Below are 58038 nucleotides of genomic sequence, written 5' to 3'. Positions count from 1 at the left end.
AATTTCAACCCAGAACGAATCGGTTTCAGATCTTATGTATTAGCAGATTCTATTAATCCGAAATATCTGCCTTTATTCCAGCCTCTTATAGATGATATGACAGTTATATCATCAGAAAAAATCTGTTTTATGGGGATTTTCTAACATTGAAAGGATATTACCTCTTAGAATGCACATAAAATTCACAAACTTGGTCAACAAGTGCATATATTCATCAACTGGACTTACTACGTGCCATGGCTAAAGAATAGCTCTATATAAACTAAATGATAATTGAAAACTACTTAGTTTAATTGATTTATTGGTATATAGAGAGATTCTTTTGTACACTTTTTTTTTGTAAACAATATTTTATTCCTAAGAAAAGGATTGGAGAACAGACTTACGCCTATGAAACCCCCTCTCCCACGGTACACTTATGACACCATGAAGAAGGACTATAACCAAGTTTACAAATTCTATACTTTTAAATTAGGCCTACCTTAACGATGACAATAAATTAGTGCTGGGTATCGCCGTTAGTATCACGTGACCCTGCGACCCTTGAACTTTTGGCTGCGCCCGCAGTTTTAAATGGCCATCGAGAGACCAGTTTTGTTAAATGGTGTAGTGGGAAAATGATGGTATGATTGAACTACAAAAATATCCATCTTTCCGAATATATCTAGGCGATTTAAATAAATAGGTTATAAATCCCGCACCTCCAGATCTCTCAAAATAATCTCCCTACACCAGCGGACAACTTTCAAAATAACTATCAGAGACTGGGATAGAGGCAGATGTTTCGGTCTAGAGGCTATTTGAATTACAAAGAATATCACAAAAAAATTAATTTTAATATCCGTCTAGCCATCTAGACATAATTCAAGCGAAACGAAATGAAAAGGATTTTTTTCAGAAACGTGCGTTTTTAGTTTTGTAAGAGATAACTAAACTATTAATCCACATCAGCTTAAATAGAGGAATCATACAATTAAAATGAGGAAAACCTCAGATCAAATCAAATAGATCAAAGATCAAATAACGCAAGTTACATAGATTCATTAAAAGACAAGGTTCACCATTTTCGAAAGCCAATTGTACCTTGGTCTCAGAAACGGGAATCGTTCACCTTACCTAAACTGTAATAGTCTTCACTGTTTACTGTCGAAATTTCAGCTATCTTAGCCATGTCTATCTTTGATTATCCGTTTTTTTGAAAATTTTTCTAATAACTGCCAATTGTAGAACCGTTAAGGACTGGATAATCAACAATGATCCGTATACAGTATTTCCTATAATCGATATTATAAATAAGACGCAAGTTTCGGGCACCCGAATTGATATACTAATCTATATAGCATTATTATATTTCTAGATCAACCATTAATCTATAGCTATTAATATAACATTACTATATTTCTAGATCAACCATTAATCTATAACTATTGATATAACATTACTATATTTCTAGATCAACCATTAATCTATAGCTATTAATATAACAATACTATATTTCTAGATAAAGGATCAATTTAAAGATATTGATATACCATTACTCTACTTCTAGATCAACCATCAAACTATAGCTATCGATGTACCATTACTATATTTCTAGATCAACTATTAATCTATAACTATTGATATACCATTACTATACTTCTAGATCAACCATCAAACTATAGCTATCGATGTACCATTACTATATTTCTAGATCAACTATTAATCTATAACTATTGATATACCATTACTCTACTTTTAGACCAACCATCAAACTATAGATATTGATATACCATTACTATATTTCTAGATCAACATCAATCTGTAGATATTGATATACCATTACTCTACTTCTAGATCAACCATCAATCTATAGATATTGATATACCATTACTATATTTCTAGATAAACCATCAATCTGTAGATATTAATATACCATTACTTTATTTCTAAATCAACCATTAATCTATAGATATTGATATACCATTACTATATTTCTAGATAAACCATCAATCTGTAGATATTAATATACCATTACTCTATTTCTAAATCAACCATTAATCTATAGATATTGATACACCATTACTATATTTCTAGATAAACCATCAATCTGTAGATATTAATATACCATTACTATATTTCTAGATCAACCATCAATCTGTAGATATTGATATACCATTACTCTACTTCTAGATCAATCATCAATCAATAGATATTGATATACCATTACTATATTTCTAAATCAACCATCAATCTGTAGATATTAATATACCATTACTCTATTTCTAAATCAACCATCAATCTATAACTATTGATATACCATTACTATATTTCTAGATAAGCCATCAATCTGTAGATATTAATATACCATTACTCTATTTCTAAATCAACCATTAATCTATAACTATTGACATACCATTACTTTATTTTCAAGTATTATCAATCTATGATTTGATTTTATAAAGCATTATATCAATTCTTGATAAACCATCATCCTATAATTATAAATATACATTAGCATACTTCTAAATCTATTCTATTCTATTCTATTCTATTCTATTCTATTCTATTCTATTCTATTCTATTCTATTCTATTCTATTCTTCTAGTAGAAATGCATGATCCCACAATTAAGGAAATTAATTACATGCCGAATTTTGTCGTACAAAAACTGTTTATTTAGCTCTTTTCATTCAGTGTACACAAATGATAAAGAACCTACAATAAACGAGCCATATATCAAACGATATTATATAGTGTAGAAGTAATTTAAATCTCAATTTGAAAAAAAAATTGAGTTGTCAAGTGTAAGCTGATACTAAGATGCTATCAATAATCTAATAAGAAAGAAGTTATATTTGTATAATATTATATGTCTTCTCATCTAAAAACCATTTTAACCGTGTAGACTTCACTTAAGTTATTCTATACTAGACCTGTTTTCTAACAAATACACTGTATTTAAGTTGGAGTAAGAAATCGGGTATTGGAGTATGAACAGGATAGCTGAGACAGAGTTATAAGGCAGACTAACAGTCCATTAGTGGCCTTAGGTCGTTGTTTTAGTGGACGTTTTGGAGTGTAGCAGGAACCTTTTCAAGTGGACTTATTGCAGAATTAAAAAAAAATAGGAGTGCAGTATAATTATGATTTATGCTTCTTAATGACTTTTGGAGACACACTTTCGTCGTTTAAAATTTCACTAATTTAATGGTCTGGTTCAAATTATTAAAAGTTTGAACGTGAAAGTTAAGAGGGCACTTAGAAATTTTACAACACTCAGCTATTTTTGTGCTATGATTAGGTCTAACGTTATGTAGAACATCATGGATTGATATTTCAATATTGGATTAAATGTGATCATCGTGGCTTTAATTTTTTACCATTCTCATTAGCTTAATTGTGATAATTAATATTTAATCATGTGTATATTATTAGGATATAGAAACACATTGTTAAGTGTATTTATATTAGTAAGTGTGGTACTATTGACTAATGCAGCAAGAGGTAGACAGCGAACACATAGATCATTTTTACAAAGAGACCAACCACGGGGGTAAGTAATTTCAAATGTTTTAACCACAACACACTATTTAGGTGGTAGAAATGTGGATTAGCCTTTTAAGTGTCACTAAGAGACTATTCTATGCATTATGCGAGATGTTGTCTCTGGTATTATGTAGTATGTCATTGCCATCATCTATTTGAAATTCAAGATTATCTAGTTTTAGTATGTGTATCAGAGACACTATTTGCATTATTCTGATTTCATGTCCAGTGTGTAATGCCCATGTACTTATTGTAGAAAGGTTATGACGTCAAAACCCATTTCGATTTTATCAAGGAGGTTGGAAAAATGGCATTATCGATGATTTTTTTTTTTTTTTTTTTTTGCCTTAACAAGACCCATTATCGTTGGATGTAAAATCGGAATGAAGTAACTGGAATACACCTTGGATCCTATAATCTCTTTCAATATTGACACATTGTAACTTTTTGAGCTTATGAAAGAAACTTTGATAATATATAGACTAATATGTCTTCAGAATTCTTTCATCAATGCCAAATTACCATTTCCAGTTCAACTATTGAAGTGCTGGGTGTTTAAAAGAAATCTATTGACATGTGAACCTTTAATAGCTGCCTTTGGTTAAGTTTGGCTAATGAGATCCAGAAGCGATCAGTATAAATTTTAGGTCTACCTCTATATTGCCTTTCATGCTCTTTTATAGCTTTCAAAGTTTAAGTTTTGAGTGGGCCTATCAACAGCTGTGCCAAGATAAATCATAGTAGATGGATAGTTTCCTTTAGCCAGGGACTAAAAACTATTAAAAGAGCACAACATATTATATTGCTCATTTTCATAAACTTATTCATTTCATTTCTCAAATTGTCGAATAAAACTTTCCCCAAAATCTGATCAAAACATTATATTTCCTCAGATCATGTGTCAATTTGGTCAGTTAACTAAAAATTGCCATAGACTCTTCCAACTCTTCCAAACCTCAATAATATACTTATATAATGTTCACCCAAATCTGATTCAAACCTGTACCCTATAAGCACTTACAATGTGACGCATTTTGACAACATCAACAGGACAGCTTTCAGAAATCATGTGATAACAGACCTTAATTCTGGCATTTAAAATATTATTTTTATATTCTGCGCCCTGAGTAGAATTTATACCCTCAGTAGACATGAATACCCTTAGTAGACATGAATAACCTCAGTAGACATGAATACCCTCAGTAGACATTGATGCACTCAGTAGACATGAATACCCTCAGTAGACATGAATACCCTCAGTAGACATGAATACCCTAAGTAGACACGAATACCCTTAGTAGACATTGATGCCCTCAGTAGACATGAATATCCTCAGTAGACATTGATGCCCTCAGTAGACATGAATACCCTCAGTAGACATTGATACCCTCAGTAGACATTGATACCCTCAGTAGACAATGATGCCCTCGTCAGCAGACATGTATGCTCTCACCCATCTACCTTATTACTACTATAAACAACACGGATGTACCTTTACCAGGAAAATTTTTGATTGATACACTGGCAATTTATTTATACAGTATATTTGTTACTAGAAAAGTTTTGAAGCAGACTGCATCTGTTAAACATACAATGAAGACTGGTGACCTCGAGGAGAAAGCCATACACATATCGGTGCAAATATCTTTTAGCTATATAATTTAATTGTATACATTATCTGAATATATAATACATGCATTGTTTAGTCTGAATTCCACTGATATCTTTTACAAGTCACGCTTAAAGGGAAAGTATCAAGTAATTTGTATTTGAAGTCTAATAGGACATTTAGACACTTCTTTAATACTTGGCTTTATTCAACCTGCGCAAACTACATTCCTACCAGAAAAATAGGACCAGACCACGACGTCCTTTGCCAATGATTCTTTTAATTCCATTTATATTTGAACTCACAATTACTACATATATTTAGGCGTCACAAGTTGAATGAGTTCCAATGTTTCATGTATAATGACACCCTTCACCTGAAATTAAGATACAGCCACCGTCCGTTTTATATCAGTCAGTAAGTTGTGTGCATCACAGTATAATTTAGACCTTGTCAACATTATTGGTCCGATAATAATGCACAAAAATGGGCGTAAAACTGCTGTGTACAGGTAATACAATTTAAATGATACCCAAGAAATAAGGTTGTAGCCTTAAATCAATCTTAAACGAGGAATGTGAAAACTAGAACCGACACCTTTAAAATAATGTTTTGAGTATTATTGCAGTCGGTGAATGAAAAGTTATTTAGGTGAGCGGCACTTGACATTATAGGAAATGATTTATAGAGGAAACCAAGTCCCCGCCTTCTAATTTATACTTCATATAGAAATATTAATATTAGTCTACTACTAAAACAAACATCCTTAGTGCACTGAACAAGTCAAAGCGAATGTATTTTTTGCAAAATATGTTTGTGTCGTTATAAACATTTACTATAATAGAGGCGCAAAGTATGAACTGGCGATTCATCAGTTTTCATTTTAGAAAGTAGATCGTCAGCAGCTGATGGTTACTGCAATTTTTCAATCGTTAAGAGTGTTTTGGTCGACTAAATTACAACAAATGATTAGGTTAATCCAAATGCCACCAGATATTAATCAAATTTTCTAGATTTATTAGATTAGTGAACACGTACAAAATAACCAACATAAAGTTAAAAAAAAAGTCCCATAATAGAGTGACTGCGTCATAGTGCATATCAATATAATTTCAATTCTATAATTTAAATAGCGTTCAAAAGATACGTGCAGTTTGATTGTGTCTGCATAGCCACGGGGTACACAGCAGAAAACAGCTATCAGTGAAACTCATCTCTGTATAATGTTTTACTATAGATAAATGATGTGATGTATCTTCTCACACTGTTATCACACCATATTATTTTTCAATGATAAATGAGACGACGTTACATTATGTTACTGTCAGATGATATAGGTGAGGATATTCTAACATCTTGAGAAACTACAATGTCAATCATGCATGAGTTACAAAGAGTAATGTCTTCTTTAACAAAAGGCGTTGTAACAAGAACGTTGCCTTTTTAAAACATGAACGTTTGTCCCGGTTGAACGTGTTGCTGAAAAATACAGTGCAGTTTCGTGTATGTTTCCCAGAGGTCCTAACTTCAAAGCGCGCCCTTTCATAACCTGAGGCAAGTTATTAACAAAATGATAATATAGATCAATCAAGTCTTAAGTATTTTCATTAAAGCCCTTACACTACTTTCAATTATCAGGAAAAGGGAGACGACTTTATTATAAATATATAAAGGTACATATTAAAACGAGAAGTTATGAAAATAAGTTACAAGACGATTGCAAGAGGTATCGATTCAAAATTACAATTGTAATTGTAATTGTTAATTGTAATTTATTATTGTTGTGATTGCATATGTTTATTTTATCAAAACTTACAAATGTAAAATCAGTACCAAGACGATTACAATGGATATGTGTTCAAAGTTACAAATATAAAATCAGTAACAAGACGATAACAATGGTTATGTGTTCAAAGTTACAAATATAAAGTCAGTAACTCGACGATAACAATGGTTATGTGTTCAAAGTTACACATATAAAATCAGTAACAAGACGATAACAATGGTTATGTGTTCAAAGTTACAAATATAAAATCAGTAACAAGACGATAACAATGGTTATGTGTTCAAAGTTACAAATATAAAGTCAGTAACAAGACGATAACAATGGTTATGTGTTCAAAGTTACAAATATAAAGTCAGTAACACGACGATAACAATGGTTATGTGTTCAAAGTTACACATATAAAATCAGTAACAAGACGATAACAATGGTTATGTGTTCAAAGTTACAAATATAAAATCAGTAACAAGACGATAACAATGGTTATGTGTTCAAAGTTACAAATATAAAGTCAGTAACAAGACGATAACAATGGTTATGTGTTCAAAGTTACAAATATAAAGTCAGTAACAAGACGATAACAATGGTTATGTGTTCAAAGTTACACATATAAAATCAGTAACATGACGATAACAATGGTTATGTGTTCAAAGTTACACATATAAAATCAGTAACAAGACGATAACAATGGTTATGTGTTCAAAGTTACACATATAAAATCAGTAACAAGACGATATCAATGGATATGTGTTCAAAGTTACAAATATAAAATCAGTAACATGATGACAACAATGGTTATGTGTTCAAAGTTACAAATATAAAATCAGTAACATGACGATTACAAAGTTACAATGGTGATGTTTTTCAAAGTTGCAATGGTTAAGTGCTCAAAGTTACAATGGTGATGTTGTTTGAAGTTACATTGGTTATCTGTTCATAGTTACTTATAATATAAAGTCAGTTAAATAGTGAGACAGAACAACATGCTCTTATACATGTATGTGTTATAACAAATGAAACTTTACATAGATCGAAAGAGAATTTGTCAGAATTTCATCGTTGTTCATATAGCTACTAAATATGCTTGTTCATCGATAAATGGTTAAATACTGAAAGTGAGAACGGAAGGCGTCTTTGCATGTCATTTTCACACATTTTAGGAGTACATCTGAAAAAGAAAGCAGGAAATAGCAGTTGTTTCTCATACATTATTGTAACACCCCATCTGATTTCTGATATCATATACCCTTCAAATTTGATTATGTCAAAATTGTCATAATTTACAGTCGTATATCATCTGTTAATCTGAAAATCATAGCCACATAATTCCCGCAACCTGTAGTGTGATATTATAATTATGCTATTAGTGACACAGTATCATTTTAAGTCGTAGCCTAATCCAATAATTAATTCTAAGATGAAAATCCTTTATGTTCAAAATAAAATGAAAATTCCGTGCCTAATAAACCACGAATTCTGACGCTACTTTTTTATAATGAAACTGATTTATGTAAATTCTTTGATAGCAGTGAAAAGAACACGAATGTTTATAAAGTGTATCTTTTTACACAAGATTCGTATGTAACAGGGTAAAGATTTATGACAATATTTCTTAAACTATTACAAGAATTTCACAGAACAATGTGACTTATCATTAATTTTCTTGCTGCAAATCTCAGTTATAAAAGTTTCTGGTCATTTAAAGAGAATATTCTGTGACACTGTACCCAATTAAGATTATACCAGATTAATGGATAAATGTTATAAGCTATCTCTCCTAATCTTCGAAAAAAAATTTTAGACTCGAAGACAATCCTAGACCATCATGCTCTATTTTTAAGTAAATATATTTCAATTCATATGGACAAAAAATGATCAGAAACCACACTGACGAAACAGTATACATAATGTGATATGACTTAGGTTATTATTAAAAATAGACAGTATCCTATCTGGCAATTGATTCAAGATAAGTCATTCTTAGTAATAGAACATATGATACAAAATAAGTAATTGTTAGTTTCTAGGCAATATCAAGATAAGTAATTGTTAGTTTCTAGACAATATCAAACAAGATAAGATATTCATAGTAATAGAAAATATGAAACAAGATCAGTAATGTTAGTTTCTAGACAATATCAAACAAAATAAGTAATTCCTAGAAATAAAAAATATGAAACAAGATAAGTAATTGTTAGTTTCTAGACAATATCAAACAAAATAAGTAATTCCTAAAAATAAAAAATATGAAACAAGATAAGTAATTGTTAGCTTCTAGACAATATGAAACAAGATAAGTTATTGTTATCTTCTAGACAATATGAAACAAAAGAATTATTTGTTAGTTTCTAGCCAATATAAAAAGATAAGTAATTATTAGTAATAGGAAATAAACAACAAGGTAAGTGATCGCTAGTTTCTAGACAATATCAAACAAGATAATTAATTGTTCGTTTCTAGACAATATCAAACAAGATAATTAATTGTTAGTTTCTAGACAATATAAAACAAGATAATTCATTATCAGTTTCTAGACAATATCAAATAAGATAGGTAATTCTTACTCATAGAAAATATGAAACAAAACAAGTAATTGTTAGTTTCTAGACGATATGAAACAAGATAAGTAATTCTTAGTAATAGAAAATATGAAACAAGATAAGTAATTGTAAGTTTCTAGACAATATCAAACAAGATAAGTACATGTAATTGTTAGTTATATACAAGATCAAACAAGATAAGTACATGTAACTGTTAATTTAGAAACAAAATCAAACAAGATAAAAATGTAAGTTTATACACAATATCATACAAATGCAGTACTTGTTAGTTATTGAAAATATTAAACAAGTAACTGTTAGTTTATAAATATCTTCATACAAATTAGACAATGTTAAACAGTTTTAATGTTAACTATAGAATGTATCAAACGAGAAAATGTAACCAGAGCTAAGTGAGTATTCAACGCCGTTTTGAACTTATTTTTAAAAGAACATTACTTTTATGCAAATAGTTCAAGATAGCTGAAACTGTAGGGAATGATCGAAAAACAGCAAATATAATGAAATGCTGCATCATGAGGCAAAGGAACGGAAAATGATCCCGAGTGAAAAAGTACGTGTCGGTTGGAAACGGGCTAGATGCTAGATTATATAACTACGATATATATTTTCATTTATGAAAGTTAATAAAACAATGAAACTATTTATTTGATTTCTTCCATTTTCTTTTTGTAAATTACATGTAGATGCTAATACACATGCCATAAATGATACTGGAACCGGAGAACGTTTGCATAAGCCTGATCATTCACATAATATAAACTTCCATTGCTTAACGTTATTATATAAAGTTAGTTTTCGCAATGTTTACTGAGCTGATCTCATAATTCATAACTGGAATTTAGCGTCAGTTTCAGTTTACAAGTAAAATGTTTATCATTATTTAGCCAATTTAAAAAGTAACACAATTCTAGGGGTGTGACTGTCTTTCATGTTAAACTCATGATTTGAATTTTGTTTATGTTTGTGCATTACTTGCATAGCTTAAATGGTTTCACAAAGGTTTTTATAAAGTGGGATACTAGGTTATCTTTCAATGAAAGATAATGCAATAACATGAGTTGAAGCGTCTAGCTAATGCGTCTAATGCCCAGTCTTATAGAGAAAAATTATATCCCCTATCCGAACTATTAGTCAATTAATGTTTGAAGACTTGCTAAACCAAACCTAGAACAGCAGCTTAGGTGTGCTATTTGTTCTCGTTATTGAGAATAAAATAATCCCAAAGTATTCATATTAATGTGATCTGCATTTGAATCTACACATTTTTACGTGTGCATAATGATGTGAATCTAGCAGATCCAAAAAATTCAGTTTTGCGGGTATTTAATACAAATGAAACCAAAGCGTTACAAAGTTTGTCCGAAACATATTTCTCTGTTCTAGCCTCTGATAGTTGTTTTGATAGTGTAAAACATTCTATTATATTTCTTTGGGTGACAATATTGTGTTGATATACGTCGCAAGGGAGAATAATCTGTTTTGATTTGAATGTCTTTGACAGCCTTAATCTGGAATAATTATGATTTGAATGAAGCTGAGTCACAACAAGCAACTCCTTGATCCTCATGATGATAAATAATAATGCATTTCCAAATGAATTACTATAACTTATTTCTCTTTTTCAGACCAAATGTGTGTGGCTCAAGATTTCGACGAGTGTGTTGTTCGGGCTGGTTAAGACCTCGGGGAAGTCGTCACTGCAATATTCGTAAGTTGTTTTTGTAAAAAAATAAACTAAAATCACGTTTTCACACATTACAAAATACTAAACTAACTGAAACCTTGTGTACATTTCGAATTCGTTATAACAGTTTTCAGATTTATATATTATGAGAAAAGAAGACCGAAAAACCAACTTCAATGAAAAGACTACTATCGAGATTCAAACCTCTAAAGAACAAACATATTTCACAGTCGATCACTTGATGAGTTTTGCAAAATCCCCATAAAAAGAAAATCATCAATACGAATCCAGCGTAGGACGATGCTCGGGTAAATCTCCAGATGCGTTGGAAAACCATCGAAAGAAGACGAATTGAAACAAAATTAATTTCAATCTTGACAATGCAAACTGTTTTCATCTGTCTAGTTTTGAGAAACCTGAGATTTTGAGTAACACTTGTGTCTACATTTTTATCATTAAAACTAAAATAAGACAAGTCAATGGTATTTTTGACACGTGACATCAATTTAAATGTGAAATAGTTAGATGTTGTAGAAAAAACAGAACCATATTTACAATTCATAAATTACAGATGTTAGTTTATAGGGAAAAAAGTGCTTTCAGTTCATTTGATATTTTGCCTTCACTTACCATTCTATCTTATTTTTGTTCCATTGAGAGGCACGTGGAAAGTGTAAAGGCTCTGTACGTCGGTGAAGGACATATCTTAACATTTCATATTGTAATTGAACTTTTAGAACTTAATCTTAAAACAAACGATGTCCAAAGACCAGACATGCAAAATAGCTCCTCAAGTCACATGCTAATTAGCTATAGACAGAGATCTTGTAAGTTTTAGATCAGAAGTTGACATGAAAAATTTGAAGAGAATTATTACAAAATTTGTGATTTTTAGACCACGAGAATTTGCAGAAAGACTTGGCAAAATTAACAATTCTTTGAATCCGTAGCAGAAAAACCCAAACTTCATTTTTCCTTTCAAGAGGTGGAACTGATTTCTATTTAAGCAAGAAATCTTTAGCAATTGGATATCATTGCCAAGTAAAGTGAGAACCAACTAGGATACAAATTAAAATATAACATTTTAAGAAATGAAAATGTATATAATATCTTTTTTTCTGTTCTCGCAATTTACCCTGGTGTTTGACTCGAGTATTATTTCCCGTTTAATATGACAATTGACGTTAGTGGAACAAATCCTCTGTATAGGTAGATAATATATATAAGGGCGTTAGTCTCAACCTAGCCCTGTTCCACGAAAATGGATATTTTAGAATTTAACAAGGTGAATAGTTAACCCTAGAAGATTTACATGCAAGGTTGAAGATCAAGATTACAGAAAAAATTGACATTTTGATTACATGTAACAATTGCCTTATTATACAAATATTATGTCATAGATTTGTCAAAGTCGTGTTTCTATGTTACACGCATATTTCGTTTTGGGTGGTCCTAGGTTGTACCCACGTTATTACAAATATTAACAAGACATACTTGATATGCCATAAAATCCACGAGACACATATGGAGGATGTGATTCAAAACAATTTTACTTCTACTTTATTAACTATCAATCGATTTAAATACGAGATAATAGACCTATGGTTGAATTTGATAGACATAATATAATATTTGGCAAAGATCTAATCATATGCCTGCAAGTACCGTATGTGGTCAGGTTAAGTGCTTACGAATATCATTCATTATATATAGCCTATGATTGTACAATGGAAAGAGTTCGATTTTAGCTTAGCAATTACAGCCTTTTAGTGAAGTTTCTTAAGATGATATCGGGGACTTTGGACTATTTATAGTTTTACTTCCTCAGCACGTTTTTCTTTCATTGAAGACCATCTGATGATATTTTTTGAGATTTTTATTCTAAAAGATTGCTGAAATTGAGAACGATCAGCTGTGAAAGCAAATATATAGTTTAACATTTGTTAATTAATGTATACTGCACATAGTTTCATTATTTACAGCAAAATGCTCTGGAGGTTGTAATGGTGGAAGGTGTATGAAACCAAATCTCTGTTTTTGTCCAAACAGACAAATATCAAGAACATGTAGTTCTAGAGACAAATCAACTGGTAAGACAATTTACTAATGCTTACCATCTCACACAGTCCCTACATCTTCTGATTGAATTTGATCTGCTAGAAACTAGAACTATCATAGTCTGTATCAGTTGCTTCTGTTCGACTTTCTGGCAAAATTTATCTCTATATTTGATGATATGATCGTTTCTCTCGTGTAGATGGCGGCATGATAGACACTTCATGGCAATATCACCAACACCATAGGTCTGTAAGACTGAATAACTAAATTCGGCTATTCGACATTAACATCTTAAATCTGATCAATTTCCTAAAAAACTGAATTAGAAGTAATAAGCACGTCTCACATTTCAGTTAAATGTACTCAAGGCTGTGAAAATGGAGGGCGATGTACTGGTGCAGAGCGATGTTCTTGTCCGTATGGTTTTTCAGGAAATCGATGTGAACAAGGTAGTTTAGAAGTTATTACTTTGATGAATGCCGGTCATAATCTAAGAATATTAGTATGACATTTGATGTTCATTTGATAATTTATTTTTAAATATAAATGTCGTTATGTCAAGATTTAGTGATGTAGACTTTACTATCAAACGAACAAATATTAATATTAATGATACTTAAATGTTTCCAATTTAATATTTTAAGTGCTGCATTTCTCATTATTTTCCATTTAAAGATTATCGAACTGGACCCTGCTTCACCCAGATCTCTAATAATATGTGTCGTGGACAACTCACTGGTGTTGTTTGTACTAAGATTCTATGTTGTTCTACTATTGGTATTGCCTGGGGTCAACCCTGTGAACAATGTCCTGCTCAACGTCATCCATGTAGACGAGGTTACATTCCAAATCCACAGACCAATTCTTGTCAAGGTCAGTAAATAGATATATGAATCAATGAATGAATGAACGAGTAATGGACTGAATGAATGGATTAAAACGAATGATTGAATAAATAGAAAAATGCACAACACCATGGGCGGATGATAGAAAAAAGAAAGCTTGTCATTCGCATCAGTCACCTGCCATATCAATTGCGAATGAATGAAAGAAAATTTTCTGTGTTATTTTCAGATGTGAATTAACGCTCCTTTTGTTATTTTTAGATGTGAATGAATGTGAAGCTATACCTGGACTCTGTGTTGGTGGTAACTGTGTTAATACTCAAGGATCTTATAGATGTGGTTGTAAAGAAGGTCAGATCCAGAATCCTGTCACTCAAGTTTGTGAAGGTAAAGCAACTTAGTTCATAACAGTTGATAATAGAAATGATAGTCTAATATCTGTCAAAAGCAGATCAGAATAGTATCCCCCGTCACTTTTGAAACTAGCATTTGCTAAAATATCGCTCATGAGTACATACGAGTTTGTATCCTTGTTATAAATTCAGGAATTGTAGGATGTATAACTTCACTCTTTCATTAAGTTGTATTGTTTGGTAGATATAAATGAGTGTCGACTGAATCCTGGTATATGTAGAGTAGGAACCTGTACCAACACCGAAGGAAGTTATTTCTGTACCTGCCCACCAGGATTTGAAACATCACCAGATAGATCTCGCTGTACCAGTAAGTTCATTTTGATTTGAATAACAACCAACTGACTAGAAAATCTTAGATGTAATCCTAATGTCTAATTATGATGATATGATTTAAGGTAGGATTTACTTGACTAACCTCACTATAACGACTAAAATTCTTCGAGAATATTGGTACCAATAAGAAAAGAAATACCTTGAGCATACGTGTTAGTCAAATACTTATTTCGGTACAATACAATACAAGTTTCATGGAGATCACAGGAATCAGAAAAGATATGGAATATAGATGTGGTAATTTGTGATCATGATATATTCAAAACCAATTGTCAGTTCCCATGTTTGTCATGTGTTCTATTAAAGGTCAATAAGCCATATAACACTTCCTAAATTCCTCTTACACATTTATATTGGTCAGTCAACTGACCAAAGGTCAATCAGTATAACTTACTGACCCATATCACCAAGACTGTATATTTTTATTTGTCCCACCCACAATAAACTAATAACTTTTTCCTTCCGAGAGTAAATTGAAAGAAATGTTATTTTTTAGAATTAATGGCGACCATATGTCATTGAGAAAGGATATGTTTGATAATTTATTCATCTCGTTTGGAATTTCTTTATGTTTAATATGGGAAACATTTCTAAATATAAATATTTTGGAATCTGAATTTTTATTGAAAGGAATAACTATTATGCTGTTGATGTAGAGGTCCCACATATTATGAAAACTTGATATTGAAACGTGACTTCAGGCACTCCTTGTGAGTTCAGATATAAACAATCTGATAGCATATTGACTGAAAAAGCCACACAAGTATCAATATAATCTAGATTTATGTATAAAATTAAAATATCTGTTACATTTCATATTTCTATAGACAGAAAGCTACAGCTTCAAATTTGAATCGATGCTCATGGAAATGTTCGTTCTGCAAAATGTGTATTACGTATGTCCTGTGTTTTTCGTGTCATCAATGGTTACAAATTACAATTAACGCGTTTTTTCCGTTAAATTAACAAAACGTTGTTAATATTTGGCAGTGCCTCACCAACCTGAAAGTGTTGTTCTCCCCCTAGGCATTAATGTGCGTCTATTGCCACAATGCGAAAATTAATATCACCTGAAAAGCTGAAGAACTATCTTATTGACCATACCACCTGATAAGTCAGATCGTTGGAAAAGAAAAAAACTTCTCATGAATAAACTAAAGGGGTTCCGACATTCAGTTCTAGTGGTGAGGACAGCATGCTTTGTGAGAGCACAAGCCAAGAGAAGGTCACAGAGGCAACAGTTGCTTCTCAATTTATAGGCTACCACAATGGTACACGATGCACCAACAACTAAATGGTTGCAACAATATATTCACGTTATACATATTTTTGAAATCCAAATTTTGGAAAATTCTCTTCATATTGCAGGTATTCGAAGAGGATTTTGTTATAGAAGTGTAGTCGGTAGTAATTGTCGAAATAGAATACAGGAACAAACTTCACTAAAAGACTGTTGTTGTACAATTGGAAAAGGATGGGGTCAAGGTCAAGTTTGTCAACCTTGTCCATTAAAGGGTCAAGGTATGAATGTATACACAATTTTATCAATCCTCGTAAAAAGACTGAAACGTGCTTTGAGTTGGACATGAAACTGATGCATGAGTAGGATTTTTTCATTTAACACTGTACTGTATGGAATTGCCACAGATATAGATATGGAAGAGGTAAATCCCAATGTACTTCGTCTTGGCTGTATTTCTCTCATCAACGTGAATTGGAAAGGTGGGTTATGTCTTAGTCATTTATGCTCTCAATATATAGATATATGTGATCAAGTGTTCCCGACTGTGGTGTAAGATTATTTGGTTGTCTCTCAATACCAACACTCTTATTATTTATTTTAGAACTTTTCTTTTTAAAATACTTTCTATTGTAATGATGTATTATTCAGATGCTTGGGAAAGATTATGTAGGAGTACAGAACCACTAACAGAGTTTGTAGATGAATGTTCTATATTTGATAAACTATGTCAGAATGGAAGATGTATAGATACACCCGATTCTTTCCGCTGTGAATGTAATCCTGGTTTTAAAAGTAATGCTGCTGGAAATTGTATCGGTAAGTCAGTCACCTGAAAAACAATTAGATGTGTTAGACTGCCAGTTAAACAGTTAGAGTGACCATTTACTTATTACAGTCTATTATTGATATTTCAGATATAGATGAATGTCTACTACCGGGAACCTGTAACAATGGTCGCTGTGTAAATACACCTGGGAGTTTTACCTGTCGATGTCCAGACGGTTTTACTTTGGACAAATCTGGATTATTCTGTTCAGGTTTGTAAAAAAAACTATTTAGTTTTTATTCTTTTATCATTTCAATAAATATAGTATTTAATTTTCATTTCATCTCAAGGATAAACTGATTTACTCTGAATCAATCCACAGTTTGTAGATAGAATGGTATCATTAGTCCTTTGAATTTTTAGATTTGGATGTATGTAAACAATATGGAATGTGTCCTTATAGTATTATGTATCTGTATTTTAGATATGGATGAATGTAAAAAAGATGGAATGTGTCCCAATGGTATATGTATTAATATGGACGGAAGTTATAAATGTCAATGTAAACCTGGATATAGACAGTCGTCTAACAGACAAATTTGTTATGGTAGGTAAGCACCATTCCTTGTATTTCTTACATGTGTGTCATTCTGCTATCCGTCGACCAATGTATGAAATCATATAATAATTTAGTGCCGACAGATCTTCTGGTTTAATACCTTAAATCCAAGTTCCCTTTTCCAAAATATCAACTTTAAGTTGCACTTAATTTAATTATATTTTTATTAATCGATTCGGTTTTTCCCCATAGATTAAGGAAAAGGCCTCAGGTTTTTTTCTTAATATGTTCCATATTGTTAGCTATAATTATCATACTGCAAATAAAACTGAAAGCTCTGTGTGTTTATAATCCACTATTTGGACTGAAGACCTCAAGACAGTTTTCTCCACTGATTATGACGTCTTGTACTTTGTAGATCTGAATGAATGTACAGAAAATGGTAGATTATGTGTCAATGGTGAATGTAGAAATACAGAGGGTAGTTATTACTGTGAATGTAACCCAGGTTATAAACTCTCACCAGACGGCGCCTTCTGTTCAGGTAGTGCGATAATTCTATATGTAGTTCTAAGATAAAATGAACCAGTTGATTGAAGGGATATGGAAATCATATTTTTTTTAAACAGTAGATTAAGATTTAATTTTTAATACCCCCATATAATAACCTATCATCAGAATACAGTTGTCAGTTGATTCCAGTTTATTTATTGATATGGACATAAAGGTTATATCGTCTGCGAATGATCCTGAAATGCCAGTCGATCGAAGCCTCATTAGAGGAAGGGGTCGACCGATATCATGGTGTCAGATTGAGCTTAAATGCAGCTAATTAGACAGTTATATCTTATACATCATTTAAAATGCTTAAAAATCACAATAATCGCGAAGACACACTCCTTGCTTTCTATAAACTTATTTCACATTAATAAACAAGTCTTTGCTTTGATTTGCACATATTGAACGATCAATTGTGAATATTTTCAGATTATGATGAATGTAGAACAACTGGAATGTGTACCAATGGAATGTGTATTAATATGGATGGAAGTTTTAAATGTATCTGTAAAGTGGGATTTACTTTAGCTCCTGGTGGAGAAGTTTGTATCGGTGAGTATTAGATTGCAGAAGAAGCATTTATAAAATCTCTAAAATAAAATACAAATATATCAATAAATGTGTTGTTAACAGCTTAGTTATTCAGATATATGAATGAAATTTGTCAGATATCAATGAATGTATTGTAAACAGGGATAGTTGTGTCAATGGGCAATGTATTAATAATAAGATAACTATTTCAGATATTAACGAATGCATTGTAAACAGAGATAGTTGTGTCAATGGACAATGTATTAATAATCAAGGTAGTTTCAGATGTGACTGTGCTGATGGGTTTACATTAGGTCCAGACGGTAGAACCTGTCTTGGTTAGTAGAATATATTTATTTTAATCACGTACACAATAATAAACATGTGATGTGGGTGGTGACGTGATCAAACCTGTTTTACACATGCACATCCTGGGTGCAATACATATGACCTTCATTACTTGTGACAGAAATAATACATTATCTCCCTAATACAGTCTTTTTTCATTCAATTCTTTATCTTGACCATAGAGTTTTGTTTTTATCCATTTATTTCTCTGTCTGGTCAGATACATTTGAATTTAATTTCGGTTATCGGATAGGAGGCTGAAACAACAGGCTCCGTTTGTCATAATAATAATTCACAGTGCAGTAAATTTACTTGTAATAACTATGCTATGGCACCATCGAATAGCTTTCATGTGGAACAAAAGACATCTGACAAAAAGTGAATGGATGTGGCAAACAGACCTTCTTACAGTGCATATTTATTACACATGATGTTGAGAAGTTAGTATATTTTCAGACACCAAAAGAGACTTCTGTTTCCCGGAAATAAGAAGTGGGCGATGTGTTAACCCCGTGGAAGCTACTGTAACCAAGTCAGTATGTTGTTGTAGTATGGTCAGGCCTGGAGTAGCATGGGGTTTAGCATGTGACCGATGTCCAAGTATGAACGATCCGGACTATAAACTATTGTGTCCTAATGGTAACGGTATGGACCATGATGGAAAAGGTCAGTTAAATGCTTGATTAATTGTTTACCAATTCACAGTAGCAAAAGAAACATGTGCTCATTTCGCGAATGAATTTACGTTTAAGCGGAGAGTATGGGATCTAGAGTAGTGCTATGTAGTAGATAGCAGTAGTTTATTGAAAATACAGCGCCTTATTAAATATGGTTACAACAATCACGTGCAATATTAAGACTATGTTTGCACTTTTATTGGGAATAAGACTTGTTCTCTACTGTTAGCCCATTATCCATTTATATCAATGCACTCCAACTGCGTTAAAAAACAAACGCTAAAAAACATGCTATTTATACATGTATTTTAATCTATTCTATTCTAGATATAAACGAATGTATCATGTTCCCTGGTATTTGTGAAAATGGTAATTGTGAAAATGTGAAAGGAGATTATCGATGCATTTGTAACAATGGTTACGAAATAACCAGAGGAGGCAAGAAATGTCGAGGTAAAAGCAGAGGAACTTATTTTCCTATAGAATACATGACAAAGACAAGAAACTTTGTGTAAGAGGGTCATTCTAATGGTTTGAAATAATATTATCTTGCATTTCTTGTGTTCCAATTGAAGTGTGACAGGTAGCACAGTTCTCTTTAACATTTCCATTTGATTAGATCCCTTATTATGATGAAGACACATGATTCAGATACACAATCCTCATCAGGATAGATAGGTTGTGAACTGGAGGTTAACTTTCCAAAACTGGGTCAAGCAGAAAAGAGCCTGAATATGTTTTGTATAATATCTAGATATCAATGATTGTGTATTGTTATGTTTTGTATAATAACTAGATATCAATGATTGTATATTGTTATATTTTGTATAATATCTAGAATGAGTGTATATTGTATATTGTTATATTTTGTATAATATCTAGATATCAATGAATGTGAGAGAGACAGGAGTATATGTGACGGTGGTAAATGTAGAAATACACCAGGAAGTTATAGATGTATCTGTCCTCCTGGTTTAATCTTTGATTCTACATCAAGAATGTGTGTAGGTAAGTTCAATTTAGATTATTTTAAAATAACTTTTTTTCTAATATTTTGAAATGATATCTCCCTGTTTTGCACGATGGAATGTAAATTAATTCTCTACGCAATCGACCCAGCTGTAAATGGAACCTCATAGAGTCTGGGAAAGATCATTGCTCAGAGACTTGGCCAAGAAGCAGTCAGTGGACAGCAGGCTACGCGGGTCTTTCCATATTCATTAAGCAGCAGAATCAAAAAAGTTTTAAAGACAGTCAAAACAAAAAACCAGAAAGTGTATACCCTAATCAAATTAGGTTAATGTAGTCATCCTGTAAAATTTGAAAATGAAATGTTTTGTATCTTACAGATGTAAATGAATGTCGTGAAAATCCGTGTATAAAGGGTCAATGTATAAATGTAGCTGGAAGTTTTAAATGTAAATGTTTAACACCTGGTACTATTTTGGACCCCACAGGAAGAATTTGTCTGGGTAAGTCAATTGGTAGACTGGACATTATAAACTTTCTTGACCCAGTTCTCATCAAGAAGAAATGCCCTGTTGTTCTTTACTTAGACTGCAATGGACATTACATCTTCGTACACAACTGGAGCAATATTCCCAATAAAATAGATATAGCACGCCTTCACATTTTATAATAATTCAGGGGCTTTTCAGTAAAAAAACGTAACCTTTTTTCGATTGCATGCGACATGCACGGGTTTAATATTGATACAATACAAAAATATTGTTCGTTTTGACGAAATATAGATATCAAGGAAATATGACAATGATATTGAACTTGCGAAAACAGTAAGCGCTTATAAAAAAATGAATACATCTTGAAAACAACAAACGCGAGTTTAAAACGATTATCATTCAAACATAAAATAAGCCTATAATAATTCGATTTATTTTATTCGATTTGTTACAGATAACAAACGAGGAGCGTGTTGGAGAACTATTAAAAATGGTGTATGTGAAGATAACATAGAATCTATGTTATTAAAAGGAGAATGTTGTGGTAGTATTGGTAAAGCATGGGGTAGTCCTTGTGTACCATGTCCAACACAATGTAAGTAGTTTATTGGAATACAAAAGAGTAACCCTGGAAGGATTTTTGCCCTCAGGGGTCGATAGAATCAACAAGTAATCTTTATTATTATAACATTGTCAATCTTTTTGTTTTAGCTGAACTGGCCTGTCCTAGAGGTTACGCTAATCGACTTGGATTGAATTGTGTTGGTAAGTACATTGTATCCACAGTTTATTGTTGAAAACTACTGTTCGTCAAAGAATGGTTCATTCAAACTTTAGAGCAGTAGCGAATTTTGCATACGTTTGGTAGAGTCCATATAAATTTGACGAGTCATGTCTTTGGAATAATAAGCTTCTCATGTTATCAACTCTTTTAGATATAAACGAATGTGAACTGTTCCCTGGTATCTGTGAAGGTGGTGGAACATGTGTTAATTTAGAAGGATCATTTAAATGTACATGTGATTTTGGTTTAACTTTAGATCCAACTGGACTGCGATGTGTTGGTATGATATTTTTATTTTATTTTCACCTCTATGCAGCGTTACATACAAAAGATTGTGTCTTGTTTACCACCAAGTTATATAACGGCCAGATACATGTAACAAACAAGCCGTTTACCCATCAACATTAGCATTTTATAGCAAGAAGCAATCCACACAATTGTTTGTATATCGTAGATTTGTGCAAATGGCGGTCTAGGATTCTGGTGGGATCCACATGTGAAAATCTTTTGACCATAAATAAATCATCAGTTAATCCTGTTGATCGGCTCTACATCATTACAGGTTAATGTATATATCATACTGAAATAGAAAATATCCTGGAGAAGGTATTATCCACGTTAAATGTGTTTTTTTTTTATTTCTTATTTTTAACTGCGGTCGAATGATGTCCAAACGCTTTCTTCAATATGTATTATTTATATGTAGATATGAGAAGGGATCGCTGCTATCAAGATTATAACAGAGGATTTTGTGTTCGACCATTAATGGGAGCTTACTTACGAAGTGATTGTTGCTGTAGTATTGGTGGAGCCTGGGGTGATCCATGCGAACCATGTCCGACAAGACAAACTGGTAATGACAGTTGAATACGAATGAATTTGATGAATCTTGTGTGTTAATCTTTTCTGATCTATGTTCTATTAGATGGTATAGATTCTTCCACATTTGGCAATCGGACAAGTGTGGATTGATGTCGATGTCCTTGGAAAAAATTATCCCGTTGCATTCTGTTTGCCGTTTAGATTTCCTGAAAGATTATGTTATTGATAAAGAACTCGTATACGATCCAAGCAACCTCATCTGCAAGTTTTGTCAATCCGCTATATTTGAATTGTAATATACGTAAAACAGTTATACTGCCTGCAACCATGGGCAGTAGAACAATGTTTCAGATTTTTCTTTTGTATTAGTACAGGCACATAATACGCCCTTTCCATTCAAATTAGCTGTTTCTCAATTTTTCAGATGCCTATGAGAAACTATGTTCTATGATACCAGGCCGGGAAGGTACTATCCCAGGAGTAGGTAAAGTTCCATTTTTTCATCTCATTTCGTGATTTCCTCAAAGGGCGGGCTTATTTTTACCTGTTTAGTTTTAATCTACTAATCTTATCTAATAATCCAAGGACTACAACCCCTAATGATGACAGCCTCGGGTGAATATTACATTGTATTCTTCCATTGCTGCCCTGCCACTGAAATACGATGCATTGCATCTGTATAGTTACAGGAGAATTTTTATTTTAACCATATTTTGATGACTATGTAGAAATAAATGAGTGTATGATGTTTCCTGGGTTATGTATGAATGGACGATGTAGAGATACAATTGGAAGTTTCCAGTGTACCTGCGACTCGGGCTTCGCTTTAGATGACATGGGTACCAACTGTACAGGTATTATCTTGATGTTTTCAATTCAGTGTTCCTTGACTGCAACGATTAAACTATTTTGCCCCATTTTTTATTTCTGAAATAGCTCAATGTCTACCGTGGACACCATTCTAACAAACTCCATTAAAAACCAATGTTTCTGGTGATGGTTATACTGCAGAAACCAGCTCCTGTCAGCTCCAATTCAAATAGAATCGGTTATGGATTGGTTATGTTGTAGTTATATGTGTCAAATTTCGTATTGTAGATATTGATGAATGTAGAATATCTTTAACCGGTGTATGTGCTAATGGTCAATGTGAGAACACATTGGGAGGATTTAGATGTATTTGTGATCCTGGATATGAAGGGGTTATGATGGATACTATGTGCATGGGTAAGTTATTTGTTGATAAAAATGATAGAGAGGAATACAGTGTACATGATGTTTAATGGCAAAGAATGTATTACGCTTAAATCAGTTTGAGAAAAATTAAAGGCCTGGGCTTGTATCATTTTCTATTAGATAGATAACCTTGTCGAAGTGATCTTTATTTCTAGCGTTTGATAACACTATTTAAAACGTCAAACCAAGGTCACCCAAACCCGAAATACTGGTGCTCATAGGCTCAGAGCAGGTTAATGTCGCCATAAGCGTGAATATAGTATAAGATGCCGTACGGCGGGCACCTTTGTCCACAATAATCGTCCTCTAGATCGTCACAGAATTGAGAATGTTTTAAGACAAGCATCACAACATTTCCATAAAAAAATGAAGTGCACATGTTCATAGATTTTTATGAGAAAACGCGTCGGGGAACGCAATGTAGTCGCAATATTGCTAGCGACTGTTTTCTTCACGTTTGTCCGCGTTTGTCTTGTTTAACGGGTACTATTATAGAACAGTTAAAAATTATTGTACATGGTATTTGTTTGTATGATATAGATATCAACGAGTGTGACCAAGATTCTACATTATGTCGTGGTGGTGCATGTGTTAATACTCCTGGTAGTTATAGATGTGATTGTCCAGACGGTCATCAGTTAAGTGAAGATGGATTATCTTGTACAGGTTTGTTGAAGTCATTTAAATACATTTATTTTGAATTGTGTATGTAAAGTTTTTCGTGCTATTAACATTATTTACTTGATATGCAGTCAATTGTTATGGAAAAGTGTACTATCTACTCAAGTTTTCGACTGTCAACTTTGCATGTCTGAGTTCCCGAACACTTCAAGCCTCGTAAAACACAGTTGACGATATATTGACTGCAGCTCATCGCATGATGCAGGCACGAATTTAAAAAACAAAACCCCCTTTATGACAATTTGTTTTTGAAAAGGAAGTTAACTAACAATCAAAAAAGAATTTGCAATTTGTAGAAATAGTGGAACTGTTAACCACTCAAAGCCATGTTCATAACAGTAGATCCAGAATACTTGTCATATCCCTATGTTCATTATAGATGTAGATGAGTGTGGAACTGACAGCAGTATATGTTCTAACGGACATTGTGTCAACTTTATGGGAGGTTACCAATGTATTTGTAGTCAAGGATTTGTTCCAAATGAACTAAAAACTACATGTATAGGTATGTATGACCCAGGCATCTGTCATAAATGGTATTTTGCGCTTTCTTTGGTATTCTTAGACCAGATAGAGTTTCGAAAATTCAATTCATCATAACATTATCATCAAAGAATTCACTTTGTCTTGGAAGATACACTATGACATGGTTTAGTCCAAGACTTTTTTTGTTAGATTCTCTGAATCTTCCACACAAATTTCATGCTCAGCAGCAGTCAATTCATGAAATAATGTTTATGTGGTAGACACAACTTCGACTGAACAAGACTGAGACTGGAAGTCTTCGGATTGTAGGTGGCAATATCGTAGTTTTATCGTAAAATAAAAGCTGTCTTATAAATTGAGAGTCTATGCATACCACAGAAAAGATTTAGCAGTTTTTTTTGTTCCATAGATGCTGATGAGTGTAGAGATAGAAATGGTGGTTGTGCTGATAGATGTATCAATACACCAGGAAGTTTTAATTGTGCTTGTGAAAATGGTTACACCTTGATGATAGACGGTAGAACATGTATTGGTGAGTATTAGATATACTTCTAAATGTTATTATGTGGACCAAAACATTGTTGACTAACACAGGCGCGTCTAGATGCACTTATGTTCACAAATTTGAATTTGGAATTCAAAACTTTTAATTGATATGTTGAAGAATGGTCTCCGGTACGATCTTGTCCAGTACCAAGTCGGATACCGGATAGGCGGATAATTAGAAATATTAGCGTTGTGGAAAGGGATACAGGGGTGATATACCTAGTGGCGTCAGGATATCCGATAGTGACAGGCTTTGTATTTTTCCACTCTGTAGATATTGACGAATGTAAAGATAGAGATACCTGTAAAGGCGGTAAATGTATCAACCAACCAGGAACTTATAGATGTTCTTGTGATGGTGGATTAACAATGTCTATTGATCAACAACAGTGTCTAGGTAATATTGCTGTTTTTTGATAGAGCTTACAGTGTTTCTTTTCCGTTTGACTTTTATTCATATCTATCAAACCAAAACGATGCAATCAGTTGCATTAAACGGAAATCTCTAGAAGTAGTAGTAGTAGTAGATTCCCAGAGCTTTGCTTTCGTCGTTCCAAAGGTCAAGTACATCTTTACAAAAGAGAATTGATATTAAAAATGTATTTGATCTCTCAACTGAGTTATTTTCTTATTACTAACCGTATATCTTATATAGGGGAGGTAAATCAAGTGACCATGTTTGTATGAAATTCTGATATGAAATCGCCATGATTCCCTTTTTTTTGTCTTACAGATATTGATGAATGCTTCTTGAACAGAAACCTGTGTTTAAGTGGATACTGTCAGAATACCCATGGATCTTTTATTTGTAAATGTGAGAATGGTTTTGGTGTAGATGGCAAAGATAATAATGCTGGTTGCACAGGTATGTTCCGCCGCGTTCAACGGTCAAAGAATCTTAGTACTGGTAAAAGGCCACAATATTGGAGACTTATATAATGTAGAATGGGGTTTTGATTTTCCAGAATAGTGGGTACCGTGAGTACAGAAAAACTTAAAGTTAATAATTACGGCATTATCGCTAGAATTGTTTTGTTTGAGTTCACTACATTATCGTTATAAATAATCTGGAATTACATTACATCATGCTGGAAATATGATACACGAGTTTTCTTTTGGGTGATTGATTTTTAAAATCAGAAGTGAGTGGGCTTTCAATTCGCTCAAACAAAGCTCTGCCTGTTGTATTTGTAGATATTGATGAATGTGTAACGGGAGAATCGGCTTGTGATGAGAATTCTAGATGTATCAATACTAAAGGTTCCTATAAGTGTGATTGTTTACCGGGTTTTACTGGTGATGGTTATACTTGTAGAGGTAAATAAAATTTACTCTTGCTATTAAAAAAACCCATGAAATATTACACAATACACTGCCTTGTTTTGCAACATGTTTTATAAAAAAGATTAGGTATTTGGGCGCAATCTCCCACGTGATTCGGGGACGCTTACAGCTTAATCATTATGATTTCCCGTCAGCCTTCCGTGTAGTTTCAGAAACTGGAAGTTGATGAACCACACCACTCGAATACTACTACAAGCAAATCAAAAATGACTCCTAAACATCCGTAGGTCGACCGGGTATCAGCTTTCACCTCTAATGCTTGAGCAATCGAGATCTATAGATGTTTATACACATGGACCTTTCAATGATTTCAGATATAAACGAATGTGTGCGAGATAATGGTGGTTGTAATAGAGATGCTACATGTGTCAATGGTCCTGGTAGTTTCAGATGTGTCTGTGATGATGGATTCAATGGTGATGGATTTGAATGTAGAGGTAATCATTGAAACCCTTTCTGATTTTGAGATAAAGAAAATGATTTTAATTTCCCTTTGGTATTACTGCATAGTCGACACTTAATTGAGGGAGAAAGCCATTGCATACTGCGTTATCGCACATTGGACTAGAGTACTCTTTCACTAACTGGAAGTTGATGAACCACACCACTCGAATACTACTACGAGCAAGTGATTTTTAATTTCCCTTTGGTAAAACTGCATAGCCGACACTTAATTGAGGGAGAAAGCCATTGCATACTGCGTTATCGCACATTGGACTAGAGTACTCTTTCACTATAATGTTTTACAAGTTTGAAATCAAAGCCCTAATCTACTTATGTTTAATATTAGACAAAAGCCAAGGATTCACAATCTGGTATCCATCTATGTAAACGTGCTGTATTCTTTTTGTCCAATTTGCGATTTGCAACCAACTTTTGATTTTTTGGTATCGATTAGGACTTACCTATCGTATATTACTTGTTCATATATATGAATTACTTCCAGATGTTGATGAATGTTCTGTGGATCCAAACTTATGTGAAAACGGACAGTGTATGAATTTCCCAGGTCTATTTAGATGTGAATGTGATATGGGATTTGCTCCCACTGAAGATGAAAGAGCTTGTGTTGGTAAGAATCTTCATGTTATTTGACAATTCTTGGAAGCACCAACCAAATTTTGATCTTGTATTTGTATTCACTTTCTGTTCTATCGTGGTTGCTGGTGATCTGAATATGAATTATGCATTAAATGAATTTTATAAAATGGTTTACACTACCATATTATTTTTTTTTAGTGTTCATCCGCGTCAAAGATAGCACTTGCTACACCTCGTGATGTTTTGGGTGTTTATTGTTATATTTTTACTTCAGATATAAATGAATGCGACATGTTCCATAATTTATGTGTAAATGGACGATGTGAAAATGTATTTGGTATGTTCAGATGTATATGTAATCAAGGTTATCAGTTAGATTTTACTGGAGGCAACTGCACAGGTAAGGAATGGTCGTAATGAAATTGAATTTTTCGGCTAATAAAGTTCGTGAAAGGATGTTAAATGAACGAAGTTTGAAGCACCAAGTCCTGATTTATTGTACATTAGGACAACACGATATCAGACTCTTCGATACCACATTCTTACATGGCACTGTGCTGTTCAAAATGAACCAGTTCATGCAGTAGATGTAGTTAGGCTCATATACATTATTTTATATTCTCTAGATATTGATGAATGTTTGAATCCGGACAATTGTCAATATGGTACCTGTATTAATAGACGAGGAAGCTATGTTTGTCAATGTTCAGCTAATTACGAACTGAATCCAACTGGTACTGGGTGTGTCGGTAAGCTTAACTTTCAAATCTAGAATATTGTCCTTTGTCATCATATTTCATATTTTGCTAGAAGCTTATCTCGAAAGTTTCGTCGAACTTATTTGTATTTTCCGTGCAAACAGGGATTTTCCACCCATGCAATTACGAAATAAACGACAATAGTATCCAATTGGTGGCTAAGAAGAAACGATCTTGAAAAGATATATTTGAAAGTGTTCACTGTAAAAGGAGGTTGGGACTGATTTACAGCATATACATCCTTTTTGTAGATAAGAGAAGAGGAACATGTTACATGACAGCACCTTTCTCAACCCGTGGTAGACTAGGTGTTTGTCGAGATGAGATAGCTAGTAACGTAGCTAGAGCCACGTGTTGTTGTTCTGTGGGACGAGGTTGGGGTGATGTTCCTGGTTTCTGCGAAGACTGTCCTCGTAATGGAACAAGTATGTTTTGTAATGCTTTGACATTATTTTACTTTTTTAACTTTTGCCAATTAATAAAATAATCAAGTATACACCAAAATACAAAGTCTGAAGGAAAACAAGAATGTTTATCTATATATATATATATATATATATATATATATATATATATATATCCATTGCTTCGCTACAACACATGGGTCATTGATACTGACATTGTATTTGAATTGAAATCCTGTTTTATTAGGTGAATACAATTCATTGTGCCCTGGAGGTCCAGGCTTCCGACCAAATACTCTCACCTTGGTGCTAGAAGATATCAATGAATGTGAAGAAATAGATGATCTATGTAAAGGTGGCGATTGTCAGAATATGTTTGGAAGTTATATATGTGTTTGTCCCCCTGGCTACCATCTTGATGGCACTATGCACAAATGTGTCGGTGAGTAATTTGGTATCTTAAATTAGAAGGGAAGGATATATCCTGCACTGGTCTGTGGCATTCCCATATTTGGAATTTCAAAGCAAACCATTGTCAGAATTTGAGAGCTCAAGACAGGACACCTGCTTTATCATTCAATTCCATGATGGGCGGCTATTTGGATCATATCATGCATGCTTCATTGCATTTTGTATCGTTTGAGTACATTCTGTTTTTCGCTTTGTGATAACAGATATTGACGAATGTCAAGTTGATGCCGCATTGTGTGGTCGAGGAACCTGCATAAATAGAGAAGGAAACTATACTTGTATCTGTCCAGAAGGTTATATGCCAATGGACGGTGGAAGAGATTGTATGGGTAAGTAGTAGGATGTTCAACAATTTTTATTGATTCTTGAATGTAAATTGGCACTGTTTTAAATGCCAGATCCCAGCTGTCGGTTACTGGGCTATCCATTTGCTTATATGATGAAATCTAGCATAAACAACTCTTGAAGTAAAATAGTTTTTGTTGTCTTGTTGTCACGTATCTTCTATTGGTAATGAATAGCAAAAGCCCAGTATTTAAATAAACTAGGATAGACCTGATAGTTTGTATGTATGTTTGTATAAAGATATACTAATGAGTGGTCTCAATGGGGTAAAAACTACCAATCTTGGCACACAAGTAAAGTTTTAGAATTTTATGATAGATAAATTCTTTCCATACATTAGATATGAGAAAAGAAGGATGTTTTATGGAATATTTGAATACTACAAGAAGACCTTATCGTACCATCTGTGAAAATCAAATATCCAGCAATTTAACCAAACGACAATGTTGCTGTACAGTTGGTGCTGCCTGGGGTAACAGATGTGAAATATGCCCACGAGAACGATCCTGTAAGCATTAATAGAATCACTTAAAAGAATTCAAATGGGTTTATAGCCCATTTATGTGTATTTAGGCACATTAAAAACTTATACTAGTGTCCTTGATACACAGACGAAAATCTGGAAATCTTCATCTCTTCAACACTTAGTCACTGAATATTCAAGATATAGCGATAATCATCGAAATAAACATAGTCCTATTTCATCACATATACCTATTCAAATAGCAAGTCATAAGTATCATTAGTTATTAGTCATATAGTCATTATATTAGTCATTAGCTATATCATTGCCAAGATATATTTGAATATATTATATATTTTCAGTACAATACAAAGTATTATGCGAGAGTGGGGCTCCAGACATTAAAGGTATGATTTGATTTTATCACTTTTAGACTGAAAAATAAAAAAAGTATATAAAGCACATAAAAATGGGTCATGTTATTTTCAAAAGCTACCTACAATTCATGTTCGCAAACATTTATACTGTACCGGTAAGAATGTTAATATTGAAGTGACTTCAGTCAACTGTGTATCTACTGTTGCAGAGACGTCGAATTGTCTGATAATTCCAGGGTGCTTTCTGATAAAGGACTCTACCTATTTATGAACAGTTATTTCAATAAATTTGTCATAATGATAATGTGGATGTATGTGTGTATTGTATTGCCACATCATTTGTTTTCTTCCAGGTGATGTCAATGAATGCGAACTGATACCTAATCTCTGTGAAAATGGACGATGTATCAACACAATTGGAAGCTTTAGATGTGAATGTTATAGAGGATTTAATTATAATGCTAACCTACATATTTGTGAAGGTAAGTTGATAGTGTGTTAGAAAAGAAATATAATTGGTTCTCAAGAATGTCTGCAAAAAGAGGGACATTTATAAAGGGACATTCCGCTTTATTAATGGGTTTGAAAATGTTTGTTGCTCAAATTTGTAAAAACTATACACCAATATCTAGCGAAATGTGTCCCTTAACGTACCGGAAACTAAACTGTTTAATTAACCATTTTAAAACAAATTCAGTTGGATTAAGTAGATACATAGATATAAATAGCATACTAAGAAATATTTTCAGGTGTAATTCACGTTTTTGATAATGAAAATGTTTTACAAAAAAAGCTGAATGTCCCTTTAAATTTCAATGTGAATGGTGATAATATCTATATATTGTTACATTCACACTCTTCCTTGAATGTAACCTTTGTTACAATTTAAAAGAGATTGTATTTCGGGAACACTTACAGCACTTATTTACTCTTTTCCAATGTCTTGTTGGACGTCTGAATTTTGTGTAAATTACAGTCGAGATCAAATTCAATAAAGTTCTGGGTTTCAGCTTAAAGCCAATTGGTTAGATAATGACTAGGGCGGCATGACTATTTTCCATAATAGGAAAACATTAATGAAATTTACATTAATCCATTTCAATACTTTATTCGGATTTAAGACAATTGGGTGTAATTATATTATAGATGAAAATGAGTGTCGACGATCGTTACCACCATGTATGGGTAATTCTGTCTGTACCAATACACCAGGCAGTTATCAATGTTCTTGTCCTGATGGTTATAAATTAACATCTGATAGACGACGGTGCCAAGGTTTGTAATCCCTACTCTATATAGCTTAATATAGATCCCATTTTTCATATATGTTGCCATTTATCATACCAAATATAACCTGATAGTACTCAATATTTCATATTCATACAATTGTTAAAGAGTTTGATTAATTGGCCTGATAATAATTCAGTCCTATTCTGTTCTCTCATTTTGGAGACTATTATCAGCACTATATACGGCTCAATGAAATGATTCCTTGAAGAGTCGATTCATATACGTTTCTCTAAAACATGTATTTAATTTTCCTTCTTCGTGGTTGTTTCGGCCTTAACAGATAACGGTTGGTCGGACTGAAATCTCGCAAGACCGCATGTGCCAAAAGCTATTTTGAACATCCTTCAAAAGGGAACTTTAAAAGATACGACTGATTTCAGAAACCTTGCAGAATTTGTTTATTAGATGGCCTCGTTCGTCTTCTTGTCCACCCAAAAATAGAAAACTAAGAAATAAAGTCTTTTTTTAATTTCTCATTGTTATCTCTATGTTAAACAGATATAAATGAATGTGAAGAATTACCTGGTGTTTGTGCTAATGGAAATTGTCTCAATTTGATCGGAAGTTTTAGTTGTATCTGTAGAGATGGCTTTAGATTGTCACCAAAACGTGACTCTTGTATCGGTAAGATTCCAAGATTTAAGCTTCTTCTAAACGCTGTTCTGCTGCCTAACCGAGATCCAGGCGTTTGTAACATGGGCATTAACGTTCTCGTCATTTATTTGTGGGATTCGAAATTAATCAGATAGACCTCGATTGTTTGCTATCACGAAAACAGATGTGCCTGAAACAGTCACTTTGGTTAGCAGAATTCTAAAACAAGTTAGTTACATTAGTTAATCTTATGTTAGCATGGCAAATCAATGCTATTTTCAGATGTTAATGAGTGTACGTCTAGACCTGGTATGTGTAGAAATGGAACATGTAAAAATAAAATGGGAGACTACGTGTGTCTGTGTGATCCTGGTTTTGAACGAACCTCTCGCGGAGATTGTGTAGGTATGTATAAAACCTCTTGGTATTTGGGATACATTTACCATAATGGCGGAAGTCTATTTAACCTCTCTTCTTATTTGATGAACTGAAAAAGCCCCCTCAATAGCGTCAGAATGAGACTGATTATCGACACTGGAATGCATCTGAAAAACCAGCACTGCTGTTCCTAATGTATCCCTTAACTCAGACCTTAGTTAGACCTTATGATGATATACGTACCCGTACTGTTATCTTCGTTTAAGTTATTTCTTTCCCACAGCGCGTTGTACTTTCCGTTTGCGTTTGCATTAGCTCTTTCTGGAGAAGAAAAGAAGAACGAAAAACCCTATTTTATTTTGTTTGGATGGTAACAAGCATGTCACATTTGATGGTTTAATATTAAACATACTAAGACAAAACTTTTCTGAAATCGTTTTCAGATATTGATGAATGTAGGACTATGTTGGGTATATGTCTTAATGGTAGATGTGCCAACAAAATCGGTTCATTTACTTGTATGTGTCAAGAAGGCTATGTATTATCTAATGATGGACTAAACTGTAGAGGTGAATACCATTTCGTTTTGTTATAATCAAAGTCATCTTCAGTAAGAAGTTGACAAAGACATATTTAAATTAATTTATTTTGGCAATGGTATATAAACAGATGAGAAAGTAACCATTTTCGTACGCTAATATCTCTTTATGTGGACGTATACTCTCCGTATCTTAAAGATCAAGTTTGAATTTGAACTCTTTCCGACTGTTCAACCCAATAAATTCTCTCAAATGCATGAGCTCCCTCAATTTTTTTAAAACTTGATAAATTAAGATCAATTTGAAATCTTTTTGCTACATTTTTAAAATTCCGTTTAAATTTCCATAAAGCTTCTCATTTTATAAACAGCACGCCGAAGCGGACATGATCCGCTATATTAGAATACATTAGAGACATTTAAAAGAGAGCCTTCTAGTTTCCAAATTTTTCAAAGGATATGCTTTGATTTGTTGTAGATATTGATGAATGTTCTACAAGAAGGGGTATTTGTCGACATGGTACTTGTCAGAATTCGGAAGGAAGTTTCTTCTGTACATGTTTTGATGGTTATAAATTAGACAGATCTCGAGATAGATGTATCGGTAATGTACCTCCTCCAAGTATTTTAATTTTAGAAATCAATTCAACGATGAAACATCATTTTCGTTTTGAATTTGAAATGCTGAATTTGGCAAGTCATCTAAAATAGTAGCTTCAATATGTCCATATTCAGACATTGGTATTTCAAATATACCGAAGGAAATGTTTCCAAGCTGTTTCTATCCCGTCAAACTGTTGCCTGTGTGTCCAGACGCCCATGAAAGATATCGTGTCGCTAAAATGTGGTAGCTCATATTTTTTTATATAATATTCTTAACAGGAAAGCTGATAAACCGAGATTTATCTTACAGATGTTGATGAATGTCGAGTGATACCTGGGCTATGTTTCAATGGTAGATGTCAGAATACTGCTGGAAGTTTTAGGTGTATGTGTCCTGCTGGATTTGTTTTAACAACTGATGGTCGAGAATGTCGAGGTGAGGCTATACATCTGTTTTCTCAACGGTGATAGAAGTAATAATTTTTCAGTCTATCTCGAGTGAAGCATGGAGGTTTTTTGTGCAGTAGTATGGAAAATTCGTTTGAGGCATTGGTATTTTGTGACCGTCAAATTTTGTCTTGATGAAAAGAGCCATGCATCATTGGGCTTCTACGTCTATGGATATTCTCATGACGGGTTCCATGGGGGTATTCTCTTCAGCAGATTGAGAAGTACATGTTATTGATCTGAAATGTGGAAATGTGTCAATGAATTTGTTATTTTTTGAACGAAAAGTGCAAAACACTTGCCTTGTACTGTTACCTCATATTAAAAGCGGTAGTCTGTTCTAGATTAAATCTGTATGTAACTTTGCTAGGCAAAATGGCAGTTTACGGTGTTCAGACAGCTGATCAATTGATTAACTTCGATTTCCATCGGTATGTTTATCATCCTAGATATGAGAAAAGGCAACTGTTACCGCCGGTTTGAGAATGGTAGATGTTTAGAACCGCGACCAGTAAATACAACCAGAGATCAGTGTTGTTGTACAAAAGGAGAAGCTTGGGGAGGCTACAATTGTGAAATCTGTCCATCCGAAGGGGATCGTAAGTTATTGTATCATAACATCATTTAAAAAAAAATCGACGACATGAAAATGACTTGATCGGACGAGTATGATTCATTGGATGTAGCTTACCATGTGTATTAATCACAAATCGCCAATATTTTTGTTTCTATTTATTGACAAGTTTCATTGCCTTAACACGTTATTACTAACACTGCAATACCCACCTTTCTTGTATCATGGAATGCAGCAAGGTATAAGATGCAAATATATTAGCTTGGCATTGTGAAGATGACTTAAGAGTGGGTACTATTTTGCCTTGAATCCAAAGACATTATGATACCACCCAAAGGAAAGTCAGAACGGATAGATTCTGTGATAGCCTGGCCTCTGGGCTAGACTATCACACTGTCACACTGACATTTTCTGACTATTTTAAATTACAGCTGGATTTAGACATCTATGCCCTGAAGGTTATGGTTATGTTAAGATCATGCCGGGAGAAATAATGAGTGGTAAAATATTTTCTGTCTGTTTACCATATTTTTTAATATTCAACAAAGACTAATAATATTTCTTGTCCAGTTTGCATATAATATTTCATGACAGGGAGTATCAGGGTATTTATCAACCCAAATCGAAAACTGTTCAAACCCAGGGTATTTGGATTTTATTTACACTAATAGTATTCCGTGACAGGTCACGAACCATATAATTACTATATACAAATGATACAGACGAATTTATAACTTTGAAGGATATCTTTTCTGAACCAATATGAACATAACGAAATAAATCGTGATTTATGTTTGTAGATGTAAATGAATGTTTGATTCATCGTGGTATATGTGAAGATGGTGTTTGTGTCAATACTGATGGCTCTTTCCGCTGTGAATGTAGACCAGGTTATACTCTGGACATCACTGGTACCAAATGTGTCGGTCAGTGTACTGTTTGGTATAATTAGTCTTATAATTGTTGACTACTAACATGCCAAAAAGCAATTTCTATAACACAGTATCCTACTCCGTATCAAATTGGGGAAAGTCCTTTGGTTTCGTACTCTTAATAGAGCAAAAGTTGAATGCTATCTCTCATATTTTTTTCAAAAAACATAGAAGACAATGACATATGCCTTTGGCCAATAAAAGCTTATTCAGTTATAGACTTAATTTTACTTTAGTCTTAATGCAACTTTTCGGTTATTTTCAGATGCCAACGAATGTATAGATCGTAATATGTGTGGAAATGGAACATGTACCAATATGATTGGGGGTTTTGAATGTGACTGTAGGCCAGGATTCACTCCAGGAACGTCAGGGAAATGTGAAGGTAAATCTTGAACACCTTTTACTTGACACTTAGCTGCAAATTTGGCACAAATTGTATTTTAAATTACACAGCAGTTTGGTCTAAATCAGTCAACATATAATTTCTTTTTAATACCATGTTGATTTGGAAGTCGCTTAGTTACGTTTTCATTATTTAAACAAGTCTGTGTTATTTTGATTTCAACCGCAGTGGTGTAAAGTAATATTGTTTTTTTTCAGATGTCAATGAATGTGTAACATCAGCAAACCAATGTGCTTTCAGATGTGTCAATATACCCGGATCTTTTAAATGTGTATGTCCAATGGGATATAAAATTGCAGCTGACAATATTCACTGTGAAGGTAAAAGATATTGTTTTTCAGGGCCCTTTTAACACATACTGTTATATTGTCAAAATATGTAATCAAATCATCATTTTCTGTATCTTATTGAGCTAAGAAAATCGGCTTGTTCTATGACATATACCTATGAAAGACTAGGTACAATATGCTAACTCTCAGGGGAAAATGGGCACTTGTACAGTTACGTGCTGCACAGAATATTGACACCAGTTACTTGGAAAGGCCAAATTGAAAAACAAACCAAAAGTAATATTGAGGGGAAATATATGGATATGTTATAACGTTTTTTTCAGATGTAGACGAATGTTTGACGAGAACCAATAGATGTAAATATGCCTGTAAGAATATTATGGGTTCTTTCCTGTGTGTCTGTCCTGAAGGCTATCGTTCTGTAGGAGCAGACGAGTGTCAAGGTAAAGTTATTTCGTCATCATTCATTCTTTTTCATTTGTCCCTTAAAGAGAACAGAGTTCGATTTAGACCTATAAGAAAGCATATCCATGCCCGTAGCCCTCCCCCCTCCTTAGAAAAATGTACCGGTCGCTTTTTAAAATACACCTTTTCTTTTTCCTGAGTCAATAGGAGCGGCAGGTAACTGAGTCTGAGTGAATGACCAACAGTGGTCATTCTGGTCAGGCATTTTATGGTGGAGTAAGTGCACCAATCAGCTGCTCATATGATGAGTATTATGAGATGAGATATAATGGTTCAACGAGATATTAAGTATTCCTATCTGTAGGCCTACTGTTTTTAAATATCTTTCTGTTTATACTTAGCTGAGGATGAAACCAGACATCATAGCTTTTCATAACATTTTTAAATTTAATTACATTAGAATAAACAATTTGTTACAATTGAGTTCGTTGAAAATCATAAAAAGTCTGCAGTAAAGCGTCATTGGTAACAAAATAATTGGTCTGATACTGGATTGTAATCTGTCCTGTCTCAAAATTCAAAAGATTTGATTGGTTGATTATAGATACTAACCAATAGACATATATTATCCTAAATTGTATTCATATGAATCAAACAACCCAAAGTAGGAAAATGGATAAATATTTGATCAAAAAAGACAAATTGCTTGATGGTTCCGACAATACTACGACTGGCACTGGTATCAAAACCACAGCGGGCAACACAACGGATGCAGTACCAAGATGCTCTGAAAAGACACATTCGGTTCTAGTACCGCTGTGTGTGAAAGAAGCTTTTCAACTCTTACTCGCGTTGGCTCGCCACAACGACGATCTATGTCTCAGCTTCGCCAGCGCAATCTTGTTTTTCTTTCCTTCAACAGGAAGCGTACACGGAAAATTAACTTGGACGTATTTGTTCAACGTTTTACCATAAAACATACCGGACTACGTTTAAAACTAAAACGGCAATAAAAATGTAACGTATTATAACTTGTGTGTTTAAACAAAAGTAATCTCGAATCTAAAATACTCCGTGAAAGTCGTTTCCCGACGTTCAAGGTGCTTTGCTAAATTGCCCCCTCAATTGCACGTACTGGAGTACTGGTCAGGCTACGGGCCTGAGCATATCCCGCAATTTCCATTATCTATCAGGATCAGAACAAGTTAATGTGGAAGTGTGCTCTAATTTACAATTTAAAATACCCAAAGTTTTGTGAAATTTAAAAATAAAACACTATGACTTTCGTTGAACAGGGATAACTCCCTTTACTAACATTATTAGAGAAAAGTAACATAAATTGGAATTTAATTGACATTTTCTCCATTGAGAGAACTTTCTCTGTTAAAAAAAAATAATTTAATATATATATATTGTGTCTGCTCACCGTTTTCTACTCCCACAACTTCAACCAATGAAAACATTCCCAATATTATATTAATTAAATAAATATTATTAATTATATTAAGCGTGTTTTACGTTACAAAGATGTTTTGTTTAAAAAAGTGAATTCTGTCAAATTATTGAGAAATATTAATAAATTCAATTTTTTTTTAACCAATATTTTAAGAAGATTGCTTTAATATCTTTTTGGAGTAAATCGTCTAAGAGAGAACACTCAGTAAATGTCTTTCTTCATAATTGATGTGTTTTTAATGTCTTGAACATCTGACATTAGAAACAAACAACCATTTCGTAAAAGGTTAACGACCTAGGTTCTGGGGGGTCCTTTCTACCAACTGGTCCATTGCCTTGCTCTTTGCATTCCACATATTATCCATATCTATTTACAGGTTGGTCAAATTATATAATGAGGAAAGACAACGTATTCAAATCATTCGTGTTATTTTGGGTCAATCATTGTAACTGTTAATGTAAATTACAACTGGTCATGAGAGTCTGAGATCTAAATCGTTATAGTCTAAATCATCGAGATTGAGACTATCTGTGTCATCAAGTCACAAAAGAAAATGTGGGTTAGGATAAGTCAAATGCTATCTGTTAATTGGGTTTTGACATAATATTTGAAAACGAAGAATGAACAATTCCAAATGAAATTGTTTACTCTGAAGAGTGTAAATGTTTTGTTTTTTACCAAACGTGTTTCTCATATCATAATTTGTGTGTTTGATACAACCAACAATCAGAAATGGAGCATTTCGGGGAAAAAGGTTAAAGATTAAGCCATTTCTCTTCTCAACTAAGCCTTTGTTATTCGATGGAGTTATATGATTATAATATAGAATTGTCTTTTTTCGACAGATATTGATGAATGTAGAGCTACACCAGGTTTATGTACCAATGGTCGATGTAGAAATACACAAGGTGGCTATCGGTGTGATTGTAATAGAGGTTACGACCTCAGTCCAGATGGAAAACGATGTTTTGGTAAGCTGCTGAGATTGTTAACAAACTTTTCTTGTGCTTTTATGCCCCATGTATGTACTCTTTGGCAGAGTGGTCCAAGGTATTATTGTAATAGGAATTAGGAATTTGTCACCGCAAAATCATTATTAAATCGTATTACATTAAAGTTCTGATGTTTCTGGCAATGGGCCCTAGGGTTTTTGATAAAGTTGATTGTTGACCATAGAATCATTCATAAAACACACATTATTCTGTATATTACAGATGGTAGATCAGGATATTGCTATCCCACACTGCTCAATAATAGATGTGAGAGAACCAGGACCTCTCAGATAGCTACTAAATCAGAATGTTGTTGTGGACTTGCTGCTGCCTGGGGACCACGTTGTGAACGATGTCCTAGAATGGGAACAGGTATTCTTTCAGTTATTACTTTCTTTTATTGTGGGTTATTATTAAAAAAGGCCATATATCATACCGAGGAAAAGTACATGTTCAAAACTGCCAAAGTCGAACCGGGCCATGTAAAGACATATGGATATTCGATATTTGTATGCCGAATCTTGTTTGTTCTAGTTTGATTTAAAACAATGATTTATTTTACTGGCAACATTATCCACCTTGTACTGTGACTTGGCGTTTATATAAGTACAATAGTGTAGGAGTAGGGTGTAATGCTTCATTTCGTTTCGCGTGGACGTTTAGTATTGGTTTTTATATTTCAGTTGGTTTTAAACAGTTATGTCCGAGTGGTCCAGGTTTTACTCCAGATGGAAAAGGTATTTACTTCAGAAATGGATGTCCATCTTGTTATCTTTATTTGGACATGACAAATGATTCTGCAATAAATTTACGAACCACTTTTCAAAAATCCCGTTCTGTGATTTAAGTGATTTAAGAGGATTCAAAAGTATGTGTTTTGGGGACACTTATAAATACTTTATAGAGACCATTTCACTATAGTTGATTGGTCCCGATATACACACACAAGATAGAAACACCTTCTAAAGCATCTCAAATTCCAACTTCTGTTAATTGTGTCAAACAAAGACTATATTCTTATATTTCACCTGTTGCCTTCTGTTCTGTAGATATTGATGAATGTATTGGTATGCCTGGTGCCTGTACTAACGGTAGATGTTTTAACACTATGGGATCATATCGATGTGTTTGTAATCCTGGTTACAAAGCTGACCCATCTGGAAAGATGTGCACAGGTAGGATTTTTCTTTTTTTATCTTTAAGTATGTCAGGTACTTCATAACGCCTTTTTATTAGTCTTAAAAAATTCCGAAAGCGACATGGGACCATCGTTGTTTTCCATCAATATCCGTAATTTTTCTGGAGTAGGCTACTATATACAGGGACCCATCTTTCATATAAACCGAAAATCGTGTGCCCTCCTCTCTACATCGGACTCGATGAAGCAATTTCAGCGGAAGACTAAGATATCAATGCTCTATAAGTTCAGTAAATTCAGTCGACAGTAGTAATCGGATAGTAAATGTTAAAACTGACCGATACTATATTAAAGAACTATTGGACAGAACTATATTGTAAATTATTATATCAGTGAATACAAATTAGTTTATTTGATCAACCGTTTCATTTCCTAAACATTATTACCAATATTGGTTAACGTATAAATACAAAACAATTTTCACGATAGAGACAATGTAATGTGTGTCTTTAATTCTTCGTCAATTGTCATTGTCATTCACTTAACAATATTGCGAGATAGAACCTTGTTGATTCTTGCACTATGGTGGATCCAAAAGCTAAACATTAAAAAAAACTACAGACATAAACATGCGCTTGCAGATAACTTAACACTTTCATTAAGAATGATATTTTTAACTGTGATGTATCACTTTAACAATAGTCTGTCAATTCGATATAAGGGAACGTCGGTCTTAACTTTATAAAGAAAATTAAAATGATTTTCATTTGACAGGATAATAATTGCATAAACAAAATAAATAAAACATGTATTGCACTTGACCTAAGTCTGACCTAATTTTTGAAAACTGGAGCAATACCATATATATTTATAGATAATTGTAACACATATAGACAATGGGGCTTAATGAAGAAAAATTATACCTGAAGCAGTTTTATTCATTTAAAACGAAGGACTTGTGAAAATCTTTAATCCTCTTAAAATGAAAAGAAAATAGGAAAATCACTGCTACAACATCACTTAAACATCATTGTTCTGTGAAATTGATTGTTTTTACAACTCACTGAAGGGAATGGATTATTTGCCTGTAATCGTAACATTTATTGGACTGGCTGGAAGCTGTAATGTCAGTCAATTCGTAGGAGATTACAAGACTTTACTTTATTCTATTGGAAATCTTGAGCAAGGATGTGAATAATGAAAGAGCAATGTCTGTATTGTTAGCCACTGGCAATCCTAGCTGGCAATCCTAGTCTATAGAAAGCGGTATAAATGCTATATGTGTAAAAGATTAGTACATATTGGCTTAAAGATTTATCTTCCAGTAATCACATCACATATTCATCATCTGTCACATTGTCATGCTTATAAATATCAATATACAACCTCTATGGAATCTTTAGATATTTTACTAGGACACGTTTTGAGAAAGTTCGTTTCTCATACCTAGTTAACTTCAATAGTGAAATCTAAATAGTTAATATTTTCACTGCAATAACATCTACAAATCATAGAATATTGAATCAAATTCAAAGTCACGTGGATTGTGACAAACAATTAATGTCTGTATTGACTTAAAATATAATGATACATCCAATTGTATACTCTTTCATTCACATTTATTTACGATACAGAAGAAACAACATAATTATTTGGAATCTGATAACTAAATGGCCTACAGAGGTAAATAGCATCTCTCTTCCAATGTCGGAATTTAGAACCTACCTGCGTTATTTATGTATTTTCATATTTCAATGAACTAACTGATAATCAGTCGTGTGTGCTCAAAAATCATCTTAACAGGACTTCTATCATATTATTTTATCTCTTCTTTCAGATATTGATGAGTGTGCTCTTGTGCCACCTAAATGTGATGGTAACTGTAGGAACACTATTGGAAGTTTTATATGCTCATGTGAAAAGGGATACTCACTGTCGATTGATGGACATACATGTCAAGGTATTATCTGTTTATATTCTAGAACCCCTTTTGTACGAGAGGTGTCAAAGAAGTAGTTTGTAATTTATACAAAACTGTTTTACTTATTTTTCAACACAATCTCCCTCGGCCTCAATACACTTGCTCAACAGTTACTCCGGTAACACGTCAGAAATCCACTGTTTGTCGCGTAATACAGCAGTAATGCCTCCGTAACTGTTAATTTAGTACAGATTTGACGAAGAGTCAAAAGAGTATTGTCCTGTAAGGTTTGAACCATGGTACAATTAGTGGAGTTCGGGTGCTATTCGTTCACGTGGAAGTCGGAAACTTCAGGGAAACACCTCATATGTAACATAAATTGCAGCAAGGTCTTAGACCATTATTTGTCATGTTCTTACCTCATACCGTTATGTATATATGTCAATATTTCCTCTCTGAATAAACACTGATTCTGTCACTTGCATTACATTGTTATAGATAGTGTAAAGGGGCCAATTTCTCTGAAATTTCCTTTGTCAACAAGAATCTAAATCCAAATGCAAATTGATTCTTTCACCCTTCGAATTTCTAATAATAGTATGAATTCTAATAGCTTTTTGTACATCCTAAAATAATTTCTTTAGAATGCAGAATTTGTCATTTACCAGATATTACGGGGATTTATAACGCCATTAAATGAGTATTCTAAATATAGGACGCTATTTCTCTCAAATGTACAGGCTTAGGATAGTTCCAAATCCTATAAACTTTACAGATTGATAAAAATCTTAAATATAGCTCGAGATATCCAGTTTCCCTTTTGTCTTGACAACAGCCTTCCTTAACATGCCAGTTGTCGCTATATTAATCTAACCCTCTAGTTAAACCATTGTTAACAGTGTGTTTACAATACAAGAAAGTGCTCTATAAAAGATGCTGTGACAAAGTCATCCTAACAGAGTTATTAGTTTGTTTGAATTGACAAACATGCTCTTCGTTGTTGACATGAATCAATTAATGAAAATCTAGAGCTGAATTTGAATTTAAATTGATTTTTTTAGTCCTACTATGACAAATCGAACCATGTTCTGTGTCTTTCAGATGTCGATGAATGTCTGATGAATCTACACAATTGCCGCAATGTTAAATGTATAAACACAGTGGGTGGGTTTGATTGTGAATGTCCAGAAGGATATCGACGTGGTTCAACTGGAAACTGTGAAGGTAATTCTACTCCAGAAAAAAATTGAAAAATTGATTCTACTTTTACTGCCAAAATCGCGTTAGATGCATTCTCCGCCTTCTTAGATTAGAAATTGACCCCTCGCCGCGATAAGTACCCTCTAAAATTCAATAGGGGACCGAGGTGCTAGAATGGGCCCGTCAATGAAATCCTGGCTACGCCACCCCCAGCTCCATCACAAGAGAACATAGGACGCTTTAAAAATGCATCTGTACAAATAAGAAGCAATGTAGCCACTAATCGTAGCAATAGTCCCGTAACAATAAACTTCCAGATTTGAGTCTTTGTCAGATTGTTTTAATCGTTAGCTTGTACTTTATCCTTTATTACGTTGCTCTGGTACAGATTCCTCCTTTGTATATGTATGGAGCTGTCCTTTTTCACAGCCGAATAAGACAAAGGCAAATGTGATTTAAAAAAACTTATGATTTGTTACATAATTTTCATTTGTAGATATCGATGAATGTTTTGAGAAGGTCGATCTATGTTCCCCAGGAACATGCCGTAATACCCCTGGTGGTTTTAAATGCATTTGTCCTAGAGGCTATAGGCTAGACAAGACAGGACAAAAATGTTTAGGTAATTCCTTTTCATTATCATTGATGAATGGCAAAGGTTAAATTATATCATGTTTCTACATTTTTTTGTATGTTGTTATTTTTAATTCCACACTCAACGCTTAATTTGAAATAAAAAAGTAGGTGTATTCTTTATAGGTTAAGTATAGAAGGAAGTTTAGAAAAAAAATTTCATAAAAACTTTCTGGCCTTTCTCAAATAAAAAGACGAAAGAAAGAAGTTTCTTGAGTAAAATATTAGAGATATTCCAAAGGACATTATTATATTTAATTGACATAAATTTTGTAACAATTTTATCTGTCACTGGCAAAGGAACGTGATTTCTTCACAGACAAAATCTTAATGATGTTGAAATATTGTAGTAGAATGCCGATTAAAAACAATCTGTACTCCTACGCAGTAATTTGTGATTTTCAAACTTCCATTTCATAAAAACACTGTGACGATTTTTAAAAATGTTGTCATTAATTCCAATCTTATCACAAAGAATCAATGTGTCACATTTTCGATGAATGTGTTGATGATAAATGTGATCAAATCCATATATACACAAATGTGTTGATGATAAATGTTATATATTTCAAATCCAGAAGAATGTGTTTATGATAAATATTATATATTTCAGATCTAGATGAATGTGTTGATGATAAATGTTATATATTTCAAATCTAGACGAATGTGTTTATGATAAATATTATATATTTCAGATCTAGATGAATGTGTTTATGGTAAATGTTATATATTTCACATCTAGATGAATGTGTTGATGATAAATGTTATATATTTCAAATCCAGAAGAATGTGTTTATGATAAATATTATATATTTCAGATCTAGATGAATGTGTTATGATGAAATAATGTTATATATTTCACATCTAGATGAATGTGTTGATGATAAATGTTATATATTTCAAATCCAGAAGAATGTGTTTATGATAAATGTTATATATTTCAGATCTAGATGAATGTGTTGATGATAAATGTTATATATTTCAAATCTAGACGAATGTGTTTATGATAAATATTATATATTTCAGATCTAGATGAATGTGTTTATGGTAAATGTTATATATTTCACATCTAGATGAATGTGTTGATGATAAATGTTATATATTTCAGATGAAGATGAATGTGTTTATGATAAATATTATATATTTCAGATCTAGATGAATGTGTTGATGATAAATGTTATATATTTCAGATCTAGATGAATGTGTTGATGATGAAATAATGTTATATATTTCACATCTAGATGAATGTGTTTATGATAAATGTTATATATTTCAGATCTAGATGAATGTGTTGATGATAAATGTTATATATTTCAGATCTAGATGAATGTGTTGATGATAAATGTTATATATTTCAGATCTAGATGAATGTGTTGGTGATTAATGTTATATATTTCAGATTTAGATGAATATGTTGGTGATAAATGTTATATATTTCACATCTAGATGAATGTGTTGATGATAAATGTTATATATTTCAGATCTAGATGAATATGTTGATGATAAATGTTATATATTTCAGATCTAGATGAATGTGTTGATGATAAATGTTATATATTTCAGATGAAGATGAATGTGTTGATGATAAAATAATGTTATATATTTCACATCTAAATGAATGTGTTTATGATAAATGTTATATATTTCAGATCTAGATGAACGTGTTGATGATAAATGTTATATATTTCAGTCTTGGGATTTCTTTTCTTTGTTTAAAAAATAGAATGTGGATGATTAGCCTGTCAATCCTCTCATATTTATGTGGTTCTGATAAGGCTATTATAACAGTTTAATGATAAACGAATGTTTTAAAATACTTTTCAGATGAAAATGAATGTGCTGATGAATATCTGTGTGGATTTGCTATCTGTATCAATTTACCAGGTTCATTTGATTGTGAATGTTCTGGTAGTGGGGTTTATGATTTTGAGCATGGATCGTGTGAAAGTAAGTCAAACATATTCACTATCTGGATTTCTTTGGTGGATTTTGCTCTCTCTATGTGCTGATAAGATTTTGGTTAATACACAGTACAAAGACGTGAACTTCTAAAGATGATCCACGAATTTGTTGAATGATCCAACAATTCAGAATGTTTATAAGGGTTTTTAGATCAAAATTATTATTAGTCCAACCAGATGCAGGACAAAACTACTTAATAATTCTGTTTCAGATGTAAATGCTTGTGGTGGAAGTCCATGTCTATTTACATGTTCAGCATCTCTTAATGGATTCCAGTGTGGTTGTCCTTCTGGATTCCAACCCATGGGTCCTGGGTATGTATAACAAATTCTGAAGCAATAGAATGTTTTAAGTAAAAAGAATAGTCCTTTTGTTAGAGAAGTCAATTCTTAGAAATTTTCGCCTTACATTTGTAATATTAAGATAAGGGAAAGCATCAACTCGTGGATATCGCAGATTCTCTGAAAATGTACTACATAATTTATATGATGGGAGAGAAAATATGACATAAAAACTTTAAAACTTGATTAAAAAGCCATGCAATTATGATCTATTCCAATGCATTCACGTAATAATTCACGCATACCCATTGTCGTTACACAATTATCAACAAGTAAATCTATATTTGGCAAAGAACCTTTATGCATGACTTAGTCATTTGTTCTGAAATGGATTGACAACATATTTTATGAATGCAATAAAACTGAATGATATTTTATGTCGGTTGCAACACACAATGTTTTATCGAAAATAACTGTCGTTGTATTTGAAGCTTCATATACAGCCTTTTTATTTATATCAAATAGGAAATATGTTTGATGTCTTTATATTATTATTAGTTGTTTCATTGTGAATCAAAGCATTTAGTCAATTTCAGATTTGTGAATTCATCCAATTTCTTATCACAGAAGGCAATTTCATTCCTTAATGGGGGAACTATAAATCATACTTTAATTTGAAGAACTTTTGTTTATTTAAGGTTATAACAAACCACAATACGTTATCCACAAATGTTTTAAAATTTATTTGGAAGCGTATCTTAACACCCAAACCATGGGAGTCTGTGCTCCTATTATACTTCAGGTTTACCAAGATGATAAAGCTCAATTTCAACTCACCGCGACACTCATGTAAAATCAGACCCACAGAAATGTTCCTTGTTGGTTTAGACTGTCTAAACTTCCTTGTAATCGTGAATTTTTATACGCCCACATTATAATTTGGAACTACAATTTTCATCCGATTTAAATGAAATTTGGTGTGATCAATTATAATTTGACGATTTTTCGATTAACGGAATTTGAGTTATTGCCCTTGACTTAGTAAAAACTCATCAAAATTTGTTTGCTTGTTAACGCGATAAAGGTGACAGTTTATGTCAGAATTTTATTAAAGTTTCTGTGTTTGATTAAATCAACAATATCTTGCACAAATTAGATATTTGGTATGATTTGACACAGATTGGTGATATACTGTAAATGTATCAGGAAAGTGGACGCATCTTGCTAGGCAACCACTTGTTATCATTATGGAACCTGAGAGCTGTGTCAGATGATACAGTTATCATTAAGTTTTACTCCTACCAATCTTGGAAGCTCTCAATACAATCTTCTTGTTTGCTTTCAGACACTGTATATCAACTATAACGCCACCCGTAGGAGGTGGAATACCCACCTATCCCGGCGGTGTACAGTTACCCCATGTACCTGCACCCGAAGGAAAACTACCCGGGGGTGAAGGATGTTATCATTGTGATAAAGATTTTGGTGATATACCACTGTCTAAAAGGAATAGAAGAAGTACTGAAGAAGAAGATGACGATCTCAATATGTTAATCAATAAACACTATATCAAACAGAGAGCCGAGAAATACTCCAGAACTAAACGAGATACGCTGAAAAGAGAACATTTAAAGGTAAACTATTGTAGTTTCATGTGGGAAACCTAACATTGATAAAGGGGTATGTTTCACGAATAATTAACTCAGATGATTTAAGTTATTTGTTTGGTCAGTCAGTAATATGACTGTATTTCTTAGTCGAGAAATTAATTTCGAATCAATCAGATTAATAAATGAAAAATATTATACCACCGAATGATACACGATCACTTGATGCACGTAGGTGCCAATTGAATATTTTAGTCATGGCGAAAACATGAGGCCCTATTTGACGACCTATGGAAGATGTAACAATCATACTTACAGCTTCCGAGGTTCTTAATCTGCATTGAAGACCGCTATCTAATGCTTAGTTTTCCGCTCCTTGAATAAATGTTATTTCTTTTTATTTTAAGTAAGCCCTCTCCTCGACATCGGGGAAAATCTGTATTTAATTAACAATGATAAGTTATTGTGGGCAATTAGATTAAACTAATTAACCCTTTGAACGTTTCCTCGTCCAAGAGGCGTTTCCCTTTAAATATTGATTGAACAACTGATAATATAGCTGTGTAGGGTTTATTTTGAAAAGAAAGAATTACGCCGTTTGGTTTAAAAACGAATAAAAATCACCCCTGAACATACAAATTATTGCGACCAACCAGTAAGCTGGTATCGATATTATATTATGATTTATTTTAAAGTCTAGTAAGATACTCTGATTTTTATTTTTGTATAAAAATTCCAAAGTTTTTGGTCATATTTCTCTATTGTATTTGAATTCTAATTAGTTCAAGTTTTTATCAATTTCTGGAGGAACCTGGCGTAGACTCTCCATTCCTAAAGGTGATGAGTAAAGTTTGGCATGATTGAAAGTAACGACCTCTGTCCCTGTAATTAACAATTTCTCCATGTCATCTGTACAATTAGAACCCTTATAGAGAAAATCCATATTTTTAATCTACATTGGAGACAGTTTTTAATTATAATTTACCATTGATTAAATGATTACAGCTTATTATTTACAGGTTTTTCTGTGTCCTGTCGGTAACCTTATTATCTCCATATTTTACTTTTAGAGACACAGAGAAATGTCTGGAAATACCACTAGACAAGCAACACCGATTCACTCACAGAATTCAACCGAAGGACCATTAGAATTGATTATAGATCGAAAACAAACGAGACCTAAAGCCCGAGTACTTAAAGTATTACCGTCGCTCACTGCCTTAAATAATAATGTTAGATACAAGATAATTAAAGGCAATGTAGATGGTTTATTTTCCATGCATAAAAAGAAGGGAATAAGTTCTCTTCACTTTACAAGACGCCTTCACAAGTCGACAGTATTCAATTTAGATATATTATGTAGCCCCATAATCAGCGACTTGGATATCGATGAAACTTTCGTGCATTTACAATCATTTGTTATTCATTTAAAAATTCGTGTTCAATAAGTGCCTTTTTAATAACCGATGATATTTAAAAAGATAGGGCAGAATAATGATATTTTACTAAATTTACGAATTCTTTCAATTATTATTTTAAAGAATTACTAAAAGACCTGGATCCATTCAAACCAACCGGAAGCCATATAACTGATTTCCGGTTTGATGAATCCCTGGAAGCGATTGGCTCTTATATCCTTCTATCCGGCTTACAATGTGGGATTTCTTTGAACAGAATCTTTCTTTGTGTTTCATAGTTATTGTTGTTTTTTCTCTCAGAATTTAATTACTTTTGAATCTTTACAGCTTATAACGGAAGCCATTGTATAAATTTGTATCATTGTTTTTTATCCCAATTTTAGCATATAGTGCTATGATTTTTTTTCAATACCCATATATATATGTAATGTTTGTAATGTTTAGTATTTTTATGCTGGAGAACCCATTGAGTCGCAATACACGTCCTAATGTCTCGTTAATTCGTTAATACTGGGACGCGGCAGTTCAGATTTGATCAACCTGGTGCGATAAAGATTTGGTCAGATCGACCTGGCAGAATAGTCGGACTTTAGCGACTGACGTCATTACGAAAACTCCGACTAATTGTTGGATTAAGTTGACCCACATGGTGTATTATTATGTGCCTTTTATAAACCTGATTCTTTTATATGCTTTTATTATACTCTTTTTATATCTATTTATCATCTAATAAACAATCATTGTAATATAAACAGATTTTTTATACATTAAATTGAAGAGTGTTGTGGATGGAAGGGGGTATAGTGTTTGAATGGAAGGGAATATAGTGGCTGGATGGCAGGGAGTATAGTGTCTGGATGGTAGGGAGTATAGTGTCTGAATGGTAGGGAGTATAGTGTCTGAATGGTAGGGAGTATAGTCTATGGATGGTATGGAGTATAGTGTCTGGATGGTAGAGAGTATAGTCTCTGAATGGTAGGGAGTAGAGTGGCTGGATGGTAGGGAGTATGCTGTATGGTAAGGAGTATAGTCTATGAATGGTAGGGAGTATAGTGGCTGGATGGGGAGGAAGTATAGTGTCTGGATGGTAGAGAGTATAGTGGCTGGATGGTAGGGAGTATAGTCTATGAATGATAGAGAGTAGTCTATGAATGGTAGGAAGTATAGTGTCTGGATGGTAGAGAGTATAGTGGCTGTATGGTAGGGAGTATAGTCTATGAATGGTAAGAAGTATAGTGTCTGGATGGTAGGGAGTATAGTGGCTGAATGGTAAGGAGTATAGTGTCTGGATGGTAGAGAGTATAGTGTTTGGATGGTAGGGAGTATAGTCTATGAATGGTAGGTAGTATAGTGTCTGGATGGTAGGGAGTATAGTGGCTGAATGGTAAGGAGTATAGTGTCTGAATGGTAGGGAGTATAGTCTATGAATGGTAGGGAGCATAGTGTCTGAATGGTAGGGAGTATAGTCTATGAATGGTAGGAAGTATAGTGTCTGGATGGTAGGGAGTATAGTGGCTGAATGGTAAGGAGTATAGTGGCTGAATGGTAGGGAGTATAGTCTATGAATGGTAGGGAGCATAGTGTCTGAATGGTAGGGAGTATAGTGTCTGGATGGGAGTATAGTGGCTGGATGGTGGGGAGTATAGTGTCTGGATGGTAGGGGGTATAGTCTCTGGATGGTAGGGAGTATAGTGGCTGTATGGTAGGGAGTATAGTGTATAATATTACAGTATTATCGTTTACATTCAATTACTCAGTTTTCCAACTTTTACAAATCCACTCTGATGAAAAAAGAAAGCGAAAAATACTCCGTTTCATTTCGCTTATTATTGTACGTGTAATATTTAGAGGACAGCCTTAATATTTAGTCTACCTATTCTTATAAAGCTGCTTCACTTTGATAAGATCTAAACTCTTTAATGAATAATTGATATACACTTTATGGGATTCTATTTCTCACATTATGAATTCTTATCTATTTCATTTAATAGCACTTAATGGTTAATTTCATTTTTTGAAGTTTCCATTAAACAACAGTTAACACGGTTGCTGAATAGAAAGGCGCGCTTTTACAAATTCTTAACAATTCATAGGTTTCAGCCTCCGTTAGTCTTTGTGTCTTGTGGGAATTCTACGGATAGGAGATTTCAACATCTTTTCTCAACGTTTCGGTTTGACTTGGAACAATGTACAGGTTTGTTTTACGACAATACACCCACGTCTTAGACACTGATTATCCCCTTTGAAGGAAATTATATGGTATGATGACATATATTATGTGAAGTCTATTTTATATGTTTCCAATATTACAGTTTTTGTATAATAGAAATGGACTTTATCACGCGATATTCTCTTTGATTGGCGACAATATTCTAGTTTAGTCTTAGTTCTGTAATCGTCACGGATGACAACGTAGTTTTTGATTGCTCTCAGAGATATATAGGTCAATTGGTTATATCAATCAGATATTTAAGCATCTTCCCTTTGATGGATATTCCTATTCATGGAGCCGATGGTCAAGCTTAGGGGGTCACTTCCTTGTTTATTTCATTTTAATTAGCTGTGTGACAGTGCTGGGGAAATTCGGACTTAACTTCACAGAGTTTAAGAGTTTTATTCCTTAATAAAAGGTTCTGCTGCTAAGAATCGATTGAATCCATATAAAAAACAATGTGGTTTTCTCTTGGGTCTGGGTTTCAGAATTAATCTGTATATCATTGAGGCTAATCAGCATACAGGTTCGATCTCAAAGCAGAACACAAGAATTTTCGTCCAAATCGATCTCAGATTACGTCTTTTGTGTCGGTTATTAAAGGGCTAAGGGCAAAGATATCCAAAAGAAAAGGTAGCGTCTGAGCAAACGATTTTGTGTCAGATCAAAGTGTTGAAAAATTGTAAGCGGACAATTAATCTAGTTTTCTGTAATGGTATCAGATAGATTGTTAACTGACGGAGTTGAGGTGAATTTTGCCCTGAGGTCGCAATGTTACATCAGATAATTAAAAAAATGTCTTGGTTTTCTCGTGCACTCTGTTTTTAGTCCATGAACATTTATGATGCTTTAAAATGTATCAATCGGTGAATTTTATGCAAAAAATGCCATGTGAGGTCAATTTAGTGGATTATTCACTCACCAAGATAGTGAGGTTTTTTTTATTCTTGGTACATATCTAATCAACAAAAAAAGAAAAAAAAACATAACTCGTCAACTTTTTAACGTGAATGGTCGACACATATAACATTATTCAGGGCTTCAAAGATGGCTTATTGAAGAGAATAAATAGCATACAACTAATCCTGTAATTCTGCATCTTTCATTATCTGTGATAGAGAAATGAAATACGTTTTGTTAAAAGAAAAAGGATATCTAGATGTTTCAATTACGTCCTTTTTTAGAATTTCTGCACCGACTTCAATGATCTTAAAAGATTTTAAACCGAGTTCAGAAACACTCTTGTCGTTACCGTTAATGAAATCCTAATGACGTGGTACAGACAATAGCTGATGAATGTTTATATTTGGTGGCAATAGAAATACCGTTAAAACACAATCAAGATAGTGAATGGTAATGAAAATAAATTAAGTCGTCTATATATTTCAAGAGTAGTGCAACGGCAATCTTGCCGTTTTGATTTTCATGAAACACCAGTTCCGATTTACAAGGCAATGCCTTGAGAGGACTACAAGTTATCACCAAGCTGACTATAAACTACGTAACTATTTTCATCATAAATAATCACCATCAGATATCATTTCGTTGCGTTACAGCAGTCGTAGATAAAGTCCTCGCCTTGTCACCCAGAGTTAAAATAAACTACTGAGGTTACTAAAAATCCAAACTACGATTTGTATACAATGAAATGAAAATAAATTTTCCAACCAAAAAAACGGACAACAGCTATATTTCATTGAGTATAGCTTTATCAATACACGTGGGATTTTCATAGCATAAACCTTCAAATATAATCTTTATTAAGTGCTTCTGAGCCTAATACACTAGACGGAAAGTGTGCATTTTCATTTTAATAAACACAATATACAGTAAATTAGTGCTCTGTTCAATAGACGAGAAAATCGAAGCAGAAATAATGGAGTCTTGTAGAGTTTGACGTAATACTTTAAGAGGGACTATATTTTTCTATTCAAATTACCTCAGTCCATGAAAGATGTAGTAAGCGGAAGGTTTCTGGGTAATAAAGGTTTTATTGAGATGATAAATTTAGAAGATATTCAATATTTCAGACATCGGTATTAGCTGAATGAATTAAACTAGCCATTCTACCAAACCGCGAACTATTACTGAATGTCGACTGTCGACGTGGTTTACGACGAGGTTTACACTTACACAACGCTTTATGAAAACTTGTTCTAAAGTTTTGACTAAATATACTGTATAAAATAGGATTGGCAGCCGAATTGATGTAGGCTATTATCATCACAAACACTCTAAATGTCCAATTGTCGTGAAAATGTTTAGGATTAAAGGTATTGTATACCAACAAAACTTGGTGAGGTGAGTAACTGACAAAATACACCACAACACTCATGATTAACATTTTCACTACTCCTTTCCGAGCTTGCACCGCTTCAGACGATCGCTCTTTAGCAAAACCATTTTCATCCAGCACTGTTAAACGCCGGTGTAATTTTTCAGATCCCATAAATAGGTGTTTGGCTACAATACAATATAACGCCACTTGTATCATTAATGGAAAAACATAAAATAATCCGAATTCTGTGTATTTAAACACAAGAAAATATAAATCTGGATTCTGTGGAAATGATAACATACAGTATTTTAATCCAGGTAGGTTGGGGTGTCCTGGTAAAATTTGATTAAAGATTAAAGTTGGTGCTCCTGCTAAACACGATGAGGGCCATATTAAGGCTATCACAACCACGATTCGTCGTCTGTTACATAGTATATGAGCTTTTATAGGATGTATTATTCCAATATACCTGGAAATAGAAAAAACAAACCTTAAAATATCTTGAAGCATAAGATCTATTTCCATATTTTGACCTAAAATGTTTTCGAAAACATAAGTATAAATAAATACAGAGAAAGTGTTTGGTTGTGGACAAGTTCGATTCTCTTCTTGTTATTCAAAATGAATGTCGAATATTATGGAACCAAAATAAGTAAAATTCAACATATCTTTAAAGGAGCGACGAGGCAGGTCTGAGAGCAACATCATCTGTAAGAATTTGACCAATCTCGTGTAATTGGCGGTGGTATTTGGAAGGTACAGTTCAATGAGTTGTAATTCAATCAATGTTAAATTGACAAAATCTGTAGAGTGATACGGTATTAGATTTTTAATGGCAATTACTGTGATGTGTCTTAAAATGAATCATGTGCGAGTCCAAACAAAACGATTCAGATTAACAATTACGCAAGTCTGATTGCAATAGATGGCCATTACTACGTACTCAGCGTTCAACATAAAATACAAAATTTCACATGTATGCCCTCTCTTAGATATATCTTTAGTCTGTTTAATGAAGCTTTTCAACTGAACACAAGGAGGCGAGAAATCGCGGTCGTTAGAGAATAAATTGTTGGGTTAATGCCGACGAAGATCTGTCTTCATCTATAATAAGATAATCGGTCGCCTGTATAGGAGACTTTATACAGTCATAACTGTGTCACTAATGTAGGGACGTCACGTTACGTTCCTTATATTAAACTTATTAAATATCTCATGTATTCATTACTGTTTATAATTAGAGATGTTGAGGTTTTAATCAGAACTCTCTATCAAATATGACTGGCTACATGGAGAAAACTAGGAATCTGGTAGTCTACAATATTATGATCCAATTATTCTGTCGTCAGGCTGGTAGACTAAACCTTCATCAACAGGTTCATTGCATCATGAAAAATATCCAGAACAAGTTAGGCTTAATTTCCCGGCATAATTTGAAGCAACGTGACCAGAAATAATGATAGTTAAAATCACATAGACACATAGTTATCTGACCCAAGTAAAACACTGTAAGGTAAGAAACTTTACTCACTGAAGATAAAATGCAAATTTGACACAAGGATAGTGCAGAAGTGAACTAATCTGAACATAGTAATAATCAGCTATTGAATACCAAATTAGCTCAACACTGGTTAACACTTCTTAACAAATAAGTTTACTGCAGGACAGACAATTAAATATTTTACAAATAAAATTCTAAAACGTGTTTAACATTGAAATATCTAGATCACCGGGACGAGGACCGAAGCTTGAGAACATTAACCAACGTAAAATACATAAACGATAACATCAACTCAAGCAATAATATACGTCACATGAGTTCAAATTACATGACATAAAAACAAACATAGAAAATATTCCAAGATGTCAGTTCAGGATTGATAAAAAATATACCTGTTCGTTAAATAATATTATTCCCTTTTTAAAATTTCCTGGAAAACAATTGATATTTTATTTATATCAGTTCGTATATCTGGACTGTGATCATGGATTACAATTTGATTATTTATGCCTATAAGTCAGTTTTCCCCTTTCCCTTATGGCTCATTCAAGTATTTCAGAATCGAAATACAGGATTCATGTCATTCAGTGGCATCAGTTTCATAGACGTGGGTGGCATCTGAGCGCCCCCAGACCCCCTTTCTGGATTTAATAGGGCACTAGATAAGTTTGCATTGCTTAATGTTATTAATGACAAGGATGACAGTATTGACCGGGCTTTTAGAAATATTCGTTCCTTGGCTGTATTATATTAATAAATCTAGTGTTGTTTATGAAGAAAATTTAATGCATTATTTCTGAAAATGGCATAACTACTCTGATCAAATTTTGACATAATAGAGAATAATATTCTAATTCTAACCCAGTTTACCTTTTCCTAAATATGATTGAGGAATAAGATCGATGCTATAACCTACATCATCGTATATAACTAGTGTTCACATACTATTTGAAGCCGTGTCAATCGTGAATACATTTATATAACAGGTCACATTTACTTGGCAAATGACCAAGAGTCCAATATTTGGAGTCCATTATTAATGTCAATTTGCCATTTGCCATAATGGTACTCCAAGATGGTGTCTTCTCCTAAGGGATACTTAACGTATTTCACGGTTATCTAACAGTTTAAAATATACAAATATACCACGTTTTCACACTGATTTACCTTCAGTTCAAACTGTTAGTGAAGATATTGTTCTGGAGTTTAGAACAACTTTGAGTGGAAAGGATATTCTAGTTTTTGCCACAGAAGGAAACAGCATCATGGGGTTTGCTACAGATGACAATCTGAAACTACTGTGTAAGACCACCGAAGTACAATGTGATGGAGCCGTTAAAACTACCCCAAAACTTTATTTTCAGTTGCACACATTTCATGTTGACATTGGGACCAATAGCAATCCAGAATTAGTACCATTACTGTATGTCCAAGCCATAATAAAGGAGCATTACAATAACATGAAATTTAATGGTGAAAAAGTTCATGTTATATAATCCACCGAAGATACGTAAAATTTGCAAATTACCCATTTTCAGAGTCGTATAAATAAAGAGGTTATGTACCAAAATCAGGATCGCAAATGTCAATCCAGTTAAAGGAGATGCTGAAGTAGAAAGATGGGGGTTGGCTCGTGGTCAAAAGTTTTTACTACTTGAAATGTGGCCTGGTAGAAAAAACTTTGAAAGGAAATTGTGCACAGACAAAGTCGAAATTAAAAAAAATGCTTCTAGAGGACCTAGGTATTTTTCTTACTTACATTTTAAAGTTTGAGAACAATCGGATATAAAATGTAGTCCGCATTAATTTTTTAAGATTTTTGCTTTTTTCAAGATGACAGCCAAACGGTTAGGAATTTGCATATACGACAAAGGTACAAACTGAAAATATTGATGGTGCAAATTTTGTTGAATTACAAATTTGCAAGTTTCCGTGAAACATAGTCTGAATACTCTGATTTTTGTGATTTTCGGCCTTTTTCGTTCACTTTCAACCATTTTCCGAAATGTTTTTGCATAATCATAATTGATAATTTGGTTTCTACCCATCTACCAAGTTTCGGGAATATGGAATAAAAATTACAGTCAGAATTTTGAACAAAATTCATTACAAAAAGTTAGTGACAAAATTTTCGAATCAGGATTTTCTAAAACAGCAGTCTGTTTTTCAAGAATACAAACAGAAATTTTAAGGCAAATCGAACAAAAATAATGCATTTTATGGCGGATTTTTAAAATTAAGGAGTTTTCCGCTACACCATTTC

The 58038-nt window shown here is 33.2% G+C and overlaps 2 protein-coding genes across 2 annotated transcripts in view; one reads left to right on the top strand and one right to left on the bottom strand.

Moving 5' to 3' along the window:
* Positions 1 to 3400: 3400 nt before the first annotated feature.
* Positions 3401 to 50536, top strand: LOTGIDRAFT_232356 (hypothetical protein; the record flags this gene model as incomplete). The annotated part of the gene is made up of 68 exons (XM_009056561.1): positions 3401 to 3534; positions 11109 to 11191; positions 11905 to 11994; positions 13150 to 13257; positions 13579 to 13674; positions 13901 to 14098; positions 14332 to 14457; positions 14668 to 14793; positions 16188 to 16340; positions 16467 to 16541; positions 16711 to 16878; positions 16977 to 17099; positions 17313 to 17435; positions 17806 to 17931; positions 18375 to 18497; positions 18689 to 18814; positions 19281 to 19490; positions 19829 to 19954; positions 20384 to 20509; positions 20851 to 20973; positions 21416 to 21556; positions 21673 to 21726; positions 21897 to 22025; positions 22452 to 22598; positions 22992 to 23051; positions 23296 to 23421; positions 23666 to 23794; positions 24344 to 24469; positions 24864 to 24989; positions 25380 to 25502; positions 25635 to 25913; positions 26250 to 26381; positions 26711 to 26833; positions 27175 to 27297; positions 27807 to 27932; positions 28176 to 28301; positions 28528 to 28650; positions 28911 to 29084; positions 29311 to 29505; positions 29738 to 29863; positions 30220 to 30387; positions 30705 to 30749; positions 31073 to 31201; positions 31866 to 31994; positions 32508 to 32633; positions 32886 to 33008; positions 33425 to 33550; positions 33998 to 34141; positions 34433 to 34558; positions 35019 to 35168; positions 35575 to 35643; positions 35944 to 36069; positions 36341 to 36460; positions 36679 to 36801; positions 37095 to 37214; positions 39478 to 39603; positions 39847 to 39996; positions 40308 to 40361; positions 40674 to 40799; positions 42600 to 42722; positions 43785 to 43907; positions 44380 to 44505; positions 45212 to 45232; positions 45543 to 45563; positions 46341 to 46463; positions 46690 to 46792; positions 48105 to 48393; positions 49437 to 50536. The coding sequence occupies 68 exons, from the start codon at positions 3401 to 3403 to the stop codon at positions 49812 to 49814; spliced, it is 8838 nt and encodes a 2945-aa protein (XP_009054809.1). The 3' UTR covers positions 49815 to 50536.
* Positions 50537 to 54151: 3615 nt separating this feature from the next.
* The window catches only part of LOTGIDRAFT_72565 (hypothetical protein), a gene marked incomplete at both ends in the record, with an annotated part of 10868 nt that continues 6981 nt past the window's right edge, over positions 54152 to 58038 (bottom strand). The window contains one exon of the mRNA XM_009056461.1: positions 54152 to 54743. Coding sequence (XP_009054709.1) covers positions 54152 to 54743 — 592 coding nt within the window. The remainder of the gene's footprint in view (positions 54744 to 58038) is intronic.

The sequence above is a fragment of the Lottia gigantea genome (genome assembly GCF_000327385.1).
Source record: "Lottia gigantea unplaced genomic scaffold LOTGIsca_28, whole genome shotgun sequence".
In the NCBI taxonomy this organism is placed as follows: Eukaryota; Metazoa; Mollusca; class Gastropoda; family Lottiidae; genus Lottia; species Lottia gigantea.
This window is presented reverse-complemented; position numbering and strand designations above follow the sequence as displayed.